Consider the following 70845-nt stretch of genomic DNA (forward strand, 5'->3'; position numbering starts at 1 on the left):
CAAAGATTTCACAAACGAGAATGCCATTTTGAGGCATTTCATTTTTGGAAGAAATATTACCTGATCTTTGGCAGGCATCACATGTCTTTACAAGGTTTTGTGCATCCTTGTAAATGGTTGGCCAGTAAAATCCCGAATCAAATACCTTTCTTGCGGTACTTGCGGCACCATGATGTCCTCCGTATGGACCTTCATGACAATGACGGAGTATTCTTCGTGCTTCATTACCATGGACACACCTTCGGATGAGTTGGTCGGCACACATTTTGAAAAGATAGGGGTCTTCCCAAAAGTAATGCTTTACATCAGCAAAGAATTTTTTTCTTTGATGATGTGGCCATCCTCTGGTGACTATACCGCTGGCTAAGAAATTAGCGTAGTCGGCATACCATGGTTCTTGTCTGCTTTCCATCATTTCCAGGGACTCTGTGGGAAATTTTTCGTTGATTTGCTCGTCCCTGGTTGTCTCCAAAGCTGGGTCTTCTAAGCGCGAGAGATGATCCGCAGCAGTGTTTTCTGCTCCTCTTTTGTCCTTGATTTCAATGTCGAATTCTTGGAGGAGTAGAATCCACCTTATCAAACGGGGTTTTGCGTCTTGCTTCTTGAAGAGGTACCTGATGGCTGCATGGTCTGTATAAACTATTGTTTTAGAAAGAACAAGATAAGAACGAAATTTATCAAAAGCAAATACCACCGCTAGTAACTCTTTCTCAGTAGTTGTATAATTTTCTTGTGCATCATTTAGAGTTTTACTAGCATAATAAATTGGGTGGAAATGTTTTTCTTTTCTTTGTCCCAAGACTGCTCCAACAGCAAAGTCGCTTGCATCGCACATGATTTCGAAAGGAAATTTCCAATCTGGTGCTATCATGATAGGTGCATTGACTAGCATTTCCTTGAGGGTTAGAAATGCTTGATTGCATTCCTTGTCAAAGATGAAGGGTGCATCTTTTTCAAGCAATTTTGTTAGAGGTCTTGAAATTTTTGAAAAGTCCTTGATAAACCTTCTATAGAATCCGGCATGCCCTAGGAAACTTCTGATGGCTCGCACGGAGGATGGAGGAGGTAATCGAGAAATAGTCTCTATTTTTGCTCGATCAACTTCCATTCCTTCGCTTGAGATTTTATGCCCGAGTACTATTCCCTCTGTTACCATGAAATGGCATTTTTCCCAGTTAAGGGCGAGGTTAGTTTCCTCACATCGGGATAGCATTCGTTCAAGATTATCGAGGCATTGATCATATGAGTCTCCAAAGATGGAAAAGTCATCCATGAAGACTTCCATGGTTTTTTCAATCATATCATGGAAAATGGCGACCATACAACGTTGGAATGTTGCAGGTGCATTACATAGACCGAATGGCATGCGTCGATATGCAAAAGTTCCGTAGGGGCATGTGAAAGTTGTTTTCTCTTGGTCTTCTGGTGCTATCGGTATTTGGAAGTAACCTGAAAAACCATCTAAGAAACAATAAAATTTATGACCGGATAATCTTTCTAACATTTGATCAATAAAGGGTAAAGGAAAGTGGTCTTTCCTTGTTGCTTCATTTAATCTCCTATAATCTATACAGACTCTCCATCCTATGACGGTTCTCGTGGGTATTAATTCTTTTTTCTCGTTAGTTATTACCGTCATACCTCCTTTCTTTGGGACTACTTGGACGGGACTTACCCACGGGCTATCGGAGATAGGGTAGATTAGTCCGGCGTCGAGTAGCTTGATGACTTCATTTTTAACCACTTCTTGAACATTGGGGTTCACTCTTCGTTGTGGTTGAATCACCGTTTTGTAGTCATCATTCATTAGAATTTTGTGCGTGCACATGGAAGGACTTATTCCTTTAATATCTACAAGCTTCCAAGCGATCGCATTTTTGTGTTTTTTAAGTAGGTTAACTAATTTTCCTTTTTCTATGCTAGTTAATTTAGACGAAATAATTACAGGTAAACTACCATCTTTGCCTAGAAAAGCATATTCCAAACCTTTAGGAAGTTCTTTGAGCTCAATGGGTGGGTCTTTAGGAGACACCTTATTTTGTGGCTCATCTAGATCAAGAACTTTAAAAGTTTGTTCTATGGCTACCTCTTCATCGACAAAGTGGTCTTCTTCGTCGGTTGTATCGGGTGGCTCAGCTTCATCTTCAATTAGGGGGTCATTATTGCCAAAAGGGTATTTCATTGAGCGCTCAAGATCTATGCTCCTTTTGAATGCCCCTAATTGAAGAGGTAGATTGTTGAATTTCCGGTTTTTCAAAGCTTTGTGAGTTTGCACAAAAGGTTTTCCCAAGACTAGAGGGGCATCATCTAAGATGACGAAGTCGGTTGGGATTACCATTTGATTTGTTTGAACCAAAACATCTTCAATTACACCGATTGATTTCATTACTTTTCGGTCGGATAGAAAAATGGGTATTTGAAGTGGAGTGAAATCACTAATACTTAACTTTTCAAAAATGTAGTTAGGCATTATGTTAACACAAAGATCTTTATCAATAGTGATATTGCTAATAAACGAATTTTGAAAGAAACATGGAACCGGTGTAATGTTAATTTCAAAAGGATCTTCTTTTATTAGCGAGGTTTGATCATTAGTTAACTTAACACTTACTAAGTCATTGATTTTAGCATTAGTGTTTAACTCTTTTAAAAACTTGGCATGAGGGGTTATTAAACAATGATTTTCGAAAGTAGGTGACAAGAGAATAATTTCCTCAAAATTAGACTCTTCTTGAATTTTAACATTATCGGACTCACCATTTTCGTTGTTTAACTCATGTGTCTGTTTTTCACTTTCTTGTTCTTCCATTTTTACACTTTCAACTATCTCTACGTTATTATCATTTTTTAACTCTTCTCTTGCGCAGGATTCCTCTTCCCTTGCGCGAGATTCTTTTATGCAACGTTGGATAGTTTTAATGTGTTCTAATATCCTATTAGTTACTTCGGTGAGATTGAAAGAATTTGGATCCTCAAAGCTTGAATCCGGTTGTTCGATCCTTGGCTCCTCATAATTCTCATATGAAGTAGATGGTTCACACCATTGTTCTTCATTGTAAGCGTATGATGGATAAGGGTCGAAACTTTGTTCTTCATAGTACTCATATGAGGTGGGTTGTTCACGCCATGGTTCATCATAATAAGAATATGAAGGTGGTGGCTCATATCTTGAGTCCTCAAAGTATGAGTATGAAGGCTCATACCTTGGTTCGTCAAAATATGAGTATGAGGGAGGAGGTTCATACCTTGGGTCTTCATAGGATGTGTATGAAGTTGATGGCTCGTACCTGGGCTCCTCATAATGGTTGTATGAATTGGATGGTTGATATGAAGTACTATATTGAACCGAGCGTGCATTACGACAATTAGTGCAATAATTACCTCTATAATCATCCTCATCATAGGTGTAGTTGTAACCTCTTGAGTATTGATCCATAAGAATCACTCAACAGATCACAACTGAGTCTCGGGACCAGAAAACAAAAATAAGACGGAAACAGAAGCTGGACACGGCCCCGTGTTGAGTGAACACGGCCCCGTGTTCAGGGACTGTATCTGGGCGTTTTAATTAAATTTACTGGTCACGTTGAGCACGGGGGCGTGTTCAGCGAGCACGGCCCCGTGTTCAGACTCTGTATCTGGGTATCTACTCTAAAATATGCAGCACGGGGGCGTGTTCAGCGAGCACGGCCCCGTGTTCAGGCTACTGTAAATGCAAAACTAAACTAAAATGCAGAAAAATGCGCGCGTTTTGAAAAGGTTTTGAAAAACTGATTAGGCCGTCGATTCTAAGCTTTCTTAAAATCCTTGTGTCCCCGGCAGCGGCGCCAAAAACTTGATGCGTGTCAGTGTGTATATGTTTTTAATAAATAATTAAGCCCTTTTTACACTTTTAACCAAGTTTTAAATTTATAAAACACGATATTCACTAACACTAAACACACATATGGGCAAGTGCACCCATCGTGGACGTAGTATAGTGTTGGTAAGATACCGAGGTCGTCCAAGGACACAAGAGCTTTTAATACCGGTTTATCCTCAACGTCTAACCAAATCAAAAAGTTAGAAAAATGTTTTAAACTAAGAAAAATAAAAACTAACTAAATGCTGAAAAATAAAATAAAATAAAAACAGATAGACAAGATGAATCACTTGGATCCGACACGTGTATTAGTATAACCTTTGATTATTTTTGCACTTTTGCACTTGTTTAAGAGATTATCTTAGTTATTGTAGTAGGCCCCTCTTTTGAAGGCGACGTTACCCTCAACCCAGTAGTTTGAGTCAGCAAGGATACAATCCTAAAGGGTCGGATTATTGAAAGATAATGAATTAAGTTATTAATGCAAATTATGGTAGGCCCCGCTTTTGGCGGTGACGTTACCCTCGGCTAAGTAGTCTGAGTCAGCAGGGATACAGTCCTAAATAGCCGGGTTATAGTATTAATAGTAGTTAGCTTATGAGGGGGTCAAAGAGTTTGGATCCCCGCCATCCAATACCTATGGGCATTGAAGGAGATCCTACTAAATTTGACCCAGGTCCCAAGCAGGACCTCTAAACGCTGAACAAGGGCAAGACCTTTACCAAACCGTTCCCTTAACCCCCGACCAGGTAGCCAACATACCTCCATATAGACCGTGGAGATATGAATGGTGAAAATCTTTTATTTTATATAGACAGTAAAATAATGCCAAGACACCACGGACAAACGATAAGGAAAGATCACCTTCAACATAAGTAACTAGTTATTAAAGTCATTAATACAAAACCAAATAAAAAGTGCAAAAGATTAAAAATAAAAAGTATTATACTAAACACTTGTCTTCACCAAGTGATGTAAGAGACTTAGGCAAACATGGCCTTGATTGTCAAGAACTCTTACGATCAATCTTGGATCCCGAGACGACTCACACACTCTACGATGGACAATGGATGATGGTGGTGGATGATGGTGTTATGGTGGTGGTGGGTGGTGGATGAGGTGTGCCAAGGGATGAGAGAGAATGAAACCAAGCTCCTCTATTTATAGGCTGGACAGAACGCTGGACACGGCCCCGTGTCCGCTGGACACGGCCCCGTGCCCGTCTGACACTCTCTCTCTTCATTAATTGTAATTGCGAATTACAATTAATGCGCCTGCTGTACTTTCAACACGCCCCCGTGCTCGCTGGACACGGCCCCGTGTCCAGCAATGGAAGCTTCTACTGGTTTGTCTCATCTGCTGCTTCCTGGGCACGCCCCCGTGTTCGCTGGACACGGGGCGTGTTCAGGCTCTGTTTTCTTCTCTTTGTCTTGGGAGGTGCCGTTGAGGGTCCGGGCAGTCCACTTTTGCTCCTTTTCTCGTAATTATGGTAGAATTAGTGGTCTTTTTGCTTCTTTTGTGATTTTGAGCTCATTTCATCCTGAAAATACAAAAGGAAGACAAAAACACTCTTTTTCCAACATTAGTACTTAAAAAGGGTTAGTTTTATGCCTTAATTGATGTGTTTTATATGTTGCATTTTACACACATCAAGGTCCATGAAAGCCGAGAAAGAATTACAACAAGCGCACACAAGACGACTCGTGGCGCGAGAGGCAAGTTGTTTTTCCTATTGTAAGAGGAGGCCCAAGAGAAAGAAGGCCCATAGTAATCTCGGGAGTAATCGGTCACTACCAAACCGACTACATTTTCATTGATCTAGGGAGCACCGCGGACATCATATACGAACAATGTTTCAATCAATTCGACCAAGAGGACAAGGCGTGCTTAGAACCAGTTGATTACCCACTCACTGGTTTCTGCAATGAAGCCGTCTTTCCTCTCGGACAAATATCGTTCCCGGTGTTACTCTCGGATGGAAGAAATTCAAGAACAGAAGATGTCACATTCATGGTGTTACCCGCACATTCAAGACACGATATCCTCCTGGGAAGAGAATCCCAAGGAGACTTCAGTATGATTTGCTCCGGTCCGCATTCGGCTGTGGGATTCCCAACAAAAACAGGGGTAGCAATAATATATGCAAGCAAAGAAGTCTTAGCAACAGACGAAGTCAGACCTGCAAAGGCAAGTAAACCAGCACCACGCGCGGAAGCAGAAAAATGGGTATTGAACAGCGCGTACCCAGAACAAACAGTTACCTTAGGACCTACAATGTTCGATCGCGCGCGGCACTAAAAAAGCTTTTGTTCCAAAACATGGATGTGTTCGCCTGGACACCAGCTGACATGGTGGGTGTTCCACGGCACATAGCTGAACATCGACTAAACGTATCAGAAGAAGCAAAACCGGCGGTGCATGCCAAGCGCCACCTGGGAGACATAAAACATGATGCTATGAAAGAGCAGGTGATGGAGCTGTTAAATGCGGGAATCATCAGAGAAGTCAGATACCAAACATGGGTGGCAAGCCCGGTAATGGTACAGAAGCCAAATGGTAGTTGGAGAATGTGTGTAGACTATAAGGATTTAAACAAAGCATGTCCGCGCGACTGTTACGCCTTACCAGACATTGATGAAAAAATTGACTCGCTAGCAACATTCAGATGGAAGTGCTTCCTTGACTGCTACAAGGGGTACCACCAAATCCAAATGGCCGTCCAAGATGAAGATAAAACCGCATTCCGCACACCGACAGGGCTATACTGCTACACCAAAATGCCTTTCGGCCTAAAGAATGCAGGGGCGACCTACCAGAGATTGATGAATGAAACGTTCAAAGATGCCATCGGCAAGTATATCGAAGTGTATATGGATGACTTGGTGATTATGAGTAAAGAAGAAAGTATGATGCTGGTGAATATCCAAAAGACATTCGACACCTTGCGTGGTGTAAGTATCAAGCTAAACCTAGCGAAATGCTCTTTCGGCATGGAAGAAGGGAAATTCCTGGGTTTCATTGTTACAAAAGATGGTTTCAAGGTAAATCCTGAGAAATTACAAGCAATCGAGAGAATGCCTTCGCCATCAACCATCAAAGAAATGCAGAAGTTGGCAGGACGTTTAGCAGCACTGAACCGCTTCCTGGCCAATCACGCGGCTAAGTCTTTCCCGTTTATCAAAACACTTCGTAACTCCATGAAGAAAAGCCAATTTCAATGGACTCCGAAAGCTGAAAGCGCATTCCGCGAGATGAAAGATTGCCTCATCAAATTGCCAACATTAACTGCACCAGTCAAGGGAGAACCCTTGGTGCTATACTTGTCAGCCTCCGACAGAGCAGTGGGAGCAGTATTACTCGTTGATCGACAAGGCGTCCAAACACCAGTTTACTATGTGTCACGAACCTTAACGACCCAGAAACCCGGTATGCCATCATGGAGAAACTAGTACTCGCATTAGTCCATGCATCAAGACGGCTGCGCAGGTACTTTGCCAACCACGTCATTCATGTGCTAACAAACTACAATATTGGCAACATCCTCGCAAGGCCAGAGATTTCAGGAAGACTAGCAAAATGGGCGATAGAACTCGGGGGCCATAATGTGGTTTTCAGGCCAAGACCAGCAATCAAGGGCCAAGTGCTAGCAGACTTCATGACAGAAGTACCCGACGACAAGGATCGGGAGTGTAAAGCAATGGAAAAAGCCGAAAAACAGCAAGTAGAAGAACCATGGCTGCTATACACAGACGGCGCGTCTAACGAAGACGGCGCGTGTGCTGGGCTTCGACTGGTGAGCCCTGACAAACACGAATTCACATACGCCATACGTTTGGATTTCAAGAGCACGAACAATGAAACCGAGTACGAAGCTTTCCTGGCTGGCTTAAGATTGGCAATCAAAATGGGAGTTAAACACATCGAAGCGCATGTAGACTCCATGTTAGTGTCCGGGCAAATCAACGGACAATACGAAGCCAAAGGAGATGTGATGGCACTCAACCTGAGTCAAGCAAAGATGTTGCTACAAACCTTCTATTCCTACAAAGTGCACCATATTAACAGAAGCGAGAACAAACCAGCAGACGCGCTAAGTAAGCTCGCATCCACAAGTTTTCAGCACCTAGAAAAGGACGTGCGTATAGAAGTTTTGAGCAACCCAACAGTGCCACTAAGGGAAGTAAGCGTCATTCAAGCAGGAACAACATCATGGATGACTCCGATAATCACATACCTTCAATCCGGGATACTCCCGGACAACAAAGCTGAAGCGAGGAAAATCCAATACAAGGCTGAACATTATCAGATGGCTGATGGAATTTTATACCGAAAGTCATATCTTGGGCCGTTGTTGAGATGCGTTGACCCCGAAGACGCAAACTACTTAATCAGAGAAATACATGAAGGAATCTGTGGTATACATGCCGGGCCGAGAATGGTGGTGGCAAAAGTGATGAACGCCGGGTACTACTGGCCCGGGATGCATTTAGACGCGGTAAAGGAGTTGAGGAAATGCAGTGGATGCCAAAGACAAGCTCCCAAGACGATGCGGCCCAAAAATGAATTGGTACCAGTCACAACTGCATGGCCTTTTCAACAATGGGGAATAGATATGGTTGGCCCCTTCCCAGAAGCCCCAGGCGCTGTCAAATTTATAATAGTCGCAGTCGACTATTTTACAAAATGGGTAGAGGCAAAGGCACTTGCATCGACCACTTCCACTGTCGTTAAAAGATTCATATGGGAACAACTCATATGCCGTTTCGGGTTACCACTCAGGATCATCACCGACAACGGAACAAACTTTGCTGCGGACGATCTTCAACGATGGTTCAAAGAATTACACATTGAGCACACCTTCTCCTCGGTCGCGCACCCGCAGGGGAATGGCTAGGTGGAAGAAGTTAACAAGAGCATTGTTGACGGTATCAAGGCAAGGTTGGGAGAAAAAAGAAGAGGTTGGGTTGACGAACTGCCCAACATATTATGGGCCCACAGAACAATGCCAAAGACAAGCAACGGAGAAACACCGTTTAGCTTAGTATATGGGTCCGAGGCAGTGATACCGGCGGAGATAGGATTGCCGTCACCACGAATGCTTTCCCTGAACCTGATCAATAATGAAGAAGAAAGGAGGATCGACCTAGACCTCCTAGAAGAAAGGAGAGAGATGGCGGCAATCAACGAAGCAAAGTACAAAACGAAGCTGGAGAAGTATTATAACTCCAAAGTCCGAGTCTGCACCTTCAACCCAGGAGATTACGTCCTGAGAGACAACGAGGCTTCCAATGCCCAAAAACCAGGGAAACTGCCTCCCAAGTGGGAAGGTCCGTATGTTATAGACACAGTACTCGGAAAGGGAGCCTACAAGCTGCGCACCATTGACAACAAGGAGGTTCCACGAACTTGGAACGCTCAACAGCTGAGAAGGTGTTATATGTAAAAAAGTTATGTGATTGCAATGGCTGAATCGCCGACACATTTATAGTAATACAAGAAGTGTTTGGCTATCTCTGTATCATGCTAATTTCTTGTCACAACTGCATATATTACTTTGGGCGTACACGAAAACATCAATGGCTCGACCAGAGGAAACGTTGTAGACCTCCAAGGCTCGTCACAACCAAGTGAACAGCCGGGGCAGAAACACAACCAAATCCTACAAAACGCCAAAACAAAACTTCGTGCCCACACAAACACGAAAATATCGATAGCAGGGTAAGTAAACATTGTAAGGTTCCCAAAGCTGAACACAGCTGAGCCCACACAATAACCTGTAACTCGATCACTTCGTAGTCACGAACCAACCCGCGCACATACACGACAGAACAAACGTTGTAGTTAACACAACATAACCTGTCAGCGCCATCATTCATTCGTGACACCTAATCAAAGTAATTTTACATGCACATATTATGAAGATAACGAAATTCGCATAAAACAAAGGGAAATATTAACATAACAAACGTCAAGCATAGTCAACTGTTCACAAACATAACAGGTAAGCAAAAATTAAAATTGTTCACAAAATTGTCAAATGATTACAGGGCCGCCTAAGGCCATACGCGGCATGCAAGCCGGAATCCTTCACTCAGGATGACTGGTCCCAGCACCTCCAGCCGCGTTACCTTCATCACCAAGAGCCTTCTTCAATAAGGCGACACCATCTGGCTTCCGGGATAGCTTCTTAGCAGCCTTAACAACAGCAAACTCCAGAGACACAAACTCCTTGCGCTTGGCAGCATACTTACCATCACAGTTCTCTTTGTAAAGCTCGAAGTGGTAATCCTTTTCATTATTGACAGCCACAGCTTTACCCTCAGAATAGCCATACTTCCGACCACTATTGTACCCCGCTTGACCCAACTCAAACATATACGTAGCAAGTTCAGGAGAGTTCACAATACGGTCAGCAAGCTGCGAAAAACACACAGAACAACATAAGAGAGGAGGTCGAAACAAAAAGAAAGCATACATAGAAAAAGAGGTTACCAAAGGCACTGCGCGTGATAGTAGCCATTTGCAATCAGCAGACATCTCCTCAATCAAGAGCTCAGAAGCCTGACATTCAGAGGTTTTCTCTTCAAGAAGGCGTTCAACAGCCTCACACTCAGAAACCTTCTGCTTAACAAGGAGCTCCAACTTGTCGATACGGTCAACATATTCCTTCTCCTTCTTTTCAAACGCAACACACGCTTTATGGGCTTCATCAGCAAGTTCTTTCTTCTCACCGGATAACCGGACAATAGCTTCACGCTGGGATTGCATTTCAACATTAGTGCGCTCACAAGCACTCTCCCAGTCCTTCTGTTTCTGAATGTTGACTTGCTTCTCTTGCTCGAGCTTCCGCTCAGCATCCGCAACCCTCCATTGCAACCCCTTTTTCTCAGTATTGAATTTCTCCTTCTCCTCAGCAAACACCCTCATCGTCTCCTCAAATTCAGCTGTCTCTTCCCCCATCAATCTCCATTCGCGCACAATCTCTTGAGAAGTGGCGAAGAAGTTAACTCCAGCACGCACATGATCATCCAACAACTCAAAACGATTGCGTCTTTTCTGGAACATCCTTTCAGCGGGAGGAAGAGACAAAGAGAAGAAATCATGACAGTTTCCCAGATCATTCATCCGAGAACCCTGAGTCAGATTCCAGCAAGGAACGTGCGGCAAGTCATCACAAGCAGGGTTTTGAGTATCCCACGAATCAGCATGAACATTCTCAAATTGTGGACTATGAACCACACCGGAAGTAGCACCACCACCACCGCCTGGGGGGCGTTTGGTATAAATAGTTTGACGAGGGGCGGTCTCGCTAGATTCCACCTTGGTGTCAACACCCTTACCTTTACCATCCCCACCAGCACCACCTGCGCTACCACCGGCACCATCGCCACCTGCAGCATTACCACCACCTTCACCAACTTTCTCAACAATCACTTCATCATCCTTCTTCTTTTTCCCAGGATCATCGCGAGGAGGGGATAAGTCAATCGTCCTAGACGGAGGAGAAGCAGGAGGAGTGATCTGTGAAATATCAAACCTACGAGGCCCTTTGCCTGACTTGATTCCTGCCATAAAGCAGTCACAACAATCAAAAATAACTCGAGAAACATGTAACAAATATACAACTGTAAAACCATTACCAGTAGGGGCAGACACAGCAAATATCTCCTCCAAGAGATTCCCGCGACCTCCACTAAAAATACCCATATCAACATCAGACTCGGAAGGCGCAGGAGGGGCTTCCTTATGGAGTTTCGCCTTTTTCAAGGCAAGAAGGGCAGCAGCCTGCTCGTCAAGTTTACGCTTCTTATCCTCAAGGGCTTTCTTCCTCATCATCTCAGTCAAGGTAGACTGGTCATCCGGATCAGACCCACGAGCTTTCTCCCCAGCTCCTAAACCAGACAATGTATCAGACATGACTACATAATCTAGAAAAGGAAGAGTAGAGGGTCGCTTACGAGAAGTACCAGCAGTTTTGCCCTAAATCCTCTTCTCCCCTTTCTCCGGCTTATCAGTTTTTGTTTTCCTTCTTGTCTCCAGCTGAGCAGAAGGATCAACAGGAATTTCCTCATCATCACCAACGGCCTCATGAACGGGCTCATTACCAACCACCTGCGCGGGACCTGCACGCGCGTAACGAGAAGTTAGACCTTCAGAAGATCTACCAGAGCTTCCACTCGAGAGAACAACAACTTCCTCTCGAGTAGGATCAAGGGTGTCATTTTCATCATCTTCACCTAAAGCAATGTTGGCATATTTAGCAAAGCTCTCATCAGACGGATGCAAGAAACGGCCTCAAATCTGGTTCAACCACGTTGGCTTTCCATCTTCTTGGATTGCCTCAACCATGGCACCAGCAGCCTTCGGGTCCAAGACATTTAACAGACATTTAACAAACTGTATCCAACTGCAAAAAAATAAATAAATAAATAAATAAGAAGGAACGCATAAAAAACAAAATAATTCAACAAACACACTAGAAAAAGTACATACATTTGCCTTGGTAACCATAAACAGGCACACCCAAGGGATTCTTCGGAAACCACAACAGACTCATTCCCGCGCCAACCAAAGCCATCTCCTCCAACTGAGAAATGGCAGTAGCTTTATGTGTGATCTTTTTATACCAATCCTGATCAGCAAACCCCACCAAAACGTCAATCTTCGGAATCCCTTCATCCACCGACCGGTAATGCATATCCAGAGGGATAACACCTCGACAGATATAGAAGAAGTTTTGCTTCCAATCGTGCAAACTCTTCAAGGGAACGGAGCAGACAGGAGTAACACCCGTCCAGGAGTTAAAAGAGTAGAAACCACTCGTATATGTCACAGTATAGAAAACGTTAAACATCTCAAACGTTGGATCAACGCGATTGGCCCGGCAGACAAACTCAAAGTGAGTAACACGAGGAAGCCCAATCGCGTTAATCTGAGAATATGGAGCCCATAGTTCCTCAACACCGAAGCAGTAAACTTGGTAATCGGAAGCCTGAAGTTGCCCTCCCGGAAAAACGCAGCATATAAAGTTAAGTAGCCCGGAGGTGCATCCATGGCAGTGGAACCAGCAGTCGGATACGGAAAAACCGTCACCTCTATTTTCGGGAGCGTGGATGGCACACGCCTGACAAGGTGGAGAAAAGCAACTGACACACTGAAAAAGGCGTCTGTTCACCTCCGATAAGACAGGGACACTAGACAGTCACATCAGTTGTCTCCCCAAAGACAACAAAGCTTCCTGCAAAAGAAAACACCAAGTACCATGCGCCATGCGTCCATTTGGCTCAACTTTTACAAGTTGCCAAAACCCATGCGCCATGCGTCCATTTGGCTCAACTTTTACAAGTTGCCAAAATCCATGCACCACGCGCCATGCGTCCATTTGGCTCAGCTTTTACAAGTTACCAAAACCCATGCGCCATACGTCCATTTGGCTCAGCTTTTACAAGTCATCAAAACCCATGCGCCATGCACCATGCGCCATGCGTCCATTTGCCTCAGCTTTTACAAGTTACCAAAACCCATGCGCCATGCGTCCATTTGGCTCAGCTTTTACAAGTCATCAAAACCCATGCGCCACACGCCATGCACAATACCATAAAAACGCGCATAACAAACATCAACCATAGCAACCACTACCCTTATAAGTCCAGAATCCCTCCTAGACGATCAACTCAACTAGAAGGCACACTGGACTGGGGGGACTTGAAGAGGTATGGTCCCAATTCCTTGCCTACATGGCAAGGACCACACCACTTTTTCATCCTACACGACACCTACATCAGCAATGAAACCCAGAAGCTTCTAGAAGCTTCTGGAAAACATCAAGGTGGCACCAAAGATGCTCCATCCGACAAGAAGGACAAAACGTGTCACCAGTCATTGAGCGCCACGTAGGCCTGCAAATAAATCAAGGAGCAGACCTACAACGCCAGTACGAGGTCTCCAAAGCGAGCAAATGCAAGCGCGCCACGTGTACCACTACACTGGCCATGACAGAGGAGACCAAAGGGATATTCCCCTTAATCGGACAGCTGGCGCGCAACCATATCTGGCACAGCTGCTTCTCCCTCCTTCACCCTCCGGCTATAAATAGGACCCTTCATCGTTTAGGTTGATCCATCTTGCTCTCTATATTCACACACTCAACACACACTGTTTATTCTCCCTCAGAACAGTACTTATTCTCACGCCGGAGCCTGGTTAAGAGGGAAACCCCCATATTCCCCTTTTAACGAGCTAACGGTGTTGCTGTTTTGCAGGATCCAGGTCATTTCTACGAGCAAGAAAGGAGACTGAACCCACAGGAGAAACAACCCTGCAGATTAACCTCAGAGTTATTCTGTGTTTCATCAAATAGTTAGGATTTAATAATGAGAAAACTTTGACAAATTAAACTATTCTAACAAGACCTATATGGCACACAAATCTAACAAGACCTTTATGGATTACATAAAGTTATAATTGCCGGCCGGAAATCTAACAAGACCTTTATGGATTACATAAAACAATAACTAACCTGAACAAGAATCGTCGGCCGGAAATCGCCGTAGAAGAAGAAGAATCGCCGGCGCCGTAGAAGAAGAAGAATCACCGGCGCCGTAGAAGAAGAAGAATCGCCGGCCGGAAGTCGTTGTGTGCTGGTTGCCTGTGTCGATGCTGTGTGTTGGTCGCTGCTGTGTGAAGAAGAAGAAAAGGGAATGTCATTTGAATTAGAATGATGTGAAGATTTTTCTCTAAAATCTTTTAATTTTGAGGAGGGTAATTTTGTCATTTTAACAGAGAAGGGGAAATATGCAATTTTTATTTAGGTTTGGGTAAATATGTAATTAAGGGTGTTTTTAAGGAGAAATATGCAATTATTCCTTTTAGTTATAGAGTTAAGTTCACATACAAACTGGCCTTATCGTACAAAACGTACGAAAGACATGAAAAAGCAAAAAAAAAAAAAAAAAAAAACGCGGTGACATTTTCGTAATTATTTGCTCGTAGGGTAGTTATCAAAATTACTCTACAAATAATCTTGTAGGGTAATTTTGTAAAATGTTTTTATAGGGTAATTTTGAAACCTGCAGACTAATTTTTATACACCTATAGAGTAATTATGATACTCTACAAAATTACTTTACAATTGTCGTTAGTCCCTGAGGCCAATTGTCGTTATGTATTCCATTATGTCCCTCACAAAATATCAGTGGCAAAATAGTCTTTTCACATCCAAACTACCCCATCCTTTTCCTTTCCCCCGAAGATTCACCGGCCTCCCACCCCTGTTCTGCCACCGTCCAACCATCGTCCTAACACCCAAGCATCATCCACCTATCCATCTAGTTGTATTAGTTTATATCGATTATTAAATGCGTTAAAAAACATCCACATGCTCAAACTTTCATTATCCAAATTACCATCTTCATCTTCATCCTCGTTCTGTTCGTAGAGAGAGAAAGAACTGAGTTTTAGTGAGAGGGGTATTTTTTAGAGAGAAACTGTATTTCCGGCGAAAACACTATTTTTTCAGGCTAACTATTCCGTGCGTCCAGTTTCAGATATAAAAAGTGTAGGCTTGTGTAACGTTTTCCGAGCGCACACTTCAGATCTCATGCACATACTTTAGGTAACTGTTTTGTCGAAGCGTAAGCTTTCCGTAATCGAGACAGTTCACTTCGAGCGACTACTTATGGATTCCCTTGAGGTTCTATTTAGCAATATTTTCAGGACCGGACCGGAGGTCGACCCGGTCGTCTTACGGGGTCAAAGGTCGGACCGGTCCGACCGGTTCGACCGAATTTAATATGTTGAAAAATATAATCCGATTTTTTTCCATAATCCCAGTTCTTTTTTTATCCATCTTTTTAATCAAGTTTTAGGTTGAAAATTAAAAATATTTTATACACATTTTCTGTTATGGAAAGTCAAGTATATATGTAAAAACAATAAATTCCATTAATTCTTACCATCAATTCACATCACCCTAAAAAAGGGTTGAAAACCGCTCCAATACCATATATACATTATTACTCCTTAATTTAATTACATTTACACGGTTACCCAAACTCTCTTCCAAACTCACTGTTGGAACGAAGAACAATGGGAGAATCATACTACCAGAAAGCTTCTAATGTTTTTCCTCATCATCCTACTTTCTCCAAATTTCTTGTTGTCTGCACTCTCAGGTCCTTTTTCTGATTCTTTTACGTGTTTGTATCAGACCTGCTTGTGAAATTTTGATTGTTATTCAATATATAATGGATGATTGAAAAAAAATAATAATTATACACATGATCGGTCTGACCCAATCCCTTGACCCGCCGGCTTCCGGTCCGACCACCTGCCGAATGTTGAAACGGCTAAAACCACTGACCCGACCTGCTTTGGCTCCCGGGCCGGACCGGTCCGACCGGCCAGTCCGATCCGGGTTTAAAAACATTGCTATTTAGTGTTCCTCGAGTAATCGCTACAAGGTATGATGCTGAGGAAACTTTCTTCAAGTCCATCTAATCACTCGGAATCGATCAAATACGGTTAACCTCAGCCAGAATCAGATATAATAGGTAAACTCGTCCCAGGTTTGGCTTAAAAAACCATAATTCCTATGTCTATCATATTAAAAAATAAATATCATTTTTAAAGAAATTTTTAAAGGAATGAATATCAGTTTTTGAAACACTTTACTATTTGAACATGTATTTTTTATTTATATCGGAGTAAATTACAAGTTTTGTCCTTTATGTTTGTCCCAAATTTCAGGCGTTGTCCTTTACCTTTAAAATTGATGAGTTTTGTCCTTAATGTTTCAAAATCTTGCACGTTATGTCCTTTAAGGCAAACCCAGTTAGATTTTTTGGTTAAAACTGATCATGTGCAAGACACATGAGGGTACTATTGTAATTTCACCATTTAAGGGGCTATTGTGTAAGTAATATATAGTTTGGGACTATTTTGTATATATATAACCTCCATCACCACCACCCTTCACCGCCACCAGCACCCTCCACTGCCACCAGCACTGCTACTTGCATCAAAAACCCCCAAAAATAAAAAATGTGTGTGCTTAAACCCTTCTCCAAAATGAATTAAAAAGTCAGAATGAATTAAAAAGTAAAAGGCTTTATAGTTGTTTTAATCAAGGCTGCAAACCTGAACTCATGCAAACCTGAACTCATGGACAGTAGGTTCTGGAAAACTATATGCGTGAATTGTTTTAAGCACACACATTTAAAGATGCAAGTGTTTTAAGCACACACATTAACCCTTCTCCCCCATTTTCTTATGAAACCCTAGCCAGATAGAACATCAGCCGCACATCCCATTTTTCCTTCTTTCCCTCCTCCTCTCTAAACCCTGGTCATCGACGTCGGTTGATTATTCTTCACTATCGGTGCTTCACTATTCACACTTCCAGATCCATAAACAGTTGCGTTCAAATTCGAGTTAGAAACCGTTGAATTATGAGCAGATTGTGTCGAATTGTTAGCGAAAAAGTAAGAATAAATGGAAGAAAATTGAGATCTAGCAGAATCAGAAGAAGAATTAAGTGTACTATTTGGTTGCAAACCTGTGCTACTACTAGAGATCCTAAAGCTTGAGCGAGTGAAGTTGTTAGTGAACCATGGGGATGAAGGATTTTGCGAGGGATTGAAGGCGAGAAAGACGGTGAAAGCAACGAATATGTAGGCGAAAGTTCGAGATCTTTTGGTTTTGAAGGTGAATATGTTGGTGAAGTTGAATTCTGAGGGTAGGGTACTATTGTTAATGGGGGTATACTTGGTCGATCCTGCCATGGAAGTGGAAACAGAGTATGCGGAAAGTTAGAGAGAAAAAGTTGGAGAAGATGTGGGAATGGAGATCTGTGATTAGATTAGAGAGAGAAGATGATTGGGTGGGGGATATAAATGGTTTTTACACATTAGTCCCTTTTTACAAATTATTTACTAAATAGTCCTTTGGTAAGTAAAATGACAAGAATGCCCTTGTGTGCAAGACACATGACTTTACTTAACAGAAAATTCTAACAAAATTAGGCCTAAAGGACATAACGTGCAAGATTTTGAAACATTAAGGACAAAACTCATCAATTTTAAAGGTAAAGGACAACGCCTGAAATTTGGGACAAACATAAAGGACAAAACTTGTAATTTACTCTTTATATTGATATTGATATTCACGTATGTTGTTGTAAATATTAGTAAACTTATGATATTTGAGATTTCCTAAAAACTAATTTCTTTATAATCAGGGTCGGCCCATGGGTCAGTAAACTCAAGCGAGGGCTTTAGGCCACCGATTTTATAGGGCCTCCAGTCTAATTTTTTTATACAGCCTGTTTTCGATTTTGGGCTTACAATAAAGTGGGCTTAGGGTGGGCGAAGTGGGTTAGGTGGGTGGAGCGGGGAGAGGAGTTTGCCGCGTGGGGAACCATTGCCACCCCTTCGGTGACATCTCTTCGGTGAATGGTGAGGGACTTGATCGGTGAGTATTCACCGAGTGTTTGAAGAGGAGAGAGGTGGGAGGGAGGGGAGTTAATGGTGGGTCCCAACCCCTTCCAACCAATCACAACTTTATCTTCTTTAAAAAAAATTGTTTACCACTCTCCATGTGTTTGACCATTGCTAGTGATTGAGTGCAAAATGGGGAATGAAGTGGGGACTTGACATGACATGACATTATTGGTTAGAAAATAGTTTAAACACTCACCATTTGGTGACCACTCCCTCCACCCTTAGAGGATTAGCTTGGCAGTTGGGTCGTAAGGGTTGTAACTTGAAACAAGGCGCATGATTTATAGGGTTAGAATTTTGAGTAGAACAGGTATGTTTTTCATTCTTGAAGTTAAAAATTTTCAGCCAGTTTTTTTTAAGGCCTCAACTTTGTACTTCGTTTTAGGCCACCAAAATGATCGAGCCGGGCCTGTTTATAATTTAACATGCCTAATTCTCTCCGTAAAAATACAATTAAATCAGACTAGAATAAAATGACTTAAAACTATTAAAACAGTAAATAAAAAGCTACCGGTTTACAATAGTACAAATACGTCAAACAAATTCTTGTGATTTGAAAACAATTAACACCATCTATCACAACTACTCTTAAACATATGAGATGACCAAAAACACAACGAAAAGATAAACCCTCATATGCAACAATAGGTTGCTCACTCGAAATCGACTTGGTTATCTAAACGAGCCATCAGCTCGGCTTGGCTAGTATACGAGTCAAGCCTGAGCCAAGGTAAGCTCGGCTTGTGGCTGGCTCGTTGGTTCGCCCGTTTAGCTTGAATATACTTTAGCCTTAATTGTTTTATACATATACAAATTATGGATTCGTATGAAGAGAAAACTCCTACGAGTTGTGAGAACTTAGAGAACTCGACTTTCCCGTGCGAGTTTTACCCCCATTTTTTGCAAACCTCTAGATTAAAACGTTACAAAGACGGTCGTAAAAAATATTCTAAGTGGTGTTTTTCAGCCCTTTACAGCTGCTGTAGAAAGCTGACGACCATTCACATCAGCTTTTTACAATATTACGGCTGGTGTAAATAAAAAACTAGGTTTTTTTTTTGGGAAAAGTTGATTTTTTAACGATTTTTTGTAATTTTTCTTTTTTGAAAAATTCTTTTGTAAGACCGAGTTCTATAAGTTCTTACAACTCGTAGGAGGTTTCATTTTACCGTAACCCTACAAATTATTACTTAAATATAAAACATAATTTTAAACCTTAGTTTCTAAAAGTTAATATACTAATTTTTAATTGCAAAACAACTCCGATATTTCATATAATTCAGTTTTATTGAACAATAAAATTGAAATAAAAACCAAAAAATCTATAAGTGTTAAATAGCAAAGAAAAACAACACAGATAACCGTATTTTTACTTTCTTTGAATCTGCCAATTTTTTCTAAAGGGTAATAATAAATGAATTGGCTTGACTAGCCACAAGCTAACTCAGCTTTTGAAAAGCTAAGCCAAAACCCAATATTTTAGCTCGTTAAGAAAAACAAGCCGACTTGGCTCGATTCAGTTTTGCAAACGCACAAATAGGTTGTAACACCTTCCATGGATAGTGTAGAGAGAAAAATAAGATGATATGTTTTTTTTACCTAAAATGATCATTGTTGTTTTTACCCTCTCGGGGCATTCCTTTTTATAACAGTGTATATTTGAAACCTGAATTTTCTAAAATGATCATTCGTTGATTTTTCATTTTCAGTCTCCTTTATATTAATATTGAATTATATTTAAATAATATTTATAAGTATTCAAATAGTGGAATAAAAACTTTTCTAGAGAACATGTTCCGTAAAACATAAAAGTAAATTTTGAAAAAACTATGACAACTTGTGCAGTAAAATAATAAATACATTAGTATTGGTGTTTTAAACTAAATATAGGTATAGGGGTCGTTCTGTAATTAGTAGTTAGTTAGTTTTATGTTATAATTAGATTAGTTAGTAAGTGCGAGGACCGGAAGCGACAAGTTGAAAGTTTGTAACCTACAAACTTAATCAAGGGACGCCTCTCCTGGAGACGCACCTCTTCAGATCGGCGCCAACAAAACAGGAAGCAACAGACATGACGTTTCAAGCAAGAGGCACATCGATTCATGAGGAGACGCAACTGTTCAATCGCACCTATTCGTATAGTATATATAGGGTTCATGTATGTCAATTGTAATCATCACTTTTCATTCAATACAAGCAAGTTTATTATTCTCAATTCTTTTCATACCTGTGATTTGCAAGTTCGATTACCAACATTAGTATCAGAGCATCACGGTTAATCGATCCAAGAGGAAGCAAGAAGAATCCCAGTGCAAGATTACAAGCAAGAAACGATTATCTGCGTTTGCCGATTGAATCGGAGAATCATTATCTGTCAAGAACAAAGCCACGGTGTTCGTTTTCGATCAAAAGAAAAGAATAGGCAAGAAGATTTTTTTCATCAATATCGAAAAGAAATTGATCTCCAAACCGTAAGTTTTGATTTGCTTCATCAATACTTAGTTTTAAAATTAAATAATCTGGTGAATTGATTGTGGTTCATTGAAATTTTTTATATAAAACTCACTCATTCAAGGAAGTAAATCGAAGTTTTTTTGAAAAGTGTGAATGAATATTTTTTTTGTAAAATCGAAAGTTTAAATCAGAATTAAAATTGTTTTCTAAATGATTAAATCAAATAATCATTGATGAAAGCAAATCAAACCAACCAAACCATAAACGTATAGCAAGAAATCGAACCCGTATCGGTTCTAGCAAGTCAAACCGATTCTTGGTTCAAATAACAAGTTCCGGACCGTTTGGTTCAAAATAGCAAGTAGCGCGTTGAATCATCACGATTCAAAGCAAGAAAAAGCAAGTACAGCGGGTCGATCAAATTAAGTCCAATTAGCAAGTTGGTTGGATAGTTTTTTTTGATCAAATTCGCAATAGCAAGTTAGCAAGAATCTGATCAGCAAGTGGGTCAGAACCTGATTAGCAAGTGGGTCAGGGTACATAAAAATCTTCTGATTAGCAAGTCGGTCAGAAACGCAAGAACCTGGTTAGCAAGTTGGCCAGACGCAAGTACTAGGTAAGAAAAGGATCATTGGATCACAAGCAAGATAGGAAAGAAAAGCAAGGGGAGAAAGAAAGGAGGCATGACAGAAAAAGAAGGAAGTGCATCAACGTCACTCCACGAGCAAGGGAATGTATCTCTTCAATGCCCAAAATTGAAAGAGACGAATTACACCCAATGGGCAGTTATGATGGAAACAATCTTGAAGGCATATAGTCTTTGGGAAACAGTTGTTTCAACGGAAGGGATAAATGAAAAGAAGGCGCACACAACGAAAGCACTTATCTTCCAAATGTTACCAGAAGATGTTTTGATGCAAGTTGCGCAATACGAAAAAGCAAAGGAAGTATGGGATGCAATCAAAGTTCGTTATCTCGGGGCAGATATGGTTCAGAAAGCACGTCTACAAACATTGAGGAGCGAACTGGAAGTTTTAAAGATGGATGAGAACGAAACAGTAAGTAGTTTCGCAAGCAAGTTGAGTGGTATAAAAGCCAAATTTAAAACTCTCGGTACCACTATCAAAGACAAGAAACTCGTAAGGAAGTTACTTATCTCCGTTCCGAAGAAGTTCCTACCCATCGTGGCAAATATCGAACAATATTCAGAAATAGACAAAATGCCGTTTGAAGAAGCAGTGGGAAGAATAATAGCTTTTGAAGAACGTCTCAAAAGTCAAGACAAGCAAGAAGATAATAATCAAGGAGGACTCATGATGGCACGTGCAGATAACCAGTTTGAAAGTTTGCATCATGGAAAGGGCCGTGGTGTTCAAAACTATGGCAGAAGTCAAGGACAAGGATCTTTCAAAGGAGGAAGAGGACGTGGAAAAGACATGGGTCCAAGAAACCAAGACAAGAGCAAGTTCAGATGTTATGATTGTGGAGAACTTGGTCATTTTGCAAGAGATTGCACCAAATGGAAAGAAAAGGAGAAAGACACGCAACAAGAAGCCAATCTCGCATTGGAAGAGGAACCAATGCTACTGCAAGTCGAGCAAGTTGAAGACCTTTGTTAAACTATATTTAGTTTACGGGGGAGTATTGGTGTTTTAAACTAAATATAGGTATAGGGGTCGTTCTGTAATTAGTAGTTAGTTAGTTTTATGTTATAATTAGATTAGTTAGTAAGTGCGAGGACCGGAAGCGACAAGTTGAAAGTTTGTAACCTACAAACTTAATCAAGGGACGCCTCTCCTGGAGACGCACCTCTTCAGATCGGCTCCAACAAAACAGGAAGCAACAGACATGACGTTTCAAGCAAGAGGCACATCGATTCATGAGGAGACGCAACTGTTCAATCGCACCTATTCGTATAGTATATATAGGGTTCATGTATGTCAATTGTAATCATCACTTTTCATTCAATACAAGCAAGTTTATTATTCTCAATTCTTTTCATACCTGTGATTTGCAAGTTCGATTACCAACAATTAGTATTTCTTTACTCAGAACCAGCAAACCCAAAACCTGGTTCCTGGTATCCAATTCTGGTTTAGCCACTTGATTACTAACTTATTCAACTCACAAATAACAACTTCTCCAGTTCAATATTCAACCAAACATAGCTGTTAAAAACATTAAATTATTTTATATCTTCCCTATAAATACCCAAATCTTCATATTGTAGATTCATATCAAACAGCAAACAAAAACAATTACTACTTTTATCAGATTCTTTACAGTGATTAAGTTACAATTATGTCGAGCACTAATGGTCAAGTGATTCGATGCAAAGGTAAGCGTTTTCTACTTTTCTTCAATCTTTCAAGTCTTTTTATAACCTATGTAAACATGTAAGTTTAACTGATGTAACAGCCGCGGTGGCATGGGAAGCCGGAAAACCGCTGGTGATTGAAGAAGTGGAAGTGGCGCCACCGCAGAAAATGGAAGTCCGAATTAAGATCCTCTTCACTTCCCTTTGCCACACTGATGTTTACTTCTGGGAAGCCAAAGTAAGCATTTTAAATTCAATCAATTTTATTTATTATTATTATTTTTTAGATCAATTATCTAATCTTAAAGCTTTAATTACTGTAGGGGCAAAATCCTGTATTTCCAAGAATTTTAGGACATGAAGCTGGAGGGTATGTTCCATTCTTGTATCTAGTTAAAAAACTTGTGTAACATTTATTAGTTTGAATTATTTTGAAATACATAACCTGATCGATTTGATTAATATGAACACAGGGTTGTGGAGAGTGTTGGGGAAGGAGTGACTGATCTACAGCCAGGGGATCATGTTCTTCCCGTTTTCACCGGTGAGTGCAAAGAGTGTGCTCACTGTAAGTCCGAAGAGAGCAACATGTGTGACCTTCTCAGGATCAACACCGACAGGGGAGTCATGCTTCACGATCAGAAATCTAGATTCTCGATCAACGGCAAACCCATCTTCCATTTTGTGGGGACTTCTACTTTTAGCGAGTACACGGTTGTTCATGTTGGGTGTCTTGCAAAGATCAACCCTCTTGCCCCTCTTGACAAAGTTTGTGTCCTCAGCTGTGGGATCTCTGTTGGTAATCGAACATGCGAATCACAGGTATGAATATAAAAGAATTGAGAATCAGACGAACAATAAACTTGCTTGTATTGAATGAAAAGTGATGATTACAATTGACATACATGAACCCTATATATACTATACGAATAGGTGCGATGAATGGTTGCGTCTCCTCTTGAATCGACGTGCCTCTTGCTTGAAACGTCATGTCTGTTGCTTCCTGTTTTGTTGGCGCCGATCTGAAGAGGTATGTCTCCAGGAGACGCGTCGCTTGATTAAGTTTGTAGGTTACAAACTTTCAACTTGTCGCTTCCGGTCCTCGCACTTACTAACTAATCTAATTACAACATAAAACTAACTAATACTAATTATAGAACGACCCCTATACCTATATTTAGTTTAAAACATCAATACTCCCCCTTAAACTAAATATAGTTTAACGAAGGTCTTCAACTTGCTTGACTTGCAGTAGCATTGGTTCCTCTTCCAATGCGAGATTGGCTTCTTGTTGCGTGTCTTTCTCCTTTTCTTTCCACTTGGTGCAATCTCTTGCAAAATGACCAAGTTTTCCACAATCATAACATCTGAACTTGCTCTTGTCTTGGTTTGTTGGACCCATATCTTTTCCACGTCCTTGACTTCTGCCATAGTTTTGAACACTACGACCCTTTCCATGATGCAAACTTTCAAATTTGTTATCTGTACTTGCCATCATGAGTCCTCCTTGATTATTATCTTCTTGCTTGTCTTGACTTTTGAGACGTTCTTCAAAAGCTATTATTCTTCCCACTGCTTCTTCAAATGGCATTTTGTCTATTTCTGAATATTGTTCGATATTTGCCACGATGGGTAGGAACTTCTTCGGAACGGAGATAAGTAACTTCCTTACGAGTTTCTTGTCTTTGATAGTGGTACCGAGAGTTTTAAATTTGGCTTTCATACCACTCAACTTGCTTGCGAAACTACTTACTGTTTCGTTCTCATCCATCTTTAAAACTTCGAGTTCGCTCCTCAACGTTTGTAGACGTGGCATATCTGCTCCGAGATAACGAACTTTGATTGCATCCCATACTTCCTTTGCTTTTTCGTATTGCGCAACTTGCATCAAAACATCTTCCGGTAACGTTTGGAAGATAAGTGCTTTCGTTGTGTGCGCCTTCTTTTCATTTATCCCTCCCGTTGAAACAACTGTTTCCCAAAGACTATATGCCTTCAAGATTGTTTCCATCATAACTGCCCATTGGGTGTAATTCGTCTCTTTCAATTTTGGGCATTGAAGAGATACATTCCCTTGCTCGTGGAGTGACGTTGATGCGTTTCCATCTTTTTCTGTCATGCCTCCTTTCTTTCTCGCCTTGCTTTTCTTGCCTATCTTGCTTGTGATCGGATGATCCTTTTCTTGACCGAGTAGATCAAATTTCTTACTTAGTACTTGCGTCTGGCCAACTTGCTAACCAGGTTCTTGCGTTTCTGACCGACTTGCTAATCAGATTTTTTTATGTACCCTGAACCACTTGCTAATCAGGTTCTGACCGACTTTCTGATCAGATTCTTGCTAACTTGCTATTGCGAGTGATAAAAAAATATCCAACCAACTTGCTAATCGGACTTAATTTAATCGACCCGCTGTACTTGCTTTTTCTTGCTTTGACCAAGAATGGTCGTTTCTTGCTAGACTAAATCGTGATGATTCGACGTGCTACTTGCTATTTTGAACCAAACGATCCGGAACTTGCTATTTGAACCAAGAATCGGTTTGACTTGCTAGAACCGATACGGGTTCGATTTCTTGCTATACGTATCGTTTATGATTCAAAAATTGACTTGCTTACTTTAAAACATGCTAATGATCCCCTTTTCAATGTACAAAAATTTGATTTCTTTTCCCTTTTGAAAGTCGTTTGAATTTTACTTAAAAAAATGAGACAACAACCTACTTTTCTATGTTTGTGATTCCAATATGGCTTTGCAAAAAGAATCTAACTTGCAATTAAAATCGAAACTCGTGATCCTTGTTTATGATTCTTTAATGAATCAGTACAATAAACTTGATGCAACCAATTGGAATCAAACCAAAAATCAACTCTGACTCACCTTTTTTTTAGAACATGAAAAACCACGGTGACCCTATTGTTCCTTTTTTTTTGGTGGTTCGACTAAATCAAAAGAAAAACACACTTACGAAATCGACCGTCGCCCGGTTCTCTGATTCTCTGATTCAATCGGCAAACCCAGATTATCGTTTCTTGCTCGTAATCTTGCACTGTGATTTTCTTTCTTGCTTCCTCTTGGATCGATTAACCGTGATGCTCTGATACCACTGTTGGTAATCGAACATGCGAATCACAGGTATGAATATAAAAGAATTGAGAATCAGACGAACAATAAACTTGCTTGTATTGAATGAAAAGTGATGATTACAATTGACATACATGAACCCTATATATACTATACGAATAGGTGCGATGAATGGTTGCGTCTCCTCTTGAATCGACGTGCCTCTTGCTTGAAACGTCATGTCTGTTGCTTCCTGTTTTGTTGGCGCCGATCTGAAGAGGTATGTCTCCAGGAGACGCGTCGCTTGATTAAGTTTGTAGGTTACAAGCTTTCAACTTGTCGCTTCCGGTCCTCGCACTTACTAACTAATCTAATTACAACATAAAACTAACTAATACTAATTACAGAACGACCCCTATACCTATATTTAGTTTAAAACATGATCTCCACAGGTACACATCTATTTAGACTACTTGATCACTTGTTTTGTTGGATTTTTTCGACCTTAAAGAAAATATTTTTTGTTTCTTAGGGCTAGGAGCTACTCTGAATGTTGCAAAACCGAAAAAAGGCTCTTCAGTGGCTGTTTTCGGTCTGGGAGCTGTGGGACTTGCTGTAAGTTTTCACAAATTTTGACACTTAAAATATCTAATTTGTATGAATGTATTTTAGTTGCTAATGAATTATTGGTGATTAGGCTGCTGAAGGTGCAAGAATTGCTGGTGCTTCAAGGATCATTGGGGTTGATCTCAATGCCAATAGATTTGAGCTTGGTAAGTATTAAAAAAATTTACATATATTGTAGCTAAAATGTGTATACACATATCTAATCATAATTACTTTTGTTTTTGTTACAACAGCAAAGAAATTTGGGGTTACAGAGTTTGTGAACCCAAAAGATTACAAGAAGCCGGTGCAAGAAGTGATTGCAGAGTTGACAAATGGAGGAGTTGACAGGAGTGTTGAATGCACCGGTCATATTGATGCTATGATATCTGCTTTTGAATGTGTTCATGATGTATGGACTCACTATATACCATTCGCATGGTTATTTATTTAACATTCATCATAGTTTTATTTAGAATTCTGAATTTGGTGCAGGGTTGGGGTGTTGCTGTTCTAGTGGGTGTACCACATAAAGACGCTGTGTTCAAGACAAGTCCCCTAAATGTGTTGAACGAAAGGACTCTGAAGGGTACCTTCTTTGGAAACTATAAACCGCGATCCGATATTCTTTCTGTTGTCGAAAAGTATATGAACAAGGTAACACATGCATTCAAACTCCATTTATTTATAAAATAATGAGAATATGTAAAAGAAGCACGACAACATTAAGCAAGTTGTTTGATTTGTTGCAGGAACTAGAGTTGGAGAAATTCATAACACATGAAGTGCCGTTTTCTGAGATCAATAAAGCCTTTGATCTGATGCTTAAAGGTGAAGGTCTTCGTTGCATCATTCGCATGGATGCATAAATGGAAATAAATGATTTTCAAAGTGTTGTATATGAGCGTATAAGAGATGAGACCGGTATAAATTGTGTTTGATTGTAGTTGTTGTATTCCATCTTGTTTATGAATGTTTCTATGATGAAATCCGGTTTCCTACCTTCCAATGACTCTCAGCTCCACCAAATTTATGGACATGCATTTGATATAGGAACAACTAGAATAAAACGACTTAAGCATATAGGCGACTAATATAAAACAAACTGAAATAAGGTAGAGAATTGATTGTTAAGGATTTCCAAAAGTAACAATATGCCCCTTATGTTGTCTCCATTACTAACTTTACTTTGAGATTTATATATTTGACAAGTCTCCAAACATTTTTCCATGATTGGAATCCACTAGTCTAGTTTGAGATCACTTGGTTGCTTGGTGACCTAGATGATACAATGTTCCAAGTAGCTTCCATGGACCAAAATGAACCAACCCCACCTCATCTTCAACACTTGCTATGTTGGGTATGTACTCGTCGGGTTGTCCTCATTTGGCTACTTACTAAATTATGTACTTTCAATTTTAGCCTATATGCATGACCAACCAAAATCATCAACTAAGTTGATGATTTTGTGATTTGGTGAATCATATAATGAGGTCTAATGGATGTTGATCATCCTACCTCCTTGCATGACCATTTCATGGTACCTTATAACTATAAACATATAATTTATATCTTTTAATTCCGAATCCAATCCATCAATCGAATCCACAACTCACACACCTTCGTTTCCCCCATCTTAGGATGACTTCGGTGTTCCAAAACTCAAGACTTGTCAAACTTAATTTTGCGGAATTTCTACGCAAACCGTGAGTATACATGACCTCTTTTTTATTTTTTAACACACTTTGAGTGTAACATATGTAAAATATCAAACTCACACTTACAAATGTAATCACACTATTCAATCAACCAATCCAATTATACATGCTATTATGTTATGCTTATGCTACATGCATGCTAGAAGCCATTCTTGCACTATACTTGTCATTGAGTTCACGAGTCTACCTTACCATGTATAGCGCTATACAGAGCCGTCCCCGAGAACTCTCAAAGACCCAGGCGACAAAGAGAATTGGACCCAAAATCGCGGTTAAAGGGAAATAAATTAAAAAAATAAAACTTCGGTGATGGAACCAAGACTTGAACTTGAGAACTCTACATTAAACCGATATATTTTTTTCCACTGAACTAATAACACTTTTTTACATAATAAATGAATGCATATACTATATATATAATTTAACATATATATAAAAGCTTATAAAAACTTTTCGGGCTCTTTGAAAATTTAGGCCTCGGGCGACGACACTGGTTGGCCGACCTAATAGTTGGCCCTGGCGCTATAGGAGTAGCACACTGCCTGTTTTGTGGGTCATTGTTAAGTATTCATTCTTTATGCTCTTATCGTTGCGACGATAAGATTACGCTAGTAGACACTTTGGGTTGACTTGTATTTGTTGTATGCTAGCCTTGTATTTTAGGCCTTAGTATACATTTTATGCCATATTTGCATTGAAACAATCTTTTATTACGTATGCTAGTATCAAACTTGTATGCTCGCCAATGCTTTATGTGTTGACCGTTACTTTAATGTGTTGCAGGAATTTGATGATGAGACGATGCAAGAAATCAATTAGGATGGACTTAGAAACACACCATTTTAATTTTATGTATTTTCTTTACTTATTGATTGGCGTACCCGTTGTATTTGCTTCTCCTGATGGTTGGTCAAATAGAAAAATGGCTCCTTTTAATTGACGACTATAAAAAAAATCAGAAAATGTTACAAAATTGAGATTAACTGCATTTAATATATGTCGTTATGATCAACTTGCTAGATGTTGTATCTTTACCTTTCAAAAACAATGTAATTCGCTTAGAATGAAATGAAATTCTCGGTCTCCAAACTGCTCGTCAGATCTGGCTAGCACTTGAAATGGCCTATAGCAATGCTTCTATTGAACATGTTCACTCGTTACAAGAATCTCTTCGACAAATCTCGAAAGGTACGACATAAGTTATTGATTTTTCTTGTTGTTTTAAAACTATATGTGATCAGCTTGCTGCTATTGGTCATCCCGTTGTCGATATCGATAGGCTTCATTGGTTTTTATGTGGTTTGGGCCCCTCATTTGAAGCATTCTCTACTGCCATTAGAGTCATGAAACCAGCCCCATTGTTTATAGATTTGGTGGCACAAGCTGAAAATCACGAAATGTTTTCTCAATCTTTGCATGGCACGAACACTCCCACTATAGATTTTCATGCCCAAAATACAAGAAATAATTCTTCACAAGGGCATGGTCGTGCCTCTTTTTATCGGGTAATAATACTCAAGGGTATAACAATAGTGGCCGGGTACGCGGTCAAGGTGGTCGTAGGCCACCCCATTGTCAACTTTGCCTGAACAATGGTCATTACGCATCCGCGTGTCCTAGTCTTCGTTCGTATGCTTCTCAAGCTTCCTTATCGGACGAATCCTTTGCTAAGGTGTTTCATGCTCATAGTCGTTACAAATGTGACACTCCCGATTGGAATGTCGATTCGGGCGTGACCGACCACATGACCCCCATCTGTGACGATCTCAATCATGCATCACCCTAAGAAGGTAAAAATCAAGTGATATTTTGTAATAGTAAGAAGCTTTCAATTACTCATAATGGCTTGTCAACTATTACTAATAATCTTTCGTTAAACAATGTTCTGGTTATTCCACATCTCACCAAGAAGTTGCTCTCAATTAGCAAACTGACCAAGGACTATCATGTCGATGTTCTTTTTTTTCAATCACTTTTGTTGGCCCCAAAATGGATCTTGATCTCTAGACAATTGAATAACTTGAATATAAACTGAATATCTGAATACATGAATGGAATTACAATTGAAATCTACAACCCTATTTATAGTTTCTAATGGGTGCGATCCAATAGACGCGTCTCTTCACGAACGGGTGCGTCTCTAGAACATGTGGATGTAATTAAACATGAAGGGATGTGTCTTCTTGTCCAAGAGTCGCGTCCCTTCTCTGTGTGTGGCTGAAATCGAATGGGTGCCTCCCAAGGGATTTCGCCACCCTTGGGGTGGTAGTTACCGAGTTCTGATTTGTCACAAATAGTCCCTCAACTTTGTAACCGCCACTCTTTTCTTTAATTACCATAAAACCCTTGTAGTTTAGGATGTGTAGGGATTATAACTTTCATTCACCCCCTAATCACGAATATCCTTGAGTTGTAGATCTTGAACTTTGATCAATTCCATTTTCTTGAAACTCCTCGGTATCCAACGTTTCACACGGATCTTCTTATTCACCAACCTTGCTTCTCACGAACCTTGTTTCACTTAACTCGCTTCACACGAACTTGCTTCACACTTGTCTTGACCGTACTTGATTTGTATCACACGAACCTTTTCTTGTGTAGTTGTCTCAACACGAACTCCACCGGTCTTATTAACTTGCCTACCATCATATCACATGATCGGAATCCATTTCTCATAGATTTTGATAAACTGACTCACTCAGATCTCTCTTGCGGTTGTATCACACAACAATTCCTTTTTCTGACCCAGTCACAGGATACACGTGTCTTCTTCTTGATCTATCACAGATTAAATATCCTCTTCACGGTTGTCTCTCACAACGGGTTCTTCATCATTGATTGCTTCCCTCACGGATTCTTCACTTTTTCCTGATCCATTCACTAGATTGTTTTGTTGTACCTTTCAGAGGTTATCTTCCTCCGCATCACACGGTTTTTTCCCTTTGATCGTTTCACACGACCAAATTCCATGTTTCTACCGCTCTTCAACGGGTAGGCACATCAGAAGTGCCGGTTCATCATCATCTTCTATTTCGACCAAGAGTGTCTCACTTTCTTTGGTTTTCTTGGTAGGGCATTCATAGGCATAGTGCCCAAGTTTCTCACATCTGTAGCAAGTGATTTTTGACTTATCTCTCATAGTCGGTGTCTCTTGCTTGCTATCATCCCTTTGTAGTTTGTCGGTTCCTTCCGACTCATAAGAGGTGTGTCCTTCACTCCTATGTTGATAATTGCCTCTCCCTCGGCCTCGTGACGGATGGAATCTCCTTCGTCCACGATTTCCAACATGTTGTCCATGACCCGCATACAAGAGTTCTTCTAGATTGTTCACGGGGCTTTCCTTTTTCTTCAACTTTAACCTTTCTTCATACGTTTTTAATCTACCGGCCAATAGCCTCGTCTAGCGTCATTGTGTCTAGATCGGAGTATTGCTCGATCGATGCAACTATTTGAATAAATCTATCTGGCACGGCGTTTAGAAGTTTTCGTACCAGAGTGGATTGATTCAACGTCCTTCCGTACTCGCTTGCCCGTGTAACAATACTATTGATCTTTGCAGTGAACTCGTCTATTGTGTCATCTTCCTTCATTTGCAATAACTCAAATTCTGACATGAGTGTATGTAAACGCGCCTTTTGCACATGGTCTACACCAACATGTCTAGTCTTGAGATTTTCCCAAATTTCCTTTGCAGTTTTACAACTTGTAACTTGCAATACAACATTCTCTGGTATTGCTTGGAACAGATATGCAATCGCTAATCGCTGCCTTATCTTTCTTAACATCCATTTGCGTATTTTCTGCCGGTTCAATCGTTTCCCAAAGTCCATTTGCTTCCAAAATCGTTTTGATGCGAATTGCCCAAACCGTATAGTTTGTTGCTTTCAAAATTGGACATTGGAATTGGGAAAGAGAACTTCCTTCCTTCTGAATTATGACTTGTGAATTTGGTCCGGTTGTTCCTGACATGTCTTCTGACCGAACAATCTTCACTTTCAAAAACTTTTATCTTTCTTGGTTTCTTCAAACCTCTAATCCTTAACCCCCGCGTATAACCCAACGCGTAACAATCAACCAATCTAATTCGCACTAAACCCCGGAATCAAAACCCTAGATTCCTAACCCCTGGTTCGACCCTGAAACGAAATAAAACTAACTTGCGAATTGAGAAAGAATAATAAAACCTGATCGCGAATTCCCTGCCATGCCTAGAGCCTGATGCTCTGATACCAATTGTTGGCCCCAAAATGGATCTTGATCTCTAGACAAATGAATAACTTGAATATAAACTGAATATCTGAATACATGAATGGAATTACAATTGAAATCTACAACCCTATTTATAGTTTCTAATGGGTGCGATCCAATAGACGCGTCTCTTCACGAACGGGTGCGTCTCTAGAACATGTGGATGTAATTAAACATGAAGGGGTGTGTCTTCTTGTCCAAGAGTCGCGTCCTATCTCTGTGTGTGGCTGAAATCGAATGGGTGCCTCCCAAGGGATTTCGCCACCCTTGGGGTGGTATAGTTACCGAGTTCTGATTTGTCACAAATAGTCCCTCAACTTTGTAACCGCCACTCTTTTCTTTAATTACCATAAAACCTTGTAGTTTAGGATGTGTAGGGATTATAACTTTCAACTTTTTCATATTCAGGATCGGAACAGAAAAAGAATACTCGCTAAAGGAGTTTGCAAAAACGCACTTTACGTGCTCAAGGATGATCCACAAGCTTTGGTTGTTACTTCTAGATGTTCGAATAAGGCTTCATACGAGTTGTGACATGCTCGTTTAGGCCATGTATCTTTTGATGTTATTTCCACTTTAATTAAGTTAGGTGCTTTATCTATTACTTGATTGTTACCGAAACCGGATATTTTTGCAGCCCTTGTCAACTTGCAAAAGGAAAACGTTTGTCTTTTGGTCTTAATTCTAAGCGTTCACTACTACAAAAATAGGCATTTGCTATGAAATTTTGCTATGGGGAAAAATGGTGGCAAATTTTGCTACGAGTTAGCTACGAATTAGCCACGAACGCATTTTGCTACGAATTAGCTACGGGTTAGCTACGAACTTTTGTCGCAAATGAATTTCGTAGCAAAACTCATAGCAAATATGTAGCAAAATTGATGAAATGAATATAAACCATATAATGTAGCAAAACCGGTAGCAAAATTCGTAGCAAACCCATGAAAATAAGTATTTAGAAATAAATTAAAAAAAGTAAAATAAAATCTGTAGCAAAGTCGATAGCAAAATTGTGAAAATAAATATAATAAAAAAACTTAGTAAAATTGGTAGCAAAGTCCATAGCTAAATCATAAAAATAAATATTTAAAATCTAACTAACAGAGGTTGAAAAAAACCGTAGCAAAATTGGTAAGTAAAGAAAGTTCGTTGAAAATTTGGTAGCAAAATCTAGAAAAATTATTAAAAACTAACGTAGCAAAATCTATAGCGAATCCATAGAAAAATTTATTGCAAAAATAAGAACAAAAAAGTATTCAAAAAATAATTTACTAATACCTATAGCAACATCCATAGCAAAATACGTTGCAAAAAAAAAATAAATAAATAACATGAATTAATAATCGTGGTAGCAAAATCCATAGCAAAACTAACAAAATAAATATTCAAAAAAAAAAAATGTAAGAAAATCCGTAAGCAAATATGGACAAAAGAAATATTAAAAATAATTAATAATATAAACAATTGAAAAATCAAAGGCAAAAATATTAAATATTTAAAAATAGTTAAAAAGGTCAATTTTACACGGATCCATGTAAACATAAATACATTTAATATACCTATCTCATACAAATAATAGCATGTACTAAATTAAGCATAGGGATCAGCAAATTGTGCTGGGTACTGGTATGGAATAGATTTAGTATAGGCTTTTGACGTTTTTGGTACCCGTTCGGTACGGTACCAATATTTATTGGTTTTAACACTCAAATACCAATATTGTACCAGGTATTTTGGGTACCGGTGCCCATTCTTGGGATTTTCAGTCCAGTTGACACCGAAATCATCCCACACCAAACTCATCCCTGATTAAGCATATTAGTAAATGAGACTGAGCTCGAGCTTTTCTTATCGAGCTCAAGCCGGCTCGTAAGCCTAAATGAACCTGCTTTTTATTTAAATAAAATTAATATATTAAATATATATTTATATAATTTACTATTTATAAAATTATGAAAAAATAACAAAATTATATAAAAAAATATTAGTTATAACTAATATAAATCAATTACGAAATATAAAATTCACCGAGCTCGAGCTTGAAAAACTAACTACGAGCCTAGTCGAGCTTATGCTCAGCTTGTTTGCACCCTTAGATGGCACCAATTTGGGCCTGTATACTCCATTGGGCTAGAGATGCATAAATCGAGTATTAGGCCAAAACCAGAACCATATAGGAACCGGGTAAGACCCAATCAGGTTTTCAAAGAAATCGGGTAGGGACCGAACCCAGGTTCTACATGAATAAATGGGTATCTGATTTATCGTCAGTTTCAAAACCATTTCCTTGTCAAATCTCTCCTTAAGGCGAATCCAAAAACCAGGACCACAATTATACCATGCACTCTCTTCTTGTAAGTCATGGCACCTAGTGTGTACAAAAGTTAGGCCTGAGCTGCACTCCTCGTCGTCGGTCTAAATTAAAGACACTTTTCGTAAGCTTTTAAGCTTACGTTTTTCGGGTGATATGCGTTTTCGAGTTGGGTAATCAACCAATACATCACATAGTTATTTAAACTCATTTGGGAGGGGGGGGGTCTAGAACCGGTTCTAAATGAAAAACATTTGTACAAAACGATTATATAGCTGTTACCAACTGCTAGAATCGATTCCAACGGTTTTTTCCATACTAACGGGTTCCTGCCCGGGTATTAACGGGTAGAGTTCGAACTGGTTCGGGTAGGAACCGATTTATGAAAACATCTGAAGAACCGGGTAGGAACGATTGGGTATAATCAAATTTGAACCGCTTTTGGTTCCTACTGGGTAGGGCTCGAAACTGGTTCTAGGTTGGTCCGGGAACTGATTTTTTGTGCATTTCTACATCGGACTATAGATGTTTAGTGCATTTTGGTCTCGTCGATGTTCGAATAGGCTAGATTAGTCGTTTGTTGAATAGTGTGTATTGTATGGCTAATTGGTTAGCAAATGTGACTCAATCGTCTAGGATATTAAACGATTAAGTCCAGGGTAAATGATTAAACTCAATCACTAAGAGAAGTCTTAGTGACTGAGATAATAACCTGTAAATATGAGAAACCCTATTCGCTATTGATAACCTTATGGTTTAGAAAGCAGAGCGACTAAGCGATTGTGTGTTCATGTAAACTTTTACGGTATCGAATATGTGATGACTTTGTTAATGTTTACATACCGATTAGTGTTTATCAATCACAAACTTTGTGTTTATATCAAATTCCATCGTGTTTGTTTCAGGGCATTCCTAGCTTCTTTGCTCTTCCGAATTTCGGCCCTTTGTTGTTGGAATATGTTGAATGTATCTAATTTTCTTGCAATGTCATCCACTGCTCGCTGTATACTCCCTTACGCGAGCCCGAACTCCCAACTGAAGGCGATGTCGTACCCGATCTTTATTTTTGAGCGCGCCTTTTTGTGGCATCTCTTTCGTATTCAGGCTGGTTTGGCGAATCATCCAAAAAGTCCTCCAACTCTTGATCTCGTGCATCTGATTGGGCTTGGGACGAGGGTGTCCTTGACCTTTTGGAAGACGTGTTAGTTTCGCTACCACTGGGGATATTCGCCCACTTGGGATGAAACTTATAAATCTCCCAACAATGCATGAAACGGAAGTCGCTCCCCACATTTGTTTTGAATGTAACCAATGCATTTGTCACAAAGTCGGCTTTGGTTTCACCACTTTTTGGGTTTTGCTTTGCTTTATTTAAAAAAACACTAAATTTGGTGAGTTGCCCGCTTATCTCGGTCCACTTCAAGGATAAGCTATCGTTCTCACGATAAACCTCCCTTTCCATTTCTTCATGGAATGCTTTACTAATCGCTTCCCAACAATGGCTTCTATGTTGATAATTCCCTATTTAATCAAAACGAAATTTAATATATTACAAAGTTATATAAAAAAAACCATAAATATTAAAATAAGGGCTACAAAATATCTAAAAATACCTAAAGTTGGATGTTGAGATTGTTGAAGCTAAGCCCTCGCCAATGCAAGTTCTTCATTAACGACCCATCTTTGTTGTTTTCGTTTGACGCTTTCAAGTGTTTTCTCGGCCTCGGTTTTTTTCTTGTGACTTCTCATTTTGATGGGTTTGGATGCGGAAGGACCATCGATGGGGGGTTGAGTTTCGGGGACGGGTTCGGTTTGGGAAAGGTTGATGGAGGTTGGTGAAAGGTTGATGAGTGTTTGTGAAAACGGGCTAGGTATAGAATCGTCGGTGCGAGGGAAGTTAGTATACATACGATTCGAGAGATACGATGCGTAACCCGCCACATCGGGCATAGTGGAGTGTATTAAAAATGGACGAGGCATTGGACGATTGGGTGGTGGGCTAGGATTTTCTTGGAATGCCCACGGGTTGTTCGGGTCAAAAACCACGATTATGAGGATTCATTTTTCGTATTGTAGAATGAGAATAGAGATGATTATAGAAGAGGTAGAGCGTGTTGTAGTTGGATGTGGTAAAAAAGAATAGAAGTGTGAGTTTTATAGTGAAAAAATATTTTTTTACACATAGTCGTTGGCCAACGGCTAGCCCAACGGCTAGTTTGGTTTGCCCATTGAGAGCCCCCCATGTCATATTGATAGACCCGCCCCACGCCCGACCTTAAACTCTCGCCCCTTAGGCCATGCCCAAACCCAAGGCCACCTGGGGTGGTGGCTTGGGCGTTTTCAGCCAACCCACGCCCCAACCCTGCGCCATACCCCAGTCTAACATTTATAAATATATATTATTATTGTTAATATTTGGCATTATCCTTTTCGTGTAATATTAAAAGGACGGTTGTTTGACGTTTGGTGGGCATGTATTATTTCATGAATAAATCATCCAACAACAGGTTTGAATTCGGTCACGATTTTACTCTAAATTTTTAATATTATTTCATGAATAAATCCCCCATTATGACATATTACTACTTTAAATTTTTAATATACAAGCCATGAGACCTGTTAAATAAAAATTATACAAATAATAGGGTCACGAGTTTACTCGAGTTCCATAAATAAAGTTTGAATTCGGTCTGATTTATTTAACGAACTTATTTTTGGGTTTGTGCTCATTTATTAAAGTAAAATTTGTAAATTCTTTTCAAAATTAAAAAAAAATCAATAATCAAAATCCCGTCTAAAAGATACACTTACCTCCAAAACCAAAATCTAATTTCCAAAATTCCCCCAAAATGTTTTTCAATTTCCCCCCAAAATCCAAATCACTTGTTGGTACACGCACGTTCCTACTTTTCCTCAAAAAACTCCTTTTCACCAAAATTTATTCATAAGCCCCATGATTTCAGTTGAAAGTCTCACAACAACTTTCAGAGAAGACAAATCAAGCAGGGAGCTCGAAGAAGATGTTACAGAAGGAGTGAAGGTGGAATCGAGCAGGGAGCTCGAGGAAGATGTTACAGATACACTGACGAGAATTTCAACCTCAAGTTCTCTACACGGTCTCGTTGTTTTAATATCTGCGCCACAGCTGATATAGTATTTGCTAAACCTAAGTTCTAAATTGTTATTCATATTTGAATTTGCAGTAATTTAGATTTCTAATTATTTTATGTTTTTTTATATGTAATGTGAAGCTAATAAAGTGCTTCGTTTCCCGGAACTCGGAAACTGTTTTGCTTTCATTTGGAACAAGATACAACTTGATTGTTGAATTGAAGGATTGATATTGGGTTAGTATCTTGAAATATCGATACTTTTTAGTTTATTGTAGAGGTGGAAGAAATGAAATGTTTAATTATAAACTGTCAATTTGGGTAGTGTTCATCTCAAACGGGTCAACAAATAAACTCTTTTAGTAGAAACAAAGGAACTAGTTTCAAATAGGTTGATGTAGACATTTAGACTACATGGTATGATGATGGACCATTCTTGGAGGATGATCCGCCACGTAGGCGTTATGTCACATTCCTCTCTAAGATGGTCCATCCTCCAAAACTAGAAGGCATGGTAGGATGATCCTAGTCATAGTCCTCCACCACTTTTTATGTTTTTTTTAATTTTTTTAATATTCTATTTTTTTAACATTTAACAAATATACTAATAAAATATTTTCATTAATATTAAACCCACATTACATAAATATTAAAAAAATACATAAACTTAAAAAAAAAAAGACTTATAAAAATAAATATAAAGTTAAATAATTTGATGTTTTTTCATGATGTCGTGTTGTAATTTTTTCAACATCGAACGTTTCGGCTCGGGTTCGTCCTCGACATTCATCGTCATTATTTCCCATTCCTTAAGCCGAATTTTTTCATCGGAGATTCGGATTTTCTCATTCGACAATCGGACCTTCTCTTTTAACTTTTCGTCCGATGCACGACTTTTTTCTTCGACGACCCGCTCCTTCGCCTTCGTCTTTTGGGCCGAGATGTCGTTGTACACTTTTAGGTGTTCCATAAACTCAACCATGTTCGGGTCCACCTTTTCCTTTTCTTTTCCCTTGGCCCGCTCCTTCTTTGTTTTGTCTCGGCCCGGTGGACGCTCGGGTTCACGTACGTTATACTCGTCTTCGTCATAGTCGGCGTCATCATTTAAGTTAATGTGACACCTCGCGTCCGATCCACCGGCGCTTAAACTACCCGTTTCCGATGTTTTTTGGCGTTTCGCCATCGCCACCTCGTTAGGAATGGGCACCCATTTTGGGTCGTCTTTTACAACCATCCACGCGCGAACGTGAGGAAAGTTGGAACCATGATTTTGCTTATACTTTTCCAATGCCATTTTGAACACATCCTCGTCGTTCCACCCGCTACGACGGTCACTTGTATATAATTTGTTATACTCCTCGCAAAACCGATTAATGGCCGAGTTCAATTTTCGCCACTTCGAGGAAACCGAGTCGATATCTCTATACGGGCCTTGGTCCATCATGGCGAGAAACTTGGCCAATACCTTGGACCAAAACCCGTCACCCGGTTGGTTATTACCTATAAAAAAACAAACAAAGAAAATTAAAAACACAAAACAAACTTTAAAACAAACAAAATAAAAAAAAACTTACTGTTAAGAAAAAAAAAAAAAAATTTAAAACTGTTAAACCTAATAAAAAACTAAACTTAAAAACTAATAAACTTAAACAAAAAATAAACTTTAAAACTAAAATATAAACCCACTGTTAAGAAAAAAAAATAAAATTTTAAAAAGATGTAAACTTTAAAAAGATGTAAACTTTAAAAAAGTACGAATCTTTTACCGGGTTGTCGGAAGTGCCAATGAAAGCCTTGACTAAGGCTTCTTCTTCGATTGGGGTCCACTTAATCGCCTTCGGTTTCGACGTTTGATCACCCACTACTTGTTTGCCTTTGTTTCGTTTTCCTTTCCCTTTAGGCGGTTGGGTTTCGGGCACAATCTCCACATCGTCTTCGGGTTCGGATTGGGTCGAGATCGGTTGAGGTTGAACGGGGGGTGTGGGGATCGGTTGAGGTTGAACGGGGGGTGTGGGGATCGGTTGAGGTTGAACGGGTGGGAAGTTCCAAGCACCCCGCATCATCATTTGTTGAAGAGCTTGATTTTGGGAGATTTGAGTGAATTGGTTTGGCGAGTGTTGGAATGAAGCAAACGCGTTCGATGAATATTGGGAGAATTGGTTCGGTTCTAGCGTTGGATAATATCCCGGAACCGAAAAAACATTTGGTTGGGTCGGATTGTTGGGAGTATTCGGGTTGTTCGAAGTGTTCGGGTTCTCCGGGTTGTTGAACGGATCCATGAAAATTATGTGGAAGAAGGTTGAGAGAATAGTGGAAGGAGTGTAAAAATTATATGAGAAAGAGGTGAATTGTTGAGGTTAATTTGGTGTTTGATAGTGAAAATGGAAGTAATATTTATATATTTTAAAAAAGTGACCGTTTGGCATTTTCCCCAATTATGGTATTTTTGTTTTTTTTTTATTTTGTAACGGTCAATAAAATGGAGGGGGACCCACTTTTTTTGCATCGTCGTCGCAAACGGCAACATATGGACGGAGAGGACGGCGACGGTAGGGGGCGGCACGGTGTTTGGACCGTCGCCGACCCGCGACGGGCCGGGGCCGACCCCCATACCGTGTAGCCTTAGTTGTTGATTGTTATGCATACAACATTTAGTTCATTCAATACACATTGTTCATCATCATTCTTGTAATAATTAATGCTTTCATAAACTTATTAATGCATTAATCATTTTTAATATTTAACCACATGCAGGTTAAGCTTGGATTTGTGCTAAGAGATCTATTAGAGAGAACAACTAATAATTACGTGTAAGTAATTACTATTTGGTAATTGGTATTAGTTCATGTAAAACTTTAGTAAATGTATATTGATGTATGATAGGTCAATTTGTAAACTTGAGGTTTGCCCCTATGGAATTTTGTATCCATTTGAAGATTATAGTTTGAACTCTTCATGGTCCTTCAATGTTCAGGTAACTTATTATAATATTATATTACAAAATTAAGATTTTCTTTTATATATTTGGCACATTGCTTCATATTTGTAATCAGTTTCATCAACTTGTAGAAGCAAACACACTTGAATCTTTTTCAACTTTGACAACGAGTAACGAAGTTAAAACAAGATATAGTAGAGAAGTGTGCTATGATGGAGAAAATTGAAGAAAATGCAAGTTATACATTTGAACGACCGAGATATCAATCGTTATCACAAAACCCGCCAGAAAATTTTCCGTCATGTTTAGATATGGTTTGTTAGAAAACTTTATAATTCATATATTTATTATATATATATATTGTATTGCTTTAAGATAATTTGGATCATTGTTGTAATACATGTGCATATTGAAATTTGATTTCATATTTATCTTTGGTATAATGTGTATCTACTTATTGAGATTTGAGTACATTGTCGTGATAAGAAACAACTTGAAAATAACATATATATGAAAAGTTATAGAAAAAAGCCTTAGCTAAATATGTAGCAAAAACTTTACAAAAATCCTAGCAAAAACCTTCTAAAATCTATAGCTAGTTTCGTACCAAAAACTTTACAAAGTTCGTAGCAAAATCTGTAGCTAAATTTTGAAACGGAATCGTAACAAAAATAGTAGCTTAATGTGTAGCAAAACTTTGTAGCCAAACTCGTAGCAAAAACTCCATGGTAGCTAAAAATAACCATAGCTAAAAGTATCCATAGCTAAAAAACCGTAGCAATAAACAACCGTAGCTAAAAACAATCGTAGCTAAAAGTTTCCGTAGCTAAAAACCCATAGCGAAATTTCGTAGCAACTTTCTTCATAGCAAATTTGTGGCTAAAATAGAGACGTCATTTTTTGTTGCTAAATTCGTCGCAAACATAATTTCCGTAGCTAAAGTTCGTAGCAAATAAATTCGCGACGGGACTTGTAGCTACGAACCAAATCCGTAGCAAATTCGTAGCAAAAAGGGTGTTTGCTACGGATTTGCTATGGATTTGGCCGTAGCAAATGCTTATTTCTGTAGTAGTGGTTCATCTTATGCTTTGGATTTGATACATTGTGATTTATGGGGTCCGGCACCCATTTGTTCTAAAGACAAATGCCAATAGACATTTTTTTTTTAAATTTATGCTGTTGGCGTCCAGTGGCTATTAGCCACGCCAATAGACAAACGCCACGTCGACCCAACCATTGCCTCAATGCCGGTGAAAGACGGTCCACCCCACACACAACGTCGTTCCTGGGGTGGTGTGTGTAGCGTGGAAAGGCATAAACACCACCAAACTATGCCCACACCCGGTGGTCTTATATCTAGTTTAATGCACTTTGTTTTGTTTTTACCTTATCGGGCATTCCGTGTTATAACACTTATTATGGATGTACATTTATAACCTAAATCTTTTAAAATGATCATTCGTTGATTATTCAGTCTCCTTTATATTAATATTGAATTGGATTTTAAATAACATATTTAGGTTTTCAAATACTGAATAAAAACTATTCAAAAGAATTTATGCTTTTCAGATTTTCTTTATATACATGTACTGTAAAATAAAAAGTAAGTTTTGATAAACCTAGAACAACTTGTGTAGTAAAATAATAAGCATATAAGCATCTCTTTATTCAGAACCCAACAAACCCAAAACCTGGTTCCTGGTATCTAGTTCTGGTTTAGCCACTTGATTACTAACTTATTCAACTCACAAATAACAACTTCTCCAGTTCATTATTCTACCAAAAAATAGCTTATAAAAACATTAAATTATTTTATACCTTCCCTATAAATACCCAAATCTTCATATTGTAGATTCATATCAAACAGCAAACAAAAACAATTACAACTGTTTCAGATTCTTTACAGCAATCAAGTTACAATTATGTCGAGCACTAATGGTCAAGTGATACGATGCAAAGGTAAGCCTTATCTACTTTTCTTCAATCCTTCAAGTCTTTTTATAACTTGATCATGGATGTAAACATGTAAGTTTAACTGATGTAACAGCCGCGGTGGCATGGGAAGCCGGAAAACCGCTGGTGATCGAAGAAGTGGAAGTGGCGCCACCGCAGAAAATGGAAGTCCGAATTAAGATCCTCTTCACTTCCCTTTGCCACACTGATGTTTACTTCTGGGAAGCCAAAGTAAGCATTTTAAATTCAATCAATTTTATTTATTTATTATTATTTTTTAGATCAATTATCTAATCTTGAATCTTTTATTACTGCAGGGGCAATATCCTGTATTTCCAAGAATTTTAGGACATGAAGCTGGAGGGTATGTTCCATTCTTGTATCTAGTTAAAAAACTTGTGTAACATTTATTATTTTGAATTATTTTGAAATACATAACCTGATCGATTTGATTAATATGAACACAGGGTTGTGGAGAGTGTTGGGGAAGGAGTGACTGATCTACAGCCAGGGGATCATGTTCTTCCCGTTTTCACCGGTGAGTGCAAAGAGTGTGCTCACTGTAAGTCCGAAGAGAGCAACATGTGTGACCTACTCAGGATCAACACCGACAGGGGAGTCATGCTTCACGATCAGAAATCTAGATTCTCGATCAACGGCAAACCCATCTTCCATTTTGTGGGGACTTCTACTTTTAGCGAGTACACGGTTGTTCATGTTGGGTGTCTTGCAAAGATCAACCCTCTTGCCCCTCTTGATAAAGTTTGTGTCCTCAGCTGTGGGATCTCCACAGGTACACATCTATTTAGACTACTTGATCACTTGTTTTGTTGGATTTTTTCGACCTTAAAGAAAATATTTTTTGTTTCTTAGGGCTAGGAGCTACTCTGAATGTTGCAAAACCGAAAAAAGGTTCTTCAGTGGCTGTTTTCGGTCTGGGAGCTGTGGGACTTGCTGTAAGTTTTCACAAATTTTGACACTTAAAATATCTAATTTGTATGAATGTATTTTAGTTGCTAATGAATTATTGGTGATTAGGCTGCTGAAGGTGCAAGAATTGCTGGTGCTTCAAGGATCATTGGGGTTGATCTCAATGCCAATAGATTTGAGCTTGGTAAGTATTAAAAATGTACATATATTGTAGCTAAAATGTGTATACACATAAACTAATCATAATTACTTTTTTTGTGACAACAGCAAAGAAATTTGGGGTTACAGAGTTTGTGAACCCAAAAGATTACAAGAAGCCGGTGCAAGAAGTGATTGCAGAGTTGACAAATGGAGGAGTTGACAGGAGTGTTGAATGCACCGGTCATATTGATGCTATGATCTCTGCTTTTGAATGTGTTCATGATGTATGGACTTACTATATACCATTCACATGCTTATTTATTTAACATTCGTCATAGTTTTATTTAGAATTCTGAATTTGGTGCAGGGTTGGGGTGTTGCTGTTCTAGTGGGTGTACCACATAAAGACGCTGTGTTCAAGACAAGTCCCCTGAATGTGTTGAACGAAAGGACTCTGAAGGGTACCTTCTTTGGAAACTATAAACCGCGATCCGATATTCCTTCTGTGGTCGAAAAGTATATGAACAAGGTAACACATGCATTCAAACTCCATTTATTTATAAAATAATGAGAATATGTAAAAGAAGCACGACAACAAGCGAGTTGTTTGATTTGTTGCAGGAACTAGAGTTGGAGAAATTCATAACACATGAAGTGCCGTTTTCTGAGATCAATAAAGCCTTTGATCTGATGCTTAAAGGTGAAGGTCTTCGTTGCATCATTCGCATGGATGCATAAATGGAAATAAATGATTTTCAAAGTGTTGTATATATATGAGCGTATAAGAGATGAGACCGGTATAAATTGTGTTTGATTGTAGTTGTTGTATTCCATCTTGTTTATGAATGTTTCTATGATGAAATCCGGTTTCCTACCTTCCAATGACTCTCAGCTCCACCAAATTTATGGACATGCATTTCATATAGGAACAACTAGAATAAAACTAGGGCCGAGCAGTATACGGTTCAGAACCGCTAGAACCAGGGAACCAAACCGGAACCGCTAGATCCAAACCGTATTTTTGTATATAGGGTCCGGTTCTTAAAATTGAGTAAAAACGGTTCCCGGTTCTGTTCCGGTTAAAACCACGGTTTCGGTTAAAGAACCGCTACAACTAGTTGGGATTATAAATATTTAAAACCCTATTTTATCAATGGGTTTTTCAACATCATACGACCATCCTAATTCTTATTCCCTTCTGTTATATTCATTCCACAATCTCATCTTTCATCTTCTAATTCTTCTCCATCTCTCAACCCTAACCCTAATTGCTATCATACAAGTTCATCTCCATCAACACCCTGCAAATATAGGTACGCTATTCTACATGACTTTTTTTTTTATCATTGCATATATTTTCTTTCTAGATGTTTGCTTTCTGATACATATAGTTTTCTATATGTGAAAATAAAAATTGAACAAAAATAATCAAATCAATGTTGATCAAATTGTAAATGTGTATATAAATAATGTATCGCTTGGTAAATACAGTAGATGCATTACTAATCAATCTATTCACGTGAACCAAATACAGTAGATGCATTATTCATTTATTTTTTTTAATTACTAACACTTGTATTCATTTAGATGTTTATGAGAAGATTGAGAGGATGAAGATCGAATGAAGTTTGAAGATGTTTGTTTTAATTGTTAACACGATGGTTGTAATAGTTTTATTTAGAGTTTGTTTTATGGCTTGAAATTTTTTATTGTTGCTTTGCTACTTTTATTTTGGTTGGTTTGAACTTTGAATGTTGCAAATCTTAGTTAATGTTTTAAATGGTTTGATTTATTTTTATTGAATTGTTAATTTTACGATTTAATTGTCAACCGGTTCCCGCGAGAACCGTTTACATGAGAACCGTTTAACCGGTTCGGAACCGAACCGGAACCGTCATAATACGGTTCGGTCCGGTTCTGAACCGTTGCACATCCCTAAATAAAACGACTTAAGCATATAAGCGACTAATATAAAACAAACTGAAATAGGGTAGAGAATTGATTGTTAAGGATTTCCAAAAGTAACAATTTGTCCCTTATGTTGTCTGTATTACTAACTTGACTTTGAGATTTATATATTCGGTTAGTCTCTAAACATTTTCTATGATTGGAATGCACTAGTCTAGTTTGAGATCACTTGGTTGCTTGGTGACCTAGATGATACAATGTTCCAAGTAGCTTCCATGGACCAAAATGAACCAACCCCACCTCGTCTTCAACACTTGCCATGTTGGGTATGTACTCGTTGGGTTGTCCTCATTTGGCTACTTACTAAATTATGTACTTTCAATTTTAGCCTATATGCATGACCAACCGAAATCATCAACTAAGTTGATGATTTTGTGATTTGGTGAATCATATAATGAGGTCTAATGGATGTTGATCATCCTACCTCCTTGCATGACCATTTCATGGTACCTTATAACTATAAACATGTAATTTATATCTTTTAATTCCGAATCTAATCCATCAATCGAATCCACAACTCACACACCTTCCTTTCCCCCATCTTAGGGTGACTTCGGTGTTCCAAAACTGAAGACTTGCCAAACTCACTTTCGCGGAATTTCTACGCAAAACATGAGTATACATGACCCCTTTTTATTTTTAGCACACTTTGGGTGTAACATATGCTAGCCTTGTATTTTAGGCCTTAGTATACATTTTATGCTATGTTTGCATTGAAACAATCTTTTATTACGTATGCTAGTATCAAACTTGTATGCTCGCCAACGCTTTACGTGTTGACCGTTACTTTAATGTGTTGTAGGAATTTGATGATGAGACGATGCAAGAAATCAACTAGGATGGACTTAGAAACACACCATTTTAATTATATGGATTTTCTTTTATGTCGTTATGATCAACTTGCTAGATGTTGTATCTTTACCTTTCAAAAACAATGTAATTCGCTTAGAATGAAATGAAATTCTCGGTCTCCAAACTGCTCGTCAGATCTGGCTAGCACAAGAAACGGCCTATAGCAATGCTTCTATTGAACATGTTCACTCGTTACAAGAATCTCTTCGACAAATCTCGAAAGGTACGACATAAGTTATTGATTTTTCTCGTTGTTTTAAAACTATATGTGATCAGTTTGCCGCTATTGGTCATCCCGTTGTCGATATTGATAGGCTTCATTGGTTTTTATGTGGTTTGTGCCCCTCATTTGAAGCATTCTCTACTACCATTAGAGTCACGAAACCAGCCCATTGTTTAGAGATTTGGTAGCACAAGCTAAAAATCACGAAATGTTTTCTCAATCTTTGCATGGCACGAACACTCCCACTGTAGCTTTTCATGCCCAAAATACAAGAAATAATTCTTCACAAGGGCATGGTCGTGCCTCTTTTTCTCGGGTAATAATACTCAAGGGTATAACAATAGTGGCCGGGGATGCGGTCAAGGTGGTCGTAGACCACCCCATTGTCAACTTTGCCGGAATAATGGTCATTACGCATCCGCGTGTCCTAGTCTTCGTTCATATGCTTCTCAAGCTTCCTCATTGGACGAATCCTTTGCTAAGGTGTTTCATGCTCATAGTTGACACTCCCGATTGGAATGCCGATTCGGGCGCGACTGATCACATGACCCCAACTGTGACGATCTCAATCATGCATCACCCTAAGAAGGTAAAAGTCAAGTGATATTTCGTAATAGTAAGAAGCTTTCAATTACTCATAAAGGCATGTCAACTATTACTAATAATCTTTCTTTAAACAATGTTCTGGTTATTCCACATCTTACCAAGAAGTTGCTCTCAATTAGCAAACTGACCAAGGACTATTCTGTCGACGTTCATTTTTCTCAATCACTTTTTCACAAAAAGAATACTCGCTAAAGGAGTTTGCAAAAACGGACTTTACGTGCTCAATGATGATCCACAAGCTTTGATTGTTATTTCTAGATGTTCGAATAAGGCTTCATACGAGTTGTGACATGCTCGTTTAGGCCATGTATCTTTTGATGTTATTTCCACTTTAATTAAGTTAGGTGCTTTATCTATTACTTGGTTGTTACCGAAACCGGATATTTGCACCCCTTGTCAACTTGCAAAAGGAAAACGTTTGTCTTTTGATCTTAATTCTAAATGTTCATCTTATGCTTTGGATTTGATACATTGTGATTTATGGGGTCCGACACCCATTTGTTCTAAGACAAACACCAATAGACATTTTTTTTAAATTTATGCCGTTGGGATCCAGTGGCTATTAGCCACGCCAATAGACAAACGCATGCGTCGACCCAACCATTGCCTCAATGCCGGTGAAAGACGGTCCGCCCCACACAGTGTGGAAAGGCATAAACGCCACCAAACCATGCCCACACCGAGTGGTCTTATATCTAGTTTAATTTTTACCTTATCGGGCATTCCGTTTTATAACATTAGTTAAAGATGTAGATTTATAACCTGAATCTTTTAAAAAGATCATTCGTTGATTATTCAGTCTCCTTTATTTATATTAATATTGAATTGGATTTTAAATAACATATTTAGGTTTCCAAATACTGAATAAAAACTTTTCGAAAGAATTTATGCTTTTCAGATTTTCTTTATATACATGTACTGTAAAATAAAAAGTAAGTTTTGATAAAATTATAACAACTTGTGTAGTAAAATAATAAGCATATAAGCATCTCTTTATTCAGAACCCAACAAACCCAAAACCTGGTTCCTGGTATCTAGTTCTGGTTTAGCCACTTGATTACTAACTTATTCAACTCACAAATAACAACTTCTCCAGTTCATTATTCTACCAAAAATAGCTTATAAAAACATTAAATTATTTTATACCTTCCCTATAAATACCCAAATATTCATATTGTAGATTCATATCAAACAGCAAACAAAAACAATTACAACTGTTTCAGATTCTTTACAGCAATCAAGTTACAATTATGTCGAGCACTAATGGTCAAGTGATACGATGCAAAGGTAAGCCTTATCTACTTTTCTTCAATCCTTCAAGTATTTTTATAACTTGATCATGGATGTAAACATGTAAGTTTAACTGATGTAACAGCCGCGGTGGCATGGGAAGCCGGAAAGCCAATGGTGATCGAAGAAGTGGAAGTGGCGCCACCGCAGAAAATGGAAGTCCGAATTAAGATCCTCTTCACTTCCCTTTGCCACACTGATGTTTACTTCTGGGAAGCCAAAGTAAGCATTTTAAATTCAAGCAATTTTATTTCTTATTATTATTTTTTAGATCAATTATCTAATCTTGAAGCTTTAATTACTGCAGGGGCAAAATCCTGTATTTCCAAGAATTTTAGGACATGAAGCGGGAGGGTATGTTCCATTCTTGTATCTAATTAAAAAAGTTGTGTAAAATTTATCAGTTTGAGTTATATAATCTGATAGATTTAATTAACATGAACAACATAGGGTTGTGGAGAGTGTTGGGGAAGGAGTGACTGATCTACAGCCAGGGGATCATGTTCTTCCCGTTTTCACCGGAGAGTGCAAAGAGTGTGCTCACTGTAAGTCCGAAGAGAGCAACATGTGTGACCTTCTCAGGATCAACACCGACAGGGGAGTCATGCTTCACGATCAGAAATCTAGATTCTCGATCAACGGCAAACCCGTCTTCCATTTTGTTGGGACTTCTACTTTCAGCGAATACACGGTTGTTCATGTTGGATGTCTTGCAAAGATCAACCCTCTTGCCCCTCTTGATAAAGTTTGTGTCCTCAGCTGTGGGATCTCCACAGGTACACATCTATTTAGACTACTTGATCACTTGTTTTGTTAGATTTTTTTGACCTTAACGAAAATATTTTTTGTTTCTTAGGGCTAGGAGCTACTTTGAATGTTGCAAAACCGAAAAAAGGCTCTTCAGTGGCTGTTTTCGGTCTGGGAGCTGTGGGACTTGCTGTAAGTTCTCACAAATTGTGACTCTTAAAATATCTAATTTGTATGAATGTATTATAGTTGCTAATGAATTATTGGTGATTAGGCTGCTGAAGGTGCAAGGATTGCTGGTGCTTCAAGGATCATTGGGGTTGATCTCAATGCCAATAGATTTGAGCTTGGTAAGTATTAAAAATGTACATATATTGTAGCTAAAATGTGTATACACATAAACTAATCATAATTACTTTTTTTTTTTGTGACAACAGCAAAGAAATTTGGGGTTACAGAGTTTGTGAACCCAAAAGATTACAAGAAACCGGTGCAAGAAGTGATTGCAGAGTTGACTAATGGAGGAGTTGATAGGAGTGTTGAATGCACCGGTCATATTGATGCTATGATCTCTGCTTTTGAATGTGTTCATGATGTATGGACTTACTATATACCATTCAATGCTTATTTATTTAACATTCGTCATAGTTTTATTTAGAATTCTGAATTTGGTGCAGGGTTGGGGTGTTGCTGTTCTAGTGGGTGTTCCACATAAAGAGGCTGTGTTCAAGACAAGTCCCCTAAATGTGTTGAACGAAAGGACTCTGAAGGGTACCTTCTTTGGAAACTATAAACCGCGATCTGATATACCTTCTGTTGTCGAAAAGTATATGAACAAGGTAACACATACATTCAAAGTCCTTTTATTTATAGAATAATAAGAATACGTAATAGAATCATGTCAACATTTAGAGATTTTTGTTTGATTTGTTGCAGGAACTAGAGTTGGAGAAATTCATAACACATGAAGTGTCCTTTTCTGAGATCAATAAGGCCTTTGATCTGATGCTTAAAGGTGAAGGTCTTCGTTGCATCATTCGCATGGACGCATAAATGGAAATAAATGATTTTCAAAGTGTTGTATATGAGCGTATAAGAGATGAGACCGGTATAAATTGTGTTTGATTGTAGTTGTATTCCGTCTTGTTTATGAATGTTTCTATGATGAAATCCGGTTTCCTACCTTCCAATGACTCTCAGCTCCACCAAATTTATGGACATGCATTTGATATAGGAACAACTAGAATAAAACGACTTAAGCATATAAGCAACTAATATTAAACAAGCTGAAATAGGGTAGAGAATCGATTGTTAAGGATTTCCAAAAGTAACAATATGTCCCTTATGTTGTCTGTATTACTAACTTTACTTTGAGGTTTATAAATTCAGTTTCAACTTTAGGCTAGAAAACTATAGCAAAACAAACCAATGTGCATATGGCAAGGAAAAGTAAAATCAAAACTTAAACTTGTCATCAAATGTATAAATTCTCTCAGGTTGTCTTAATTAAGGGCGAACTTTTCCTGCAAGCATGAAAGCTTTTACACAACAGGCCTAACCAAGTTGGGTCCGCCCCACACATGTTGAAGTTATATGACCACATTTTCAGCCAACAACTCAACCTCTGGCGGTGACTACCGCAGACCAGGAGTTGAGCATGCCAAAGAACCCCTCAAATGATAAGTCTTTGGGCTTGTCCAGTTTCAGTGGGCTTCCTTCGGACCCTAACCCGATGCTGTCTGTTGGCCCGAACTTGGATCTTGATCTCTAACGAGCGTGAATAACTTGAATAATAACAACTTTATAACAATCGAATAAGAGTATATACAATGATTTCGAGAGTAATGAACAATTACAAATGAAACTAACTATCTCTATTTATAGTTTCTAAGAGGCACGAATGAATAGACACAACTCTTCGTGAAAAAGGTATGTCTCTTGGATTGTGTGGTTGAGATTGATCTTGAAAGGGTATGTTGATTCTCGTCCGTTTAATCCGAACCATCATGTCCCTTCCTTCTTTTGCCTTGCATCGATCCGCAGAGGGGTGTGTGTAGAGACACACCTCTTCGATTAGTGGGGTGGTTACCAAGTTCTCCTTTGTCAACTTTGGTCCCTTAGTTTCATAACCGCCTTGTAATAATAAATCTAATCTATCTATTCTAAACTAACTAACTTATGGATTAAGAGATTAACTCGGTTTCATTCACCCCCTTAATCTCGAACATCCATGAGTTGCTTTAAATCTTGAATTCCGAGCAGTTCCCTCATTGTAGCAAACTTGATCCTTGCTAGTGCCTTTGTTAGTATATCTGCCCGTTGTAGTTCTCCACTTATGTGCTCCACAGTGATATCTTCGTTTTCCACGCATTCTCTTATGAAGTGATAGCGTGTGTCAATGTGCTTGCTTCTTCCGTGAAAGACTGGATTCCTCATGAGTGCTATTGCTGAAACGTTATCAACTCTGAGTGTTATCTTTTCTTCCTTCCAGCCTGTGATTTCACTTAACAGTCTTTTAAGCCATAGTGCTTGACATGCTGCTGCAGTGGCTGCCATAAATTCTGATTCGCATGATGAGAGTGCCACTGTTTGTTGCTTTTGTGTACACCAGGTTATAGGTGATTCTCCAAAGTAGAATACCAGACCAGTTGTTCCTTTTCCTTTGTCTGTATTAACTCCAAAACTACTATCGCTATAACCTGTGATCTTACATCCTCCTTGTCTTTTGTAAATGATTCCATGCTCTTTAGTTCCTTTGATATAACGTAGTATTTGCTTTACTGCTTTCAGGTGTTGCTCCTTTGGTTCTTGCATGAATCTACTAAGTAGACTGACTGGGTAACATAGATCTGGTCTTGTATGCAATAAGTACCTGAGAGATCCTATCAGGCTTCTGTAGTGTGTTGCATCTACTAGATCTCCTTCTTCAGTCTTTGTTAGTTGAGTTCCTGGAGTCATGGGTGTCTTTGTGTCATTGCAGGATAACATATCAGCGTCTTTGAGTATCTTATTGATGTATCCTGTCTGCTTGATGCCTATCTCACCCCCTGCTTGAATTACTTCGATTCCCAGATAGTATGCTAGCAATCCTAGATCGCTCATATCAAACTTGTTCTTCATCTGAGACTTGAAGATGTCTATTTCCTTCTTTGATGTTCCAGTGACTATCAAGTCATCAACGTAGACTCCAACTATTAGTGTAGAGGCTTGATTCGTCCTTGTATAGATTGCGCTTTCTAAAGTGCACTTCTTGAAGTTAAGTGACTTTAGGGTTTGATCTAATTTCGTATTCCAAGCTCTTGGTGCTTGTCTCAATCCATACAGTGCTTTTGATAGTCTGTAAACTTTTCCTTCATCTCCTGGCTTTATAAATCCTTCTGGTTGTGATACATAAACTTCTTCCTTGAGGTCTCCGTGTAAGAATGCAGATTTCACATCTAGATGATGTACCTCCCAACCTTGATATGCTGCTAAAGCCAACATTAGTCGTACCGTCTCCATACGTGCTACTGGTGCAAAGACTTCGTCAAAGTCTATTCCATGTTGCTGAACATATCCCTTTGCAACTAGCCTTGCTTTGTGTCTGACAATATTTCCATTTGCATCTTTCTTAGTCTTGAATACCCACTTTAAGCCTATTGCCTTGTGATCTCTTGGCAATTCCGTCAAGCTCCAAGTGTTATTCTTGTTTATCGAGTCTAACTCAGCCTTCATTGCTTCAATCCACTTTCTGTCACTAGATGCTTCCTTGTAATTCCTTGGTTCTTCTTCAGCGAGTAATAATTCATGTGGATCTAACTGAATTTCTTCTGTTTCGTCATACAGTTCTTCGAGACTTCTTAGTCTTACTGGAGTATTGCTGATATTTCCTGTTGTACTTTCAGAAGTGGATGGACCTCCATTTTGTATGTTGCTTGAATTTCCTGCTGAGTTCTGATTGTATGAATATGCTGGTGGGGTTACATAGGAGTCTTGTTCTTCTGTCTGATCTACTCCTGAATCGTCATGATGTGGCCCGCTACTGCCTGGTCCGCTACTGCCTGGACTACTTGGCTCATTTTCTTCTAACTCTGGTGGTATGTCATCTTCATGAATGACAAAGTTCGTCCATTCGGGATTTCCTGAATCTACCGTTTCCATATAACTATCCCAGTTCCATGGTTGACCTTCCATGAACTTTACATCTCTACTGACACATATCTTGTTCTTTGCTGGATCATACAATCTATACGCCTTTGATCCTTCTTCTATTCCAAGATAAACCATAGGTGCGCTTCTATCATCTAACTTCTTTTGTTGAAGTGGTAGTACCTTAGCGTAAGCAGTGCAGCCAAAAACCTTCAAGTGTTCTAAATTTGGCTTCCTTCCTTTTAGTGCTTCATATGGTGTCTTGTTCACCAGGGCTTTTGTCGGAACCCTGTTTAGTACGTATATCGCGTGTCGTACTGCTTCACCCCAAAAGTTCTGTGGCATGTTCATTGCCTTTAACATACTGCGAGTAGTGGATAACATCGTCCTGTTTCGCCTTTCTACTACTCCATTTTGCTGTGGGGAGTATGGTGCTGTAAGCTGTCTTGCTATGCCATTTGTTTTGCAATACTTGTTGAATTCAGCCGATGTGAATTCACCTCCTCTATCCGTCCTTAGCATTTTTAACTTGGTCTGCGCTTCCTTTTCCACCTTTTCTTTGAACTCCTTGAATGTTTCGAATGCTTGATCCTTGGAAGTTAGTAAATATGCCCACATGTAGCGAGTACAGTCGTCTACAAGTAAGAATATATACTTCTTCCCAGCATGTGTTGGTGGAGTTATAGGACCACACAAATCTCCATAGACTAAGTCCAGAGGTTTTAAGGATCTGAACTTTGCCTGATTTGGAAATGGTGCCATACTATGCTTTCCTAATAAGCATGCGTCACAGACTTGACTAGCATGACTTATTTGGGGAACTCCATGTACCAAGTTCTTACGAGTCATTTCCTTGATAGCATCAAAGTGTAAATGGCCTAACCTTGCGTGCCATAACCATGCTATGTCTTCGGTCTTTGATAGTAAGCAGATTGGTTTTCCTGTCTTCAGTTTGACTTTGTACAGCCTGTTCTTCAATCTTTTGACTCGCATTAGTAGCTTTCTATTTCGATCTCGGATAGTAAGTAAATCTCCGTCCATAACCACTTTGCAACCAATTTCAGTAAGTTGTCCGAGGCTCAATATATTGGTCTTCAGACTTGGAATGTAGTATACTTGTGAAACTATCTTTTGTTCTTGATTCATACATTCCAGTAGTATTGAACCTTTGCCTTTAATTTCTACGTGTGACCCATCACCAAAACGTACTTGCCCTGTCACCGTTTCATCTAATTCCTTGAAGTGACTTCGTACTCCTGTCATGTGGTTGCTTGCCCCGTTGTCTAAGTACCATAGGTTTTCGTCTCCTGAGGCATAACTTGCCGGTTTTATCTGTTCCTCGTTTAGCAGAGCCCTTTCTTGAACATTTTCTTCTTGTATTGTCATCAACAATACGGGTGCTTCGTCTTCCTCGACGAGGTTTGAATGCTCTTGCACTTCGTCTTTCTCAGAACAATCCTTCCTGTAGTGTCCAAACTTTTGACACTTAAAACATTGGATCTTACTTAAGTCGGTTCTTGCAAACTTCCTCCAGTTTCTTGAATTTCCATTTCTAGGCCTTGATGTAGATCCTTCGTTTCTGGGACTTTGCCTATTTCCGTTGTTTCGCCAATTTCCACGCGTCTGGTTAAACCTACCACGACCGCGGTTTCCAAATTGCCTTCCTCTGTTGTTATCCTGATGTGTAAACATAAGCCTATCTTGGCTTTCCCCTTGATTTCCTTTCTTTAACTTGAGACGTTCTTCATATGTCTTTAACCTTCCGATTGCTTCTTGTAGCGTCATGGTTTCTATATCGGAGTATTGTTCCATAGAGGCAACGATTTGAGTAAACCTATCCGGTACGCCATTTAGGAGTTTGCGTACTAGAGTCGGTTGACTCATAGTCGATCCTACTTCTGTTGCTCGGGTAACGATACTATTGATCTTTGCGGTGAATGAATCAATAGTGTCGTCATCCTTCATTTGCAACATCTCAAATTCTGACATTAGCGTGTGCATACGCGCCTTTTGTACCCGATCTACGCCAACGTGTCTAATCCTTAGATTTTCCCAAATATCCTTTGCAGTCTTACAACTTGCAACTTGCAATAAAACGTCCTCTGGTATTGCTTGAAACAAATATGCAATGGCAGACTTATCTTTCTTCGTGTCTACCGTTGCATTTTCTGCCGGTTCAATTGTTTCCCACAAACCATTCGCTTCAAGAATCGTCTTGATACGAATAGCCCAAACCGTATAGTTTGTTGGTTTCAGAATCGGACACTGAAACTGGGAAAGAGAATTTCCATTTATCGTACTTTGCCCGGTCGCTCCTGACATATCTTCTTTCCGAATAATCTTCACTTTTACTAAACTTTCCTTTTGGTTTCAATATATCTTAACAACCCCGATTACCCGAATCGTGTAATAACCAAAACAACCAAATCAAACTAATTCGCACTATAACCCCGGAATCAAAACAAACGAACCCTAGATTCCTAACCGTTCGGTTCAACCGACTTTCCTAGAACCGAAAAAAAATTCTGAAATTGAAACTTTGCGAATTTAAAACGAAATTGAAACCTGATCGCGAATTCCCTGCGATGCCTTGCGATTCCCACGCCTAGAGCCTGATGCTCTGATACCACTTTGTTGGCCCGAACTTGGATCTTGATCTCTAACGAGCGTGAATAACTTGAATAATAACAACTTTATAACAATCGAATAAGAGTATATACAATGATTTCGAGAGTAATGAACAATTACAAATGAAACTAACTATCTCTATTTATAGTTTCTAAGAGGCACGAATGAATAGACACAACTCTTCGTGAAAAAGGTATGTCTCTTGGATTGTGTGGTTGAGATTGATCTTGAAAGGGTATGTTGATTCTCGTCCGTTTAATCCGAACCATCATGTCCCTTCCTTCTTTTGCCTTGCATCGATCCGCAGAGGGGTGTGTGTAGAGACACACCTCTTCGATTAGTGGGGTGGTTACCAAGTTCTCCTTTGTCAACTTTGGTCCCTTAGTTTCATAACCGCCTTGTAATAATAAATCTAATCTATCTATTCTAAACTAACTAACTTATGGATTAAGAGATTAACTCGGTTTCACTGTCTGTATCGAATGGGAAAGGCAAGGTTTGGTAACCATCCGACGGGTATTTTATTTTTTTGGTTCCAGTAAGGAATAGTTTCAGTTGAGCTTCGCTGATGTCTGTCCCTATCACTTGCAAGTAATGCTCCGCTACCTGGATGGATCACTTTTACAATATAATCAATTAAATTTGTCATAAAAACGCAAATCTTAGAGTGAGTAATTACACCAATAGCCGTTGCCAGTTCCCACGTCCCACGCAAGGGAGAGAGATGAAGTCTGATGAGCTAACATAGAGTACCAGTCGCCGAGATAAGTTGGTCGTGCATCCAGATATGCCTCTGCTTGCTTGTCGAATAACCTTGCCATTTTTACAATTTACACACACAACCAAACTACTAATATAGACAGAGAAAGAAGCCAGTTAAAACTTAGGAACCTCAGATGACAAATTGTGCAAAAAAATGTTGGTATTAAGTCACCTAAATATAAGTAATAGACAATCAGTTTAATTATTATTGTGTTAAAACTTAACTTAGAAACCTCAGTCTAATTTGTTGGTATCTATTTACATTTTACACACACAACCAAAATGCTAGACACAGAGAAAAGCCAGTTAAAACTAATTAGGAACCTCAAATGATAAATTGTGTAAAAGAATATGATGGTATTAATTAAGTGGCCTAAATATAAGTTTAATTATCTTTTTGACTAACTTACAAGATGTCTATGCTAGTATGCTGTTTGGGGTAAATTGCAGTAAATAAACTTTAACTTTTTTACCAACTAGTGGCGTTCCCCCACGCTTCGTGGCGGGGTTTCGGTCGGTATCAATTTGGTTCATTACAGTAAATAGTACCGATACCACGCATGTTTTACATTGATCAAAACCTATGAATATCGATATTGGTTCTGGTGTTGTTTGGTCGGAATCAGTTCAATTCGCCACAATATCGGTACGGTAACGACACTCCATAAAATTTACAATACCAGAAAATATTCTATTGCAGATAAAACTTTGATTTCATGCTTAAAGGTGATGGACTTCGTTGCATCTCCGTGCACTACCCCCCCCCGACTTCGTTGCATCATTCATGATCACATGGACGCGTAGGGAAAAACTGTAATGTTGTGAGTGTACAAGAGACGAGACCCGTAGTTGTCATTGTTAAATTTTGTTTTGAGTTAATTGCCCGGATGATCCCTGTGGTTTGCCATTTTTCACGTTTAGTCCCCATCTTTTCAAAATAGCATGTTTGCTCCATGTGGTTTTATCGTTTGTTACTTGGATGGTTCCCAGACTGGATGGACGTTAGACTTCTTTGTTAAATACGGATGCAATGACTAAACTACCCTTATTATTAAAAAATAGTTTTTATAATATTAAAAGAAATAAAGTGGGTCCCATCACGTCCACTCTTCCTCTCCCTACGCCCACCTACACCGGCAATTTCCCCTGCCACCACTAGTGCCCTGCTACCACCTCTGCCACACCAATACAACAACCAACCACGTTCCCGCTCTCTTCTAAGCTCCTGGTCAAAACCCAAACCACTAGCACTCTCAATTTCACCTCTGTTCAATCATTTTCTTGATTCACCATCAAATTCTATTAAAACAAAAATTGATTCACCTTCAAGTTGTAATTAAAAAAATGATTTAGTATCATCTGAGACAATTCTGAGACATTTGGTGTTGCATCAACAAACTCCAATGGTAAAGGTCTCTAAGGGCTTGATCTCCGAGGGCCCATTAGAAATAGTCTTATGTGGCTACTGGCTATGGTTAATAGGTTTACAGTGTGGTCACTTTTGATGCATGCATCTAGGGTGTCAATCGCGCCGGGTTAGTGGGTTGACGGATTGGGAGGCTAAATTGTGGAACCCGAACATGACCCATGTTTTTATTTATGTCACAAAATTTCAACCTTAACCTGCACACATATAAATTCGCATTAACCCGAAAGCGACACGTTGACAAGTTATAAGAGACTAGAAAGTGCAGATAAATGAGCTATTGAGGTAGAGAGGCAATGTGGAACATGACTAAGAGGAAGAGAGTGCAAATGAAAATATAAAATGTTGATGAAAATACAAAATCTATCAAATTTAGAACATCCCTATAAAAGGACACCTTGTGTAATGTTTAATTCATAATCAATTTTTTTTTTTTTTTTTTTTTGAGAAGTACTCTTTGTTAATCCTTGGTGCTTTCACTTTGGATTAGGTAAACTCAAAGGTCACCTGCTTTGTAAACACGTCAACTAGAATAAGATTCTTTTTGAACATGTCAAAAAGCCTATTTTCCGTGTCGTGTCAAGAGTTGCCACCCTGTTGCTCGATCTATTCATCTATTTGTAGATTCCAAGCTCATTAAATTTTAATCAAAATTTTGTTGAACATTAATCTTATTCAAATAACTCATGACAAACCAAGAATCTTTGACAATAAACCTCAAGAGTACATTTACAGGTAATATGAAAGATGGCGAACAACGTAAATAGTAATCGAGCACATATTTAAGAATTACGACTGCCGCTTTAAGCATCCATATGAATGATACAACGAAGACCTTCACCTTTAAGCATCAGTTCAAAGGCTTTATTGATCTCTGAAAATGGAACTTCATGTGTTATGAACTTCTCCAGCTCAAGTTCCTGCAACATATCACCCACAAATCCTTCAATTTTCAGTTTCTTTCATTAACTAATAACTACAAATTAAGCAATTTGTATCTGTTAGTTACCTTGTTCATATACTTTTCGACAACCGAAGGAATATCAGATCGCGGTTTATAGTTTCCAAAGAAGGTACCCTTCAGAGTCCTTTCGTTCAACAGATTCATGGGACTGGTCTTGAACACAGCGTCTTTATGCGGAACACCCACTAGAACAGCAACACCCCAACCCTGCCCCAAATTCAGAATTCTAAATAAAACTATGACGAATGTTAAATAAATAAGCATGCGAATGGTATATAGTAAGTCCATACATCATGAACACATTCAAAAGCAGAGATCATAGCGTCAATATGACCGGTGCATTCAACACTCCTGTCAACTCCTCCATTAGTTAACTCCGCAATCACTTCTTGCACTGGTTTCTTGTAATCTTTTGGGTTCACAAACTCTGTAACCCCAAATTTCTTTGCTGTTGTAACAAAAATAAAATATGATTAGTGTTTTTTTTTTTTTAACTACAAAATATTCAGATATCCTTCAAATTACCAAGCTCAAATCTATTTGCATTAAGATCAACCCCAATGATCCTTGAAGCACCAGCAATTCTTGCACCTTCAGCAGCCTAATCACCAATAATTCATTAGCAACTAAAATACATTCGTACAAATTACATGATTTATGTGCTACAAGTTGAGAAAGCTTACAGCAAGTCCCACTGCTCCCAGACCAAAAACCGCCACTGAAGAACCTTTTTTTGGTTGTGCGACATTCAAAGTAGCACCTAACCCTGAAAAACACCCGAAGTGTTTAGGTAAAAATGACATTAACAAGGTCGAAGAAATCCAAGAAAACAAGGGTGAACGTACCCGTGGAGATCCCACAGCTAAGGACACAAACTTTATCAAGAGGGGCAAGAGGGTTGATCTTTGCAAGACACCCAACATGAACAACCGTGTACTCGCTAAAAGTAGAAGTCCCCACAAAATGGAAGATGGGTTTGCCGTTGATTGAGAATCGAGATTTCTGATCGTGAAGCATGACTCCCCTGTCGGTGTTGATCCTGAGAAGGTCACACATGTTACTCTCTTCGGACTTACAGTGAGCACACTCTTTGCATTCTCCTGTGAACACAGGAAGAACATGATCCCCGGGCTGAAGATCAGTCACTCCTTCCCCAACACTCTCCACAACCCTGTGTTCATTTTAATTAAATCTATCAGATTATATAATTAAAACAAATAAATGTTACACAACTTTTTTAATTAGAAACAAAAATGGAACATACCCTCCAGCTTCATGTCCTAAAATTCTTGGAAATACAGGATTTTGCCCCTGCAGTAATTAAAGATTTAAGATTTTATAAATTAAAATAATAATAATAATAATACAAATAAAAAGATTTGGAAACTGAAATTAGAATAATTACTTTGGCTTCCCAGAAGTAAACATCAGTGTGGCAGAGGGAAGTGAAGAGGATCTTAACCCGGACTTCCATTTTCTGCGGTGGCGCCACTTCCACTTCTTCGATCACCAGCGGTTTTCCGGCTTCCCAAGCCACCGCGGCTGTAACAATATTTAAAGTTACATGTTTACATCCATGATCAGCTTATAAAAACACCTGAAACGGCGAAGAAAACGCTTACCTTTGCATCGAATCACCTGACCATTAGTGCTCGACATTATTTTAACTTGATTGTTGTAAAGAAACTGAAAACAGTTTGTTATCTTCTTTGTTTGTTGTTTGAGATGAAGCAATAGTATGAAGAATTGGGTATTTATAGGGAAGGATAAATTATGTTAATGATTAGAAAAAGTGTTTTGTGAGTTGAATAAGTTAGTAATCAAGTGGCTAAACCAGAATTAGAAATCAGGAACCAGGTTTTGGGTTTGATGGGTTCCTAATAAAAAAGATGCTTATATATTTATTATTTTACTAATTACTACACAAGTTGTTATAACTTTTTCAATGTGTACACCTCAAGTAGCTGTTATTGAATTAGCATTTAACATGTCCAGGTTATTCAGTTTTATTCTTTGTTTAAATAAACGTACAATATATAACATATCATATTTTCCAAGAACATTAATTCACTATTTTGAAAACTTAATAATTCAAAATTTCACTCACCAATTACATTTTTGGTCAACAACAGTAAATTCAACTTTTTAATTATTCAAGATTTCACTCACCAATTACATTTTTGGTCAACACCAGTCAATGGGGCTGTTTACGAGTTGGCAAGTTGAACTCGGCGAGAATCTGAAAATTGTAACACACATGAAATCAAACCCGAATCATGCATTCACAGGTTGTCACGAACACTTAAACGGCGGAAAAGAAAAATTATTTTATATATATATATATATAGGGGATGGTTCAAATGAAAACCACTTTTATTGTGAAAACTCGAAAACTAACTAAAAAAGCCTAAAAAAACCTAAAAAACATACAAATTTTTTTTTTTTTTTTACAATTTTTTTTAGAAAAATCGCTACTTTTTATATATGGAAAAAAAATTTCAAAAAAAAAAAAAAAAAAAAATTTTTTTGGTTGTACTACACATGTGCACTAATACGGAAAACCTAAACCACTTAACCCACCCCCCACCGACACCCCCCAAAAACCTAAACCCCCCCCCCCCCCCAAAACCTAAAAATTCACCCTCCCACCAAAAGCCTAACCCCCCCCCCCCCCAAAAAAAAAAAAAAACCTAAACCCCCCCCCCCACCCTCCCGAAAACCTAAAACTAAACCCTAAACATAAACCCGAAAAAAACCTAACCCCCCCACCCCCACCCCCCAAAAACCTAAACCCCCTCCCCCCCCCCCCCCCCACACCCAAAAACCTAATCCTAATCCTAAACCTCCAAAAAAACTAACCCTAAAAGCTAAACTAGAATCAAAAAACTAATTTTAAGCATGTAATGAACATTGTAGTACATGTTATATTGCACATGTGCACTACTATAATAATAGTATTGAAAACAAGACGACACCATAAATCTTTTTTTATGTCATAAAAAATATGCTCGAATATACTTGAATGAAAGATAAGAAAATTTGTGATCTTATGGTGCCATTTTTGTTTTAAAATGATAACGTATGGAGAAATGGGAAATGTTTGAAAAGTTATATATTTTTTGTTCCAATTTTACCCCTCCTTCATTAAAAGTCTTCCCTCCCTCCTTTTTAGTGGGTTTTAGTTAGTTTTCTAGTTTTCACAATAACTAGTAGTTTTCATTTGAACCTTCCCCTATATATATATATATATATATATAAAGCTCCCGACTTTTTTTTTTTTGAAAAAAATAACACATGTAATATACATGTTTTTAAGAGTTTTGGGCCAAAAAAAACAAAAAAGCGCCGAGTACTTTTTTTTAAAAAAAATAAACAAGTTCCAAAAACTTCGTTGACTAACATGTGTTAGACAAAAAATGCTGAAAGTTGCTGAAATTTGTTTTTTTTAAAAAAAACCCTTCGGCGCTTTTTTGATTTTTTTGGCCCAAAACTCTTAAAAACATGTATATTACATGTGTTATTTTTTTCAAAAAAAAAAGTCGGGAGCTTTGAGTTTCCCGGGTTTCTTAAATATTTAGGGTTCTCTATATAGCCCAACCCTATATATATATATATATATGTTGATACATATTTGTGGACGCAACTCGACTCGATGTGATTCGAGTTAGGTCACGACATTCCTCCGTCGTGTGCTACAACAACAAATGTGGGCCAAGACATCAAGGACCTTGACTTGGTCCTTGGGCTGAAAACAAGTCGGCGAAACACAACTAGTGGGCCTCAACTATTGGGCCGAAGCCCAAGTCGGCGAATCACAAGGGTTGTCGACGAAACACACTTGTTTCGTCGACATTGATCCTGTTTCGTCGCCTATTCTCCTGTTTCGCCGAGATCATGTTTCGTTGTGCACTGTAGGTCTGTGACTATATAAACAGACCAATGTGAAGATAGACAGAGAGAACACACACGAGAGAACTAGAGAGAGTTTACAGAGAGCATTTGTAAACATTGAGCTGTAACTGTTTTTCAAGTATTAATACATTGGTGTTAATCGTTGAATCTCGTGTTTATCATTGTCGTGTTCGATCTCGGTTTGCTATCTCGGTTGGATTCCGCACAACTGGGTTGGTTTGTACACAAGGATTAGGCGACTAGATCCTCCCCTAGCCGGACCTACAAGTGGTATCAGAGCCTTGACTCTTCTCCTTGTTAAAACCGAGGTGTTTTTCGGGTTGTTTTTCGGGTTTTAGAAGCTTGTATTTTCTGGAAAAACTTTCTTAATTTGGTTAAATCTTGTTGTTTTGCTGTGTGTTTTGTTAAAAACCTTGTTGAAATCATGTCCTCATGTTAAATATTGGTTTTTATTAAACATTTCTAGCAAAATCGCGTTTTCGGAAAATTTGTCGTGACCGGAAAACTCATATTTTTACCAGAAACTCATCGAGTTCATCTCATCTTCATAAGTGTTCTTCAAATCTTCAACCTTTTTGATCTTGGTCAAGTAATTGTCAAAGTTGTTTGTGTATTGGAAATTGGTTATTTGATTAAAATATTATCTGCCCTCCTTGTTTGGTGAGACCTACATGCTTTAAGTTGTGTCAAGTGTCAGTAAGGATAAGGTCAGCCGAAAGTGTTACCAACTTTTTCACCAACTCACTGCAGCTTTTAGGACGAAACGGAAAAGCAGACGAAACAAAATCATCTTCGACGAAACACAAAACAGTTTCGTCGATATCCACTTTCGCCGGCTTCACTTTCGTCGAACTTGGATTCATTTTCTGTTTCGTCGGTCAAAGCCCAAAAGGAAGTTGGGCCTGGGCTGTTTCGTTGACTGGGAGCCCAAAAGAAAAACTTAGTTTCGTCGTCCAATATCTAAATCTGTTTCGTCGAACTTTAGGCCTCATCTAGACTGGGCCGTTTCGTCGTTTGAGAGCCCAAAAGAACATTCTGTTTCGTCGACAATATTATTGGGTCTCTTTCGTCGCCAATTCAGTTTCGTTGGGTTTCAAGAACTTAAAACTTGTTTCGTCACATAAACAAGAAAGTGTGTGTTTCGTCAATCTATTTGTTTCGCCGGACTTCTGTTTCGTGGAAACCTGTTTCGTCGAGTGTGTTGTTCAGGTTTAATAGAAGGGTTGCAAAATTGTTCTAACTGTCTGTTTCGTGTGATTTAAAGTGAAATTCTTCTTTGCATATATAACATGAATCCGAGTTGGTGGGGTAACCCGTCTACGGATGAAAGCAAGTATAGAAGTACGGGTTTGTCGCCATCATGGGCTGAATCTCCCGCACCCGTTTCTTCGCAAGTGAATCCAGCTTCGCCCGGTCAATGGGCATTCGTATCAAATCAAACTCCAAGTATTCAAAGCATTCTCTTAAGCGAGAGCGAAACCGGAAGTTTAAATCGACCACCGAAATTGATGCACATAAACGAATATCCGGGATGGGTTGATAGATTTCATACATACGTCCTTGGTCAAAACACAGAATTGTGATTACGTTTTACCACAGATTTCGATCAAGCTATCGAGACTGCCGCTTCAACTACTGCTACATTTTCCGATCTTCCAGAAGATCAGAAAAAGGCATATGATTTAGAAAAGAAGGCATATGTCATTCTTACTCAGGCGTTGAGCAAGGATATCTATCATCAGTTCGTCAGCTTCAAAACAACAAAGCGATTATGGGATGCGTTGAAGACAAGAGGAGTGGGAAATGAAGCAACACGCCAATTGCGACACGACTTACTCAAGAAAGAGTTTGATGGGTTCACGTGTATGGAAAAGGAATCCTTGGGAGATATGACTAGTCAATTCTATCATTTGCTTACTGAATTGGGTAATTATGGGGTAGTAACAACTCCAGCAGAGGTAGTGAAAAAGTTTGCAGATGCGTTGCCACCTCAATGGAATAGTTTCTTGGAGATTCTGAAATACAATGGAGTGTTGGCTACAACAAACATCAATGACTTCGTGCAGCTCTTGGAAAACAAAGATCAGGAAGAAACCCTAAAGGCAAAAAGGGTTCCAGTACCACAGAATCCTGATATGTATTATGGAGTATTTCTTCTGCAAGACCCGTTTCACATGCTCCACTTCAAACGGCGTTTGTCACAAGCACAGATTTATATGGCAATCCGATACAGGTTCCTGTAAAGCCAGCTCCAACAACAGACTTGTATGGAAATCCTCTACCGCCAGTTCCTCAACAGCAAGCCTATCGGTCATCTACCGTAGCAACTGATCTATATGGGAATCCACTTCCTGTTCAACAACAAGCTTGTTATGGAAGCACATCATCTGCTGGTCAGCCATCAAAGTCAAATACAGTACGGCTCGACACTTCAAGCTTTTCAAAAGAAAGTATTGAAGTAGCTAAAGAACGTATGGAGCTACTGAACACCTTGGTGAGCGCGTATTGTGGATTAGTAGAGGGTCAGATTGGGAACATTAATCTGACACAAGAAGACTATCAGCAGATTGATAAGGAGGAAATGGATTTGATGGATATCAAATGGGCTTTCGCAAGTGCTGTAAGGCGGGCAAAGGATTTTATGGAGAGAACTGGCAGAACCAACTTGGAAAGCAAGAAAGACACCAAGTATGGGTTCGATAAGCAGGCTGTCAAGTGCTTCAACTGTGGTGAACGGGGTCATTTTAAAAGGGAATGTACAAAGCCAGCTCAGCATGGGAACCAGAATCCATTCAGAAATCAAGGCAACCAGCAGAATCAGAACAGGAATAACGAGCGTACGTTGATACCTGTCAACAACCCAAGTCAATCAGGACCATCAAATGCCAACCAGGCTCTTGTGGTTCAAGTAGATGAAGGTTGTGATTGGTCAATTCAGTTGGGAAATGATACTCCGGATGGAACAGCTTGCTTTGCTGAGGTTGTCAAGGATCTTAAGCACGCCAGTGGTGGAGAATCTTCCACCAATGGTGATGAATCTTCTGAAGATGAAGACAGTTATGGTTATAGTAGAAGCTCAGATGAAGAATCCTCGAGTTCAGGCGATGATCATTTGGATGACACCTCAAGTGCGTCAGTCGATGCAGATGTTGATGAGCTATTGGAAGAAGCTGCAGCAGGAAATCATAGGAAATCTATATTGGTGGATCAAGCTGCTTATTCTTCTTCTTCTTCTTCTCTCCATTCAGCCTTTATGGCTAATGTCGACAGTTCATCAAGTCAGGTATGTGTCGATGAACCTTCTGTTGTTAATTGTGATAATTGTGCTAGGTTAAGTGTTAAATGTGCTGATTTGAATGCAAATATGTCTGAGTTGCAAGGCAAACATGATGTTTTGAAAGCTACTTTGTTTGACTTGCAAGACAAACATGTTTCTTTGAATGATAAGTGGTGTGATTTGCAAAGCAAACATGAGGCTTTGCAAAACAAGTATGGTGTGACATTCATCCACAACCAAAAGTTGACAGTAGATCTTTCTAAGTGCATAGAAGCCAATATGTTTTATGAAAACCATGAAAAGGAATTTAAATCTGTGATTGAAAAATTAAAGAAAGATAAATCTGAGCTGACAAAAATGGTTTCAAGAAAACAAACTGACATCAATTTGTATATTAATCGCCTTGAGATAATGCAAAAAGAAATGGCTTGTGTTAAAACTGAAAGTGAGGCGATCCAGCTCAAGTTAGACAGTTATTTAAGCTCTAGCTATGTGTTGGATCACATCATTAATGTTCAGAAAGAGAAAAAGGATGTCACATGCATTGGATACAAGAAATGTCCACCACCTGTGAGACACAATTATGATGCCATGCCTGATGAGGAGGATAGAACTTTCTTTGAGCCATCTGTTCCTTTAGACGTTGAGGAATTTGCAACCGGACTTGGATACAAGAAGGAAGTATCATCAGATTCAGATGTGTCAGCAGATACAGGTGTGTCTTCTGCTAAACCGAATCAGGATCCTCCAGTTGTGATTGAGGATGCTGATTCTTCTGATGATGAATCCAATGATACTGACTCAGCAAAGTCTGATGCGGTGATCAAAGAAGAGGACATACCTCTTGAGAATCATATTCTATGTGATCCTCCTGCAAAAACCGCCAAGACTGCTCCAATCGAGTCCACGTCTGCACAAGAGTCTAAGAGTGTGGATTTGCTGTACACTCTTGTTGGTGATGATAAAATTTATTCTGACAAAGATTTTCCGATTAAGAATGTAAATCAATCTTTAATCAGTAAAGTTTTTGAAAATTCAACAAGTAAGTTTTTGGGAAAGACTGGATCACACGTTGTGGTAACACAGTGCCCTCCTATCCCTAGCCGGGCCTACAATATATAGGGCCAGGATCATTTCAGAACCATAAATATTTACAGAACTCGCAGAACTCCTAATAAACAATCTTTTTATTTATATATTTTTATGTTTAGGATAATTTTATCATTTATTATGTGTATTTTTACGATTACATACATGTTAAGAGTAATTTTATCATTTTCTATATGTAATTTTATAATTACACATATGTAAACTAGTTTTTTTACATATATGTAATTAGTTATGACACATATATATAATTTTGGCAATTAAACATATGTAAACTACTTTTAACATGTATGTAATCAAAGAAATACATATAATAGATGATAAAATGATCCTAAATACAAAAACTTATATATAAAATGATTGTTTATTAGGAGTTCTGAAAGTTCTGTAGTTATTTAGAGTTCTGAACCACGCCAATTTACATGAAATACATTTTTAAAAAAATTAAAACTAAAAAATAAATAAATGAGTTAAATGGGTCAGTCCGAGAACCCGTTGGGTCGACACGGAACGCCTAGGCCTGTAAACGAACTGAACGTTTAGAGAACAGTTCATGAACCGTTCGGCGGGAAGTTCGTTTATGTTCGTTCGATTAGCTTAACGAACGAACACGAACAAAAAAAAATTGTTAGGTTAGCTTAGCGAATGAACATGAACAAAGGTCTCATTCGTTCGACTGCATTCGTGAACGTTCAGTAATATGTTCGATTACGTTTGTTCGTGTTCGTTTGATTATATTAAAAAGAATAATAAATAATAAACAATAAACCTTTTATCTAAACATATTGAAAACTTGAAACACTATTTATTTCAAAGTTAGCTAAAATTTGGACATTTAAGACATATTTTGGGATAATTATGTCTAAGTTAGTTAAACTTCGAATAGTTATATCTAAGTTAGTTAAACTTGATTCATCGTTTGGTGGTTGTAGTAGACTTCTTGTGTTTTGATTTATCATTTGAAGGTTGTAATTAACTACTTATGTATAAAGTTTAAGGTTAACAATGTTTTTATTTTCAAGTTAAATGTTCATTTACGTTCGTTTTTATTGCCTGCGTTCGTTTGTATTCGAGACCACCGATGTTTACGAACTGTTCATGAACAACTGAATTTCCTTAACGAACGAACACGAACATAAACTTATGTTCGGTATGCGTTTGTGAACAGTTCACGAACATGTTAATTTTCTTAACGAACGAACACGAACATGGTCTAGAAAAACATACATAAAGTATAAGGTATAGTGCCAAATATTCAAAACATGTAGAAACTTGAAACACTTTCAACAATCCTATAATTGAAGTACTTTAAACACAAAAAGTCATCCCATAAAAGAGAAGGTAATATTTGAATCATATTCTCTCTATTGTATAATTTAGTTTCTAAGGAGAGTTATCAATAAATAAAATCGAGCAGGTTAAGGAGAGAATGGAAACACGTTAAGCAATACGCGTTAAAAATTAAAACCAATTCCAAACTTCACAATCAACCAATGTTACCTGTAAACAATCGGGAACAACCAGCATAGAACACAACCCTAACGATCGGAGACAACCACCAGACACCAGGGTCGGCGACGTAGCTCTCAAAGTGCAGTAAGAGAACAAAAGGTTTCACAATGAGAGAGAAACTTCTCAGTTGATTAAAAAAGGGGGGAGACACTTAATGAATATGCGTGTCACCCCACAAAGCCTTAAACGAACACGTGGTAGTCCAGCTCAAAACCCAAACAAAAAAGCCCAGACCGCAAACAACAGAGCACATGTTCAACATAAGAAAGCACACATCACAAATAATGCACAAGGTACAAGTAACCAATGGTTGATAATTGATATTATATAAATATATAATCCTTTATGACAGTCACTTTTTTCAGATGCATGCATCATTGTTGCTTGATCTCCTCATCTATTTGTCGATTCCAAACTCATCATTTTTTAATCAAGATCCTGATGAACATCAATCTTATTCAAGTAACTCATGGCAAACTGAGAATCTTTGACAACAACCTCAACAGCAAATTTACATGTAAGATGAAAGACGGCTAAAGAACCAACCAAACATATATTTAAGAATGACGACTACTACTTTAAGCATCCATTCGAATGATGCAACGGAGACCTTCACCTTTAAGCATCAAATCAAAGGCTTTATTGATCTCTGAAAATGGAACTTCATGTGTTATGAACTTCTCCAGCTCAAGTTCCTACAACAAATCACCCACAAATCCTTCGATTGAGAACGTCTTTTTAATTAATAGTTGTTAATTAAGAAATTAATGTGCGTTAATTACCTTGTTCATATACTTTTCGACAACAGAAGGAATATCAGATCGCGGTTTATAGTTTCCAAAGAAGGTACCCTTTAGAGTCCTTTCGTTCAACAGATTGATTGGACCTGTCTTGAACACAGCATCTTTATGTGGAACACCCACTAGAACAGCAACTCCCCAACCCTGCACCAAAACTCAACACAAAATATTATAAACAATTTATATATAAATGCGCTTGCAAAGGGTATGTATAAACTATAAAGGTGAATATATACATCATGAACACACTCAAAAGCGGAGATCATAGCATCAATATGACCGGTGCATTCAACACTCCTGTCAACTCCTCCATTAGTCATCTCTGCAATCACTTCTTGCACCGGTTTCTTGTAATCTTTTGGGTTCACAAACTCTGTAACTCCAAATTTCTTTGCTGTCGTAGCGATAAAAGAAAATATAAGATTCATCTTTTATTAGATTTGTTTAAACTTTAGATTTCTTGCAACTTACCAAGCTCAAATCTGTTGGCATTGAGA

The 70845-nt window shown here is 38.8% G+C and overlaps 6 protein-coding genes and 2 long non-coding RNA genes across 9 annotated transcripts in view; 6 read left to right on the plus strand and 2 right to left on the minus strand.

Moving 5' to 3' along the window:
• The first annotated feature begins 7517 nt into the window (after nucleotides 1–7517).
• On the plus strand, nucleotides 7518–8756 carry LOC110944126 (protein NYNRIN-like). The gene has a single exon (XM_022185841.1). It carries the CDS (start codon nucleotides 7518–7520, stop codon nucleotides 8754–8756), a length of 1239 nt encoding a protein of 412 aa, XP_022041533.1.
• Nucleotides 8757–23009: 14253 nt separating this feature from the next.
• Nucleotides 23010–27806, plus strand: LOC110942211 (alcohol dehydrogenase 2-like). The gene is made up of 9 exons (XM_022183958.2): nucleotides 23010–23152; nucleotides 23233–23369; nucleotides 23455–23501; nucleotides 23605–23930; nucleotides 26724–26806; nucleotides 26889–26964; nucleotides 27052–27209; nucleotides 27293–27454; nucleotides 27550–27806. The coding sequence occupies exons 1-9, from the start codon at nucleotides 23116–23118 to the stop codon at nucleotides 27664–27666; spliced, it is 1143 nt and encodes a 380-aa protein (XP_022039650.1). The 5' UTR covers nucleotides 23010–23115; the 3' UTR covers nucleotides 27667–27806.
• Nucleotides 27807–37939: 10133 nt separating this feature from the next.
• LOC118492421 lies at nucleotides 37940–41579 on the plus strand. The gene is made up of 4 exons (XR_004893634.1): nucleotides 37940–38421; nucleotides 40939–40994; nucleotides 41068–41158; nucleotides 41254–41579. It is a non-coding gene; the product is annotated as an uncharacterized LOC118492421 (long non-coding RNA).
• LOC118492422 lies at nucleotides 39989–40590 on the plus strand. Its single transcript, XR_004893635.1, has 2 exons — nucleotides 39989–40150; nucleotides 40211–40590. It is a non-coding gene; the product is annotated as an uncharacterized LOC118492422 (long non-coding RNA).
• Nucleotides 41580–42921: 1342 nt separating the features above from the next.
• On the plus strand, nucleotides 42922–45028 carry LOC110942209 (alcohol dehydrogenase 2-like). Its single transcript, XM_022183955.2, has 9 exons — nucleotides 42922–43081; nucleotides 43170–43306; nucleotides 43393–43439; nucleotides 43543–43868; nucleotides 43949–44031; nucleotides 44114–44189; nucleotides 44273–44430; nucleotides 44514–44675; nucleotides 44768–45028. The coding sequence occupies exons 1-9, from the start codon at nucleotides 43045–43047 to the stop codon at nucleotides 44882–44884; spliced, it is 1143 nt and encodes a 380-aa protein (XP_022039647.1). The 5' UTR covers nucleotides 42922–43044; the 3' UTR covers nucleotides 44885–45028.
• Nucleotides 45029–48937: 3909 nt separating this feature from the next.
• LOC110942210 (alcohol dehydrogenase 2-like) lies at nucleotides 48938–51025 on the plus strand. Its single transcript, XM_022183956.2, has 9 exons — nucleotides 48938–49082; nucleotides 49171–49307; nucleotides 49393–49439; nucleotides 49536–49861; nucleotides 49942–50024; nucleotides 50107–50182; nucleotides 50270–50427; nucleotides 50510–50671; nucleotides 50769–51025. The coding sequence occupies exons 1-9, from the start codon at nucleotides 49046–49048 to the stop codon at nucleotides 50883–50885; spliced, it is 1143 nt and encodes a 380-aa protein (XP_022039648.1). The 5' UTR covers nucleotides 48938–49045; the 3' UTR covers nucleotides 50886–51025.
• An 8404-nt stretch (nucleotides 51026–59429) lies between these two features.
• On the minus strand, nucleotides 59430–61476 carry LOC110942215 (alcohol dehydrogenase 1). Its single transcript, XM_022183968.2, has 9 exons — nucleotides 61363–61476; nucleotides 61146–61282; nucleotides 61005–61051; nucleotides 60586–60911; nucleotides 60424–60506; nucleotides 60266–60341; nucleotides 60031–60188; nucleotides 59786–59947; nucleotides 59430–59696 (listed from the first exon to the last, which is right to left on the minus strand). The coding sequence occupies exons 1-9, from the start codon at nucleotides 61397–61399 to the stop codon at nucleotides 59580–59582; spliced, it is 1143 nt and encodes a 380-aa protein (XP_022039660.1). The 5' UTR covers nucleotides 61400–61476; the 3' UTR covers nucleotides 59430–59579.
• Nucleotides 61477–69970: 8494 nt separating this feature from the next.
• LOC110942212 (alcohol dehydrogenase 2) overlaps nucleotides 69971–70845 on the minus strand; it is a 2416-nt gene continuing 1541 nt past the window's right edge. For both annotated transcript variants that reach the window (XM_022183960.2, XM_022183959.2), the window contains exons 6-9: nucleotides 70820–70845; nucleotides 70585–70742; nucleotides 70331–70492; nucleotides 69971–70243 (exon numbers count right to left, since the gene is read on the minus strand). The exon at nucleotides 70820–70845 is cut by the window's right edge and continues 50 nt beyond it. In XM_022183960.2, coding sequence (XP_022039652.1) covers nucleotides 70127–70243; nucleotides 70331–70492; nucleotides 70585–70742; nucleotides 70820–70845 — 463 coding nt within the window. In that variant the 3' untranslated portion in view covers nucleotides 69971–70126. The remainder of the gene's footprint in view (nucleotides 70244–70330; nucleotides 70493–70584; nucleotides 70743–70819) is intronic.

This window comes from Helianthus annuus, chromosome 5 (assembly GCF_002127325.2).
Source record: "Helianthus annuus cultivar XRQ/B chromosome 5, HanXRQr2.0-SUNRISE, whole genome shotgun sequence".
In the NCBI taxonomy this organism is placed as follows: domain Eukaryota; kingdom Viridiplantae; phylum Streptophyta; class Magnoliopsida; order Asterales; family Asteraceae; genus Helianthus; species Helianthus annuus.

What these genes read in the sequence shown, in the direction of transcription:
- LOC110944126 (XM_022185841.1), top strand. Translation starts at nt 7,518, where the DNA reads ATGACAGAAGTACCCGACGACAAGGATCGGGAGTGTAAAGCAATGGAA.
- LOC110942211 (XM_022183958.2), top strand. Translation starts at nt 23,116, where the DNA reads ATGTCGAGCACTAATGGTCAAGTGATTCGATGCAAAG. An exon ending in TCAAGTGATTCGATGCAAAG is followed by an intron (nt 23,153 to 23,232) that starts GTAAGCGTTTTC and finishes CTGATGTAACAG; the next exon opens with CCGCGGTGGCATGGGAAGCC. An exon ending in TGGGAGCTGTGGGACTTGCT is followed by an intron (nt 26,807 to 26,888) that starts GTAAGTTTTCAC and finishes ATTGGTGATTAG; the next exon opens with GCTGCTGAAGGTGCAAGAAT.
- LOC110942209 (XM_022183955.2), top strand. Translation starts at nt 43,045, where the DNA reads ATGTCGAGCACTAATGGTCAAGTGATACGATGCAAAG. An exon ending in TGGGAGCTGTGGGACTTGCT is followed by an intron (nt 44,032 to 44,113) that starts GTAAGTTTTCAC and finishes ATTGGTGATTAG; the next exon opens with GCTGCTGAAGGTGCAAGAAT. An exon ending in TCGAAAAGTATATGAACAAG is followed by an intron (nt 44,676 to 44,767) that starts GTAACACATGCA and finishes GATTTGTTGCAG; the next exon opens with GAACTAGAGTTGGAGAAATT.
- LOC110942210 (XM_022183956.2), top strand. Translation starts at nt 49,046, where the DNA reads ATGTCGAGCACTAATGGTCAAGTGATACGATGCAAAG. An exon ending in TTTACTTCTGGGAAGCCAAA is followed by an intron (nt 49,308 to 49,392) that starts GTAAGCATTTTA and finishes TAATTACTGCAG; the next exon opens with GGGCAAAATCCTGTATTTCC. An exon ending in CAGCTGTGGGATCTCCACAG is followed by an intron (nt 49,862 to 49,941) that starts GTACACATCTAT and finishes TTTGTTTCTTAG; the next exon opens with GGCTAGGAGCTACTTTGAAT.
- LOC110942215 (XM_022183968.2), bottom strand. Translation starts at nt 61,399, where the DNA reads ATGTCGAGCACTAATGGTCAGGTGATTCGATGCAAAG. An exon ending in TAGCTGTGGGATCTCCACGG is followed by an intron (nt 60,507 to 60,585) that starts GTACGTTCACCC and finishes GGTGTTTTTCAG; the next exon opens with GGTTAGGTGCTACTTTGAAT. An exon ending in CTTTTGAATGTGTTCATGAT is followed by an intron (nt 59,948 to 60,030) that starts GTATGGACTTAC and finishes AATTTGGGGCAG; the next exon opens with GGTTGGGGTGTTGCTGTTCT.